The sequence below is a fragment of the Hibiscus syriacus genome, unplaced genomic scaffold (assembly GCF_006381635.1).
Source record: "Hibiscus syriacus cultivar Baekdansim isolate YM2019G1 unplaced genomic scaffold, ASM638163v2 tig00111621_pilon, whole genome shotgun sequence".
In the NCBI taxonomy this organism is placed as follows: domain Eukaryota; kingdom Viridiplantae; phylum Streptophyta; class Magnoliopsida; order Malvales; family Malvaceae; genus Hibiscus; species Hibiscus syriacus.
The window spans coordinates 3,977,367-4,049,455 of record NW_024063138.1 but is presented as its reverse complement, the minus strand read 5'-3'; the positions used below and the strand labels follow the sequence as shown (position 1 = coordinate 4,049,455).

The 72,089-nt window shown below is 35.5% G+C and overlaps 6 protein-coding genes across 6 annotated transcripts; 3 read left to right on the top strand and 3 right to left on the bottom strand.

Annotated features, from left to right (window-relative positions):
• Positions 1-10,723: 10,723 nt before the first annotated feature.
• LOC120166160 (zinc transporter 5-like) lies at positions 10,724-12,215 on the top strand. The gene is made up of 3 exons (XM_039175521.1): positions 10,724-11,345; positions 11,514-11,663; positions 11,759-12,215. Exons 1-3 carry the CDS (start codon positions 10,740-10,742, stop codon positions 12,062-12,064), a joined length of 1,062 nt encoding a protein of 353 aa, XP_039031452.1. The 5' UTR covers positions 10,724-10,739; the 3' UTR covers positions 12,065-12,215.
• Positions 12,216-32,479: 20,264 nt separating this feature from the next.
• Positions 32,480-49,852, bottom strand: LOC120166161 (cysteine proteinase inhibitor-like). The gene is made up of 3 exons (XM_039175522.1): positions 49,841-49,852; positions 32,993-33,106; positions 32,480-32,917 (listed from the first exon to the last, which is right to left on the bottom strand). The coding sequence occupies exons 2-3, from the start codon at positions 33,092-33,094 to the stop codon at positions 32,714-32,716; spliced, it is 306 nt and encodes a 101-aa protein (XP_039031453.1). The 5' UTR covers positions 33,095-33,106; positions 49,841-49,852; the 3' UTR covers positions 32,480-32,713.
• Positions 49,853-54,391: 4,539 nt separating this feature from the next.
• On the top strand, positions 54,392-55,908 carry LOC120165909 (probable inactive leucine-rich repeat receptor kinase XIAO). Its single transcript, XM_039175342.1, has one exon. It carries the CDS (start codon positions 54,496-54,498, stop codon positions 55,759-55,761), a length of 1,266 nt encoding a protein of 421 aa, XP_039031273.1. The 5' UTR covers positions 54,392-54,495; the 3' UTR covers positions 55,762-55,908.
• An 886-nt stretch (positions 55,909-56,794) lies between these two features.
• LOC120166143 (probable inactive linolenate hydroperoxide lyase) lies at positions 56,795-63,339 on the top strand. The gene is made up of 4 exons (XM_039175501.1): positions 56,795-56,869; positions 57,820-58,168; positions 58,299-58,376; positions 62,915-63,339. Exons 1-4 carry the CDS (start codon positions 56,795-56,797, stop codon positions 63,337-63,339), a joined length of 927 nt encoding a protein of 308 aa, XP_039031432.1.
• A 166-nt stretch (positions 63,340-63,505) lies between these two features.
• On the bottom strand, positions 63,506-64,405 carry LOC120166142. The gene is made up of 3 exons (XM_039175500.1): positions 64,228-64,405; positions 64,088-64,111; positions 63,506-63,852 (listed from the first exon to the last, which is right to left on the bottom strand). The coding sequence occupies exons 1-3, from the start codon at positions 64,403-64,405 to the stop codon at positions 63,506-63,508; spliced, it is 549 nt and encodes a 182-aa protein (XP_039031431.1).
• Positions 64,406-65,456: 1,051 nt separating this feature from the next.
• Positions 65,457-67,038, bottom strand: LOC120166141 (ribonuclease 3-like protein 3). Its single transcript, XM_039175499.1, has 3 exons — positions 66,652-67,038; positions 65,819-65,965; positions 65,457-65,750 (listed from the first exon to the last, which is right to left on the bottom strand). Exons 1-3 carry the CDS (start codon positions 67,036-67,038, stop codon positions 65,457-65,459), a joined length of 828 nt encoding a protein of 275 aa, XP_039031430.1.
• Positions 67,039-72,089: the final 5,051 nt, after the last annotated feature.

The following is a 72,089-nucleotide window of genomic DNA, read 5'->3' as shown; positions in this document are numbered from 1 at the left end:
CGAGTTGCGAATTTGAAATTCAGTATTGCGATAGTTAGAATCGCGTTGCGATAGTCAGAATCTCGTTGCGATAGTCAGATTCGCGTTGCGATTTACGTATTCGCATTGCGATTTACGTATTCGCATTGCGATTTACGTATTCGCATTGCGAATTAGGAAAATCGCAACGCGAATTTGGAAAATCGCAATGCGATAGTCAGAATCGCGTTGCGAATCTGGAAACTGATTTGCGATACCGGAGATCGCGTTGCGAATTATCGATCGCATTGCGATTTAGTTGGTCATTTTGGCAAATCAAAAAAAAGTTGGTTAAAATCGTATATTATAAGGCATTTTTGGCCACTGAGGTTATTTTCTATTAAATGTATTTTAATTTATTAAAATTAAGATCAAATTAAAAGAATATAATCAATAGGGACTAATTATGTAATTATACCAAAATATTTTAATTGTCAAGTGATCTACTCCATTAAATGTTAACGACAGATAACTTAATTAGAATATTTAAATAGTTAGATGGTTTGATTGATTAAATCAAAACGTCGGCGATCAAAACGAAATCTGACAATAGTTAAGTGATTACTAGTGTCGTTTACTCTTATTTTTTTGGTATTTATATAAGAGAAAATAACCTCAGTGACCAAAAATGCCTTATAATATACAATTTTAACTAACTCTTTTTGGATTTGCCAAAATGACCAACAAAATCGCAATGCGAAATAAAAATCGCAACGCGATCTCCAGAATCGCAAATCAGTTCCCAGAATCGCAACGCGATTATGAAGAATCGCAATGCGATAGTACAAATTCGCATTGCGATTTTCCAGAATCGCAACGCGAATATGAAAATCGCAACGCGAACATATAAATCGCAACGTGATTCTGACTATCGCAACGAGTATCCGTAAAATCGTAACGCGTATCCGTAAATCGCAACGACAATACGTAAAATCGCAACGCGTATCCGTAAATCGCAACGAGAATACGTAAATCGCAACGCGTAACTATAAATCGCAACGAGAATACGTAAATCGAAATACGTATCCGTAAATCACAACGACAATACGTAAAATCACAATGACAATACGTAAAATCGCAACGCGTATCCGTAAATCACAACGCGATTTTTAAAGCGCCATTACAATCGCTACGCGTATTTTATTTTCAAATTCCAAACACGAATATTAATTATGGAACACTGAACCGTCTACAGTATATCCCGTAATCGTAACTCATAACCTAAAACCTAAAATCACAACTCAGTCCCATCTCCATCTCTCACTCTCTATGGCGAAATCCATCCCCATCTCCGAAGATTTCCGTCCCCATCACCGGCGAAATCCCTCACAACCATTCACGCTCAGAAATCCCTCACAATCATTCAGAAATGGAAAATCAACCTCCGAGGGTTAGTTTTTTAATTATTTTTATTTTGAAATTTTTGCATTATTTTAGGTTTTTCATATTGAAATTGATGATAAGTTTACTGGTAATTTCAATAATAGATTAACCATTTCACTTATATTTCTTATTAAATTCATTCGATTGCTGCCAATACTGCTAAACTGTTTAGTCTTTAACCCTGAGAAGTTAGTATTTGTCTTTGTTTTGTCTTTTGGTTGAAGTAATGTAATCCATTAAAGTTTCAATTTGCAGAAGAAGAATAGTTTCTAAACTTAAAATCGCAACATGAAAATGAAAATCGCAACATGAAAATGACTATCGCAACGAGAGAAATGAAAATCGCAACGAGAGAATCTCAACGCGAAATTAAAATCGCAACGATATTATCACAACGCGAAACCAAAATCGCGATTCTCTCGTTGCGATAGTCATTCTCTCGTTGCGATTTTCATTTCAACCAAAAGACAAAACAGTGTTGCAAATTTTAGTTTCAAGAATAAATTACTACTCTTTATGTTTATTGTTTTTGGTATATCTTCACAGTATAGTTTTTGGTATATCTAACTTGGTATGTTTATTATTTTTGTAGAAATTTTTTTCGGCTTCATTGACATTAAGGAATAAAGTTAGCCTAGCCACTACAATTGCTTCGAAGCTTTCACCTGCACAAAGAAAATTGTTTGAGGAAACCTACTTCGGGCCATGGCTGAGAGTACAGCATCCGGGTGGAGATGCTAATTTGACCCATTTGTGGCTTCAGACCATGACTAGAGATCTACCCGACATTATACAACGTGGTGAGGAAGAGATATGGTTTCATTTTCCACCGGCGTATACTTGTTTTGGGCGGAAGGAGTTCTGCTTAATCACTGGTCTACGATTCGAACACGATGATGTAGGCCGGTACACTCGTCATATCACCCGCCCATCATGGTTATCCCGGGTTTTTCCTGATGAGTCAATAGAGAAGCCGAACTTACACATCGAAGACCTGAAGAAATTGTTTAATAAGAAAGATGGTTTTACTCGGATGAATGACGTCGATGTTGTCCGAGTATGCCTTCTAGTACTTTTGTATGTCGGCTTTTTAGGCAGATAGGCCAGACAACCTATTCCTCAGGAGCTAATATTATTGGTAGAGGACCTAAATGCATGGAATCTGTTTCCGTGGGGTTCGTATAAATGGAAAGCTACCTGGACTAAGTTGTCGTCTGCCTTTGATGACCGCAAAAGTTTGCGTGGCGATGGGTCGAAATACACTTTGTCAGGCTTTGTTTGGGCCTTTAAGGTAAGAATTTCTATATAATGTTTTCAAAATTATAATTAATTATTTAACAATTACTAATGTTTGTTATTATATTGTTTGTAGATTTGGATATTCGAGGCTTTCCCCAGCATGCGGACATATGCATTAAAAACTTCAAATGATATTCCTAGGGCTATTTCCTGGAAGAGGAAACGTCTGTTGGATTGGGAAGACTTAATACCATATGTGACAATAAATAATGTAAGTTAAAACAAATACTATCATATATAAACAAGTTATTAATAGTAGACGTTTAACTTTGTTTGAGTTTTTATATTTTTAGGAGGCCAACACTCCATTACAGAGACTGACACCCACGGAGGCTGAGTTTGCCACTGATTGGCGGCAAGCTAGTCAACGTTTTTTTGATGGCACGAATGATGAACAGCCTCCACTTCCTCCACTTCGAGAGCCATCACCTCACCTAGAGTCATCACCTGATCGACCCGACTATACACCTCTACAACGAGAGCCATCACCTATCCCGTCACATCATCGAGCCTCTTCTCCACCATCACCTCATGATAGGCGACGGTCAAAGATGCCACGACTTCTATCTCCCTGTTCTCCACCTCCACCTCCACTGGATGAGTCAAGGGAGTTACGTGATGAGGTCAATGCCTTGCGTGAGGAGATCGGTACTCTACGCGATAACGATCGTGCATGGCGTGTGGAGGTGTCTACTTTACGTGGTGAGGTTGCCGCTCTACGTGAGATGGTAGTATCGTTGCAGAATGAGGTTCATACTCTAAGCAAAGAGGTAAGTTTAAGATTTTCCATATTTAACTTGATGATAAATATCATGTCTGTTTATTTACTGATTTTTGTATTTAATTATTTAGCGGCCCGATAAGGTGGATGCTTTACGTCGGGTTTTTCTTGCACGACGGATTTCACGCATCAGATGGCGTGCACGTGCTATTAAGTCTCCGTACACCCCAATAGTGCAAAGACACCGCAAGAAGAAGCCCGACTCGCCTTTCATCCCTCAAGAGTCCACTCCTATCGTTGAAGAGGCCCCTATCATTCCTCGAGAGTTCCCTCCCACCGTTCAAGAGGCCACTGTCATTGTTGAAGAGGTCCCTCCCACCATTCAAGAGCCCGATTCACATGGCGTCATATGTAAGATTCTTGAGAAACCCTCTGACGTTTCGGACATGATGGATAAGAGTTGGCTCTCGTATGAGTTACCGGCCAGTACCATTCTGGTATCTGAAGTGCAGAGGAGACAACTACCGGACACAATTCTGGATAACACCCTTTGGGCTAAGACCGCAGTTGATTTTTATCTACATGAGCGGAGCCAGGGGTGTTTCACTGACATATGCAAGCTCAACGATGATATCTATTTGTTGCTTGATCGGTCTTGGTGGGGCGTATTATTAGGGGTCGAAGACAATGGCTATTTCGATGGAGGGGTAAGTCTTATATTTTTCTTATATTTCAATTTGATTATTTTTTTTTAAATTTATGTAAGTCACTAATATATGTATTTTTTTTGTAAAACAACATATCGATGTGTGGGTGTCACGTCTTCTAATAATTAGGAAACTTAAGAAAAATAAAACAAATACACGATATACAATTATGCCAACGTCTTTTAACGTCGTTCACTTGAAGAATCAACGAGATGAATCATTTGCGTTGGGCAATGGACAAGCTAAACTTTATCCTGCATGGTGGGAGGTCGATAAGGTTAGTATTTATTTTAGATTGAGTTTAAAGGTATTCATAAATAAGTGCGCAAATGAATGAATTATTACTTATGATTACAGGTGTTTATCCCTGTTTTGGAACGTAAACATTGGCTTCTCGTCGAGCTTCAGCTCCCATCCCTTAAGGCAATAGTATATGACAGCATGATAAATTACATATCATTGGCTGATTTAAGAGATATTATTAAGGGATGGAGCTCTCATTTGGCTAAATTCTTGGATGCGATATATTATTGGACTCGTTCTGGAAACAAGAAGCCAAAGAAGCTCAATATTACAGTTAGCAGAGATGAGACCGCACCACAATAAACGGAAGGTGTTAGAGGGGATTGTGGTCCTCTCGTATGCTTGGCGTTGGAGCGTTTGATCACAGGAAGTATAAAGTATCTACCTCCCACCGATAGAGATAGAGCTGCAGTAGGCTTGTGGTTTCGGCATTATATGGCTAGATCGATATAAACGAGACGCTGCTTACCTGCATCCGCGTTATAAAAATGTCCATAAATAATTGGTAAGTTTATAGGCTTTTGGTTTGAAAATGTTTGGTTAAGTACCTAGAATTCAATAATTTGTTGTTTGTAGGTTTTAGATGTGTAGAAAGTGTAGTTTGAGCAAATGTTTGGTTTCTGCAGGTTAATCTCAGAAGTGAGCTGCGTGAAAATGATGTATGGCTGCAAAAGTTGATTCAATAGTATATGAGGAAATAAGAATTATTGCTTATTTTTTGATTGTTTAATTGATTTGTAAAAGATGATTTGTAAAAGTTGATTTGTTTAATTGATGTGAACATAATTCTTATTTGTGCTTGTTTAATTGATTGAAATGTAATGGTTGATTTTGTTGATTTCAATCTGCATTATGTTGAAGGCAAAAATGACTATCGCAATGCAAAATGAAAATCGCAACGAGAGAATCGCAATGCGAAATGAAAATCGCAATGCGAAACTAAAATCGCAACGCGAAACTAAATTCGCGTTGCGATTTTCATTTCGCTTTGCGATTCCCTCGTTGCGATTTTCATTTCGCATTGCGATTTTCTCGTTGCAATTTTCATTTCGCATTGCGATAGTCATTTTCGCGTTGCGATATTCATATTTGCGTTGCGATTTTCATTTCACATTGCGATTCTCTCGTTGCGATAGTAATTTCTGCGTTGCGATAGACATTAAGATGATTGCAAACGTCATTTCCGTGTTGCGATAGTCAAATGAATGCCTAATAAGTGATAACAACTGAACAGATCATAGCAATTTTCAAACTCAAGTTACTAATACATGCCTAACTGAAAATGTTAAAAGTTCACACATAAAATCCACATAATACAACGTTTGCATTTAAAAATCACCTAAGTTAACAGTCCCAAAAGGTGAAGCCGGTTGTGATTGAGATTTTAAAGATGATTGCGATTTTGATTGCCTTTTGCTTGACACCATATGAGCTTTGGATTTTGATGAGGATCCATATTTTGGTAGAGGAAAAGATGATTGTGATGGCACTGGTGATCCACATGTCAACCTTGTATGACCACTTTCCTTGCACCGACTACATGTCGATCTCTTCTCCTCTTCATCCTTAAACGGTATACGATCGTGACTTTTTGGTCGGCCAGGTAGCCTTCTATCCATGGCTGGTGGCAAAACTGTTTGTAAGTCATCTGGTATGTCCCACTCAGAAGGATGTGGAATAGGGTAGACAATCTCGCCATAAGTCTGTCGATATACTTCTGTAGTGTAGCAATCCATAGCGTATGCGCTTGAATCATCTTGGTTTAGATGAAGAGAAACTTTTATAACATGGCCACACGGATAACCAGATGTTTGCCATTTCATACAACTACACGTCTTTGCATTTAGATAAACAAGGCCATTTAAGTTATTATCTAGTACTTCAAACAAAGTGTTTGAACATGGTTCAACTCTCCAAGACGTTGACTTTACAACACGTTTCGTTATCTTTTTTTCTGTCCATGGTGTAACACGATGTTCCAATGTTCCTGTAAATTTAAATAAATAATACTTAGTAAAATATATGATAAGTTACGAATTTAAAGAAATAATACATGCATGGTTTCTTTTCTTGTAGTACCACTGTTGAATAGAGGCTCGAAAAAACTCCATTAACATAGTAATGGGTAATTTTCGGGAATGACGACTTAGAGCGTTGATTGATTCTGCACTATTAGACGTCATGAAACCATATCTTGCTCCAAGTTGATGTACTCTTGACCATTTTTCAAACCCGACATATTCTAGTGTTTGAGCACACTGAGACAAAATACGTCTTAAACAGTTTATATGCTTATTAAAATCCACTTCCCGATAAGCTTTTACAGCCTTCCAGTATGTCCATTTGTGATTTTTTATACCAGCAGACCTTGATTTTAGATTTCTATACAAATAAACACCACAAAGTCCATGAAAAGCATCTGGGAAACACCTTCTAACAGCGTTGTCAATTGAGTTTCCCCTATCGGATATGATTGTCAGATTGCTAATAGGACCTATGCAATCCCTAAGATGCCCCATAAACCATGTCCATGAATCATAGGTTTCGGTTTTGCCAACCCCGTAAGCTATTGGCAGTATCCCATTGTTAGCATCCATGGTTACTGCTAATAAGTTTACTCCAAGGTATCGACCTTTTAAATGTGCTCCGTCAACTATAATAACTGGGCGCATGAAATTAATAAACGAACGAATCTACAAAATCATATACACAAGAAATATAATCATTTAAATGTGAAATGCATGTAACTAACAAAAATGAGTCAACAAAATTATATTGATTTACTAACCGCAGCACCAATGGCGATAAACAGCAACTCAAAGCGTCCATCTCTATCTGTTTTGATATGAGTTACCGACCCAGGATTTTTCAGCTTTAAATTGTGACAATAAGCCGGCAGTTGGGCAAACGATGCTTCTGGCGACCCCCTCAACAATTCCAAGGCATAACATTTGGCTCTCCAAGCTTGAGAATATGAGATACTAATCTTGAACCGAGCATTCATGTCAGTCATAATTTCATGTCCCCGATATACCCTACCATTCAAAAACATTAACTCAGCCAGAAAACCACCCAACATCTTTTTGTTTGCCTGTCTATGGTGAGGAAAAACTTGGGTTCTTGAACATGTATGTTTATCAATAAAAGTCCTATCTTGAAACGTTGCACAATCTTTTATCCTCTTTGCAATCATACGCCACATACAGTTTTTGTCAATCATACACCATGTTTCGAAACGATCTTTGCTTGATTTGTTAACTTTTAGTTGATAGCCATCTTCCACGTATTTCGTATACAAAGCTATCTTCAAGCCTTCCTTTGTATCAAAAAAATCATTTTTCTTGATACGAATAATTTTTGTGTAACAATCAACTACTATCTTTACCAACTCTTCTTCCGGTATCTGAAGTAATTCTGGCATATTCCAGTTATACTCCCGTGGCATTTTCTTCGGGGACTTTTCTTTGTGGATTTCTTCTTCTTCTTTTTCTTCTTCAGTGTTATATGAATTACAGAATGGATGTTCAACATGTTCATTTACAGTCGTAACTTCCTCCTCATTATCATCAACAACATCTTCCTCGGCAACGGCTGTTTTATCATCAAAATTCGGGTATTGACCAATATCAAAATCATTACACGCAGGGTCTGTTTCTTCTTCTGAAAAATCATCAAAATCCGAGTATTGACCAAGATCAATGTCCGGGTATTGACCAAGATCAAATTTCGAATACTGACTAGTACTCACAATTTTTTCTATTGGCTCATCATCGTCTAACTGGTCAATATGAAAACCAGAATTTTGTGCTGAAAGTTGATTGGGATTTGGATTAGGGAAAGGTTGTGGGTTTTGAGATTGTGTTTGGTATTGGAAATGTGGTGAAACAATATTTGCTTGGTGATGAAATTGTGGTGGAACCATTAAATTTTGAGCACCATAAACTGGGGTTGAAAAACTTAGTTGATTACTACCCGCTACTGACCCAACTTCACTACTTCTAGGTTTAACAACATACAATGTAACATCATCACTTGAAACACTAATGTAAGCAATGAATCGTTCAACATCTTCATTGTCGGTTAACAAATAAACTTTACCATTTCTCTGATAATATAGCCTAAATCCATTTAGGGGCTCTAAATTCAATTAATTTGCAACACGTAACATTAGAGTTTCATAAGTTAACCTTTTTAATGACAGTTTTAGTTGAAGATTCATGGGTAAAGGCATATATTGTAAAACACCATGAACATTCTCCCATGACCCTCCAAAACACAAATCTATCCAAACATGATCAACATTAGATGATTTCATTATTGTAAATTAATTTACTAAACAAATGAGCTGCAAAACTAAAACCTGTTGCCGGATGGGGAATGATGTCGTTGGATATAGGAATGGATGTCGCCAGAGAGAGTGATAGATGGAGATGGAATGAGTTGCGATTTAGGGATTTAGGTTATGAGTTGTTGCTGCTGCGTAATTATATACCCAAAACATTTGTGTTGCGAAATTAAAACCTGTTGCGAATTCAGAAATCGAGTTGCGAATTTGAAATTCAATATTGCGATAGTCAGAATCTCGTTGCGATTTACGTATTCGCATTGCGAATTAGGAAAATCGCAACGCGAATTTGGGAAATCGCAATGCGATAGTCAGAATCGCGTTGCGAATCTGGAAACTGATTTGCGATACCGGAGATCGCGTTGCGAATTATCGATCGCATTGCGATTTAGTTGGTCATTTTGGCAAATCCAAAAAAAGTTGGTTAAAATCGTATATTATAAGGCATTTTTGGTCACTGAAGTTATTTTTTCTTTATATAAAGTTAAGGTTTTCTATATTTCAATTAAGGAAACGAAACTATAGATGCCAATATAGCATGGTTATATTTTGCAATTATAATGTCGATATATCTACCTTGTCAACAAGAAAATTCCCAAAAAGAAAGAAAAATATCGATACTCTAATTTAATTTTAGCAATTTGAAGCATGTGACAATGAGAATGCTTTGAAATTTCTTCCTATGTCGACATTATTTCGACATATTTATATTCGTCTTCTGTCTTCTCACATGGAAATCTCTCATTTTAAGTCAACGAGGAAATCCGGTACAGATTTTTTTAACAAATAATAATAATATTGAAATATTTTTTTTATCAAAAAGAGAATAATTCATAAATTTTAATATTTTTAATAATTTATCAAATGCCAAAATCCATGGATTATATGTTGGAATAATACGTCATTAATTATTTTTCATGATTACAAATTGGGATAACTACAATAATGATCATTTATGTTTATATTTTGTCCACTTTTGGTTATTGATTTTAAAAAACATAAGAAATTGCCACTTTCGTTTTTATTTAATTAAGATATGGTTACTTTCGTTTTTATTTAATTAAGATGTGGTTATCATGAGTTAACTGTTGCCAATAATTGACAGAATATGTGATGTGATAGTTGGTATAATCACATATTTAGTCCCTGTTATTTACATATTCTCTCAATTTAATCACACTTTTAAATAAATTTTAACATAAAATATATATTTTTAAATGAAAATAAAATAAAATTGTTTTTAAATTAAATCAATAAAAAATATTTAATAAGTTAATATATAAAAATATTATGAATTTAAGTATTTATACATTAAGATACAAAATTTATACACCATGTTGTATAGTTTAGACCAAGCAATAGTCTTAGTTTAATGGTTGGATATATGTTTAGTTTCATAAGTGACCAAGGTTTGAATTTTTTTTGTCCCAATTTGTTTTCCTTTGTTTTCTTTTAACTAGAGGGTAACACATTTTATTCTTTGATTGGTGGAAAAAATATATTAAATTAAAATAAAGTTACTCCTCCAACCGAATGGAGACGTGTGACATAACATGTTATATCATTTGATTGGAATATCAAATTGATTTTGATTTATTAAAAGTATGATTAACTTGAGAGAATATATAAATAGAAGGGATCAAGTGTGATTATATTAAAATATTTAATTATTGTTAACGACATTTAACTCGGGGTGACCACATCTTAATTAAATAAAAATGAAAGTGATTATATCTTACATTTTTTAAAATCAGTGATCAAAAGTGGACAAAATACAAATATAAATGATCATCCGTGTAATTAACCCTTACGGATTTTAGTACCGAACCGGATCCGGCCGCATGAAAGCCCAGATCATAGGCCTCGATGATTTCAGATCTGCTAAGACTTTACGCTTTATGTATATATATTTGATTCTACATTGTCTCTTCAAACATCAAACTCGTCTTCCTCGTTTGCAGCCATGATCCACTTAAAATCCTTCACATTTCTTTGCTGCTTTCTAACCCTAATTCCCTCCCTTGTACGAGGGGACTGCACATGCGAACCCGAAGATGAAGATCGGGACAAGTCTCAAGCCCTCAAATTGAAGATGGCTGCTATAGCCTCCATCCTCGTCGCCGGAGCCATCGGTGTTTGCTTCCCTATGCTTGGGAAAACCGTCAAGGCTTTACGTCCGGAGAAAAACATCTTCTTTATCATCAAATCCTTCGCCGCCGGAGTCATTTTGTCCACCGGCTTCATCCATGTTCTTCCTGACGCTACAGAGAACTTAACGTCTCCTTGCCTCAATGAGAATCCTTGGGGGAAGTTTCCGTTCGCCGGACTCGTGGCGATGGCTGCTTCCATCGGTACATTGATGATCGATGTGTTTGCTACGTCTCATTACACCAAGTCTCACCTCCATAAAACCCAACAGAGCGACGGTGGTGATGAAGAGAAAACAGGGGAAAACGAAAATCATTTGCCGGTTCATACTCATGCCACTCATGGCCATGCTCATGGTTCCGTTTCTATGCTTCAGCCTTCGGATTCAGCTCAGCTCCTTCGGCACCGAGTAGTATCTCAGGTATTTGTTTTCTTTTTTTTTCATGAACAGGGATTTAAATAACGATTAGCTATTAGAATAGTGGCCTTTATATAGCGATAATGATTCTGTCTGAAATCATTGTTACATGAAATCGCTATAAAATCACTCAACGAAACCAAAATCTGATAGATGTACCTGATGTTACAGGTTTTGGAATTGGGAATAGTGGTGCACTCGGTGATCATAGGGATATCTTTGGGTGCTTCTGAAAGTCCAAAGACGATAAGGCCATTGGTGGCTGCACTCACCTTTCATCAGTTCTTTGAAGGCATGGGACTTGGTGGATGCATTTCCCAGGTAACAATAATACGTATGTTTATGTTTAGCCCCTTGGTTTTCTGCTTGTTTACATTGGAGTCATACTTTTCATTGTATGATGAAATATTATGTAGGCGGAATTCAAGTGTCGAGCAGTGACGATCATGGCACTGTTTTTCTCGCTGACAACGCCGGTGGGAATAGCAATAGGAATAGGAATAACAAACGTATATGACGAGAGCAGCTCGACCGCGCTTATCGTGGAAGGGTTGTTGAACGCAGCATCAGCCGGGATCCTAATATACATGGCGCTGGTGGATCTTCTGGCTGCTGATTTCATGAACCCAAAGTTGCAGAACAATGGATTACTACAAGTTGGAGCAAGTGTTTCTCTTCTTCTAGGGGCTACTCTGATGTCTCTCTTGGCTATTTGGGCTTAAAATACTGTCCCCTCCTATATTTACTTTACACACTCAAATGGATTTTATTAAATTTTTTTCTTCTGCTCTACTTGTGTATTCTCACAAGAGGGATTGGTGTCGGTTTCTCCTTGCAAAAACACAGTATGTTAATTAGAAAGCTTTGAGCTATGCCTTTTACAATCACAAGCCTTTTTTTTTTGTGTACCTGCAATTTTAAAAGTTTTGCAATTAAAACCATATTATTTGTTTTTGTTCCAATATGCCCTTTGATAATACGAAGAATTAGAATCCATTTATTGACTTTAATTGTGAAATAAATAATTTTTACATATATTACTTTATAATATTTTAAGCTATTAAAGAAGTTAATAATTGAAGAATTAAGTGTTTGAAATTTTAAACTTTTAATTATATATATATATGTCGATACAAATTAAGCTTTAAATGTAACTATTTTGGATAAGTCTGTACTTCTAAAAAGAATATCTCTATTTTTTATATAAAAAAGGAGATAATTTGTTTTAAATTAATTTTTTTAAAATAAATATTCTAAATATTATTTAAAAACAACTGTTAATTAGATTATTTTAAAACGGTATAGATGTAATTGACTTTCTCTGGTCAGCAAAAACAGGTCACTGTCAAACAATAGTTTAATCATCAAAAACCTTTTGTCTTACATGAATCTTTCTTTGGATATTTTATTGATTTGAAACAGGAATAGGTGAAGCTGTCCCTAGTCCTCAATAGCATTGATGAGCTTTCTGACTTCGCCTTCATTTCCAAGGGACTATGAACAGTCTGTCTATGCAGCAGATTTTTATTGAAAGGGTAAATTACAAATTTGACAAATGAACATTTACATGATTCCTATTTTATTCAGTTTACTTTCAAAATTTTCAATTTGCTCATTAAATTTTATAGATTGAGTTTTTTGTTACTCTGCCGTTAAACTTCTCACGATATTATGAAGTGGCTTAGAAAAATGGTCTTTTAATTGGTGTAAGACGAGGTGAGTTGGGGTTAGATGTATGGAAGGCCAAGGAGGCTGGAAAACAGCGTCGAGTTTAAGTTCGAACAGAGATAGTGACGGTGAAAGGGAAAATCTACTAGGTTTTGATCGGAAAGAGGAGAGGACTTAAACAGTGGTGGTGGTAAGACAAACGGACGGTCGAGGTGGCCGAAAATCGACTAAAATTGATGGGAAGTTTTGGTTTCTCGACAACCCTTCAAAAGTTTCTCTACAACCCTTCAACAGTTTCTCTACAACATACGACGGGGAGCCTTAAAGATCGGCCACTAGGGTTTTGGTCACATTGGCCTGACGCTCACATAGGTATTGGTAGTGACGATCACCCTCAAACGACGAATGAGATCAATGACGGGTCATCGAACAATTTCTTATGATTTTACAATAAACGATAGGCTTTCATAAATGGTGAAGGGTAGGGCTTTGATCGGAAGGCGATGTCGGTGCTGTTAAAGGTGGCAATGCGAGCCATCGTTGTTCGAAGATAGGTTTGACAATGAGGGCAGCTGTGGATAATCGTTGACGATGAGAAGTTTAACGACAGAGTGAGCAAATTGAAAATTTTGAAAGTACGACGAGTAAAATAAAAATCATATAAGAATTTAGTTATCAAATTAGTAATTTACCCTTTATTATTTTGTGACCTGTCACGACATCTATGGTATTTAACGATTAAAAAACTATTTTTCCAAGCAACGTCATAATGGTATGAGAAGTTTAACGGAAAAGTGACCAAAAAACTCAATCTATAAAATTTAGTAAAAAATTAAATTTTTTAAAAGTACCTAGAGTAAAATAAAATTTATATGAAAGTTATTAAATTTGTAATTTTCCCTTATTGAAAATGACTTCTCAAGTTTTAGTGAAACGTATGCAAACCGTTTCTAAATAAACGTGCCGGTCACAAAGAAAAAAATAAGGGTCTAATTGTTCGGCGAAAATTAACTACGGAATTAATTTTTCTTGAATCGTATTTATTTCATGTAATTTATTTTTTTTAAATATTTTTTTGTGTTTATTTCATGTAATTCATTTTAAATATTTTTTAGTGTTTGATTAGAGGAAAATTGGTTGATTAACGTAAAATATTTTTCTGGTTAACGTAAAATATTTTTCTGGTCAACAAAATTTCTTTTGTGTTTTCTGGTTTCCGAACTTTTCACTTAAATAAAAACTCAAAATAATTTTATTTTATAAACTTAATATTAATAAATATTTTAATATCATTTTAATCAAAATATTAACAACAACAACAAAACCATATTCCCATATGCAATGAGGTAAGGAGGAGGTGGGGTAGTAGGCTGCCTCCAACGCCAGATTGAGAGCAGCTTCCGTGGAAGACCTCTGACAGTAAGAAAATTAAAAATAAAGATAAGATACAATGCATGCATAAATAAATCAATAAATACATAGTTGAATAGTCTCCATATGCTGTCTTCATATCTGCGTCTGTAATGGTTAGTAAATCCCTGCAAATAAATCCCTGCGTAAAAATCTCTGCTTATAGACAGAAACGTAAGTCCCGGTTAAATATAAAAAGAGGAAAAATGAAGATAAGGATACATAGGAGTCAGCGATAGCAAGCTACGAGAAGGAATAAAGTCAAATGGTTTAAAATCTAAACTAAGGCAACAATACTCCGTTATCCTAGTTCTAAGCCTTCATAAAATCTAATAACAGAAACGTATAAAAAGTAGAAGTCATGGAGATTACTACGAAGGCGTTAAAAGGAGACAGAGATGCTACACCCTATGGTTGTGACCCACACTACTCAACTACCCTGGTCTTAAGTCTCCATACTTTTCTATCAGAGGTCATGTCCTCGGTAAGGGCTAATTCCTTCAGATCAGATCTCAAGCAGTCTACCCACTTCCTCCTTGGTCGTCCTCTCTTTATGGCACCGTCGAGTGTAATCGACTCTACCCTCCTGACCGTATCTGACGTTTGTCGCCTAAGGACATGCCCAAACCACCGTAGTCTTCCCCTCTCTCAATTTTTCGGATACAGGAACCACCCCCAAGGACATCCTAATTGCAGAGTTTGGTGTCATGTCCCACAGAGTTTTACCACATGTCCATCGAAGCATTCTCATTTCTGCGGCCTCCATCATCCTTACATGATCCTTCTTGATTGCCCAACATTCTGATCCATACAGCAGCGCTGGTCTTATTGCCATTCTATAAAAATTTCCCTTAAGTTTTAGAGGCACCTTCTTGTCACACAAAACTCCAGTTGCAGCCCTCCACTTTAGCCATCCCGCCTTTATACGGTGTGTAACGTCATCATCTATACCCCCATCTTTATGTATCATAGACCCCAGGTACTTGAAACAATCCCTTGTGGGGAGAACGTGTCCTTCTATGCATACTTCTAGATCTTCATCGTTTTGGTTCCCACTGAAGTTTGAACATAAATACTCTATTTTTTCAATATTGATCCTTAGACCTTTTTCTTCCAAAGCAATCTTCCAGGAAGTCAGTCTACTATTCAGTTCAGTTTTTGTTTCAGCAACTAGGACAATGTCGTCAGCGAAAAGCATACACCATGGAACACCGTCTGGTGTCACACAAAAGATGTCGTCCATAATCAAGGCGAAGATGTAAGGGCTAAGAGCAGACCCCTGGTGGAGTCCGATTTCCACCGAAAAAAGCCTCGGTGTCGCCAACTGTAGTCTTGACGTATGTAGTAGATCTACAGTACATATCACGAATCGCCCGGATATAAGCTGTTGGGATCTGTCTCGTTTCCAAGGTCTTCCATATCGTATTGCGGGGAACGCTATCATACGCCTTCTCAAGGTCAATGAACGCCATGTGAAGATCTCTATTTTTTTCCCCTATATTTCTCCATAAGCCGTCGAAGTAGATGAATCGCCTCCGTAGTAGACCTGTCTGGCATAAAGCCAAATTGGTTTTCCGAAATCCTAGTAATCTGTCTCATCCTAGCCTCTATCACCCTTTCCCATAGCTTCATGGTATAACTGAGTAGTTTAATACCTCTATAGTTACCACAACGTTGGGGATCTCCTTTATTCTTATAGATTGGTATCACCGTAGACTCTCTCCACTCCTCTGGCATCTTGGCAGTCTCTAAAATAATATTAAAGATATTGGTCAACCACTTAACTCCATCTTCTCCTAGGGCCAGCCACACAGTGATAGGAATTTGATCTGGACCGACAGCTTTGTCCCTCCCCATCTTTCTAAGAGCCATTTTGACTTCCTCAATCTCAATCCTACTTGTAGGGAAGTCATTGGCCGTAGTATGATGGTCGGCTGATCCATCAATGGTATTTTCTCTACAGGGAGAGGCACCGTCATTAAATAATCCGAGGAAGTAATTACCCCAACCCCTCTTAATATCATGATCTTTCACTAAAAGAACACCATTGTTATCCTTGATAAACCTAATGCTACCTAGATCCTTTTTCCTATTCTCCCTGGATTTTGCAAGCCTAAAAATATCGTTTTGTCCTTCCTTGGTGTCTAATCTCTTGTACATTTCCTCGTATGCCTTATCCTTTGCTTTAGCCACTGTATTCTTGGCTTCCCGCTTTGCCTCCTTGTATCTTTGTTTAGCTCTCAATCTTTCTTCGTCGTCATTGTATTGTAGAAACTCCTTGAAGCAAATTTGCTTTGTCTTCACCTTAGTTTGTACTTCGTCGTTCCACCACCACGATTCTTTATGTTCCTTGACCCTCCCTGTCGACAACCCAAGGGTGTTTTTACCCACCTCTCTGATGGAATTTGCCATATTTTTCCATAACATATCTGCATTATTTGAGTTTGTAGTTCCAAAACCTGTATGAGACAAAACCTTACTCTTAAAGTCATCAGCTGTCGCTCCATGTAAGTTCTTCCAAAGTATCTTTGGATTACCTAGTTTAGTCCTTTTATGAGTGTTCCTCCCGTGGCGTACGCGGAACACCAAAACCAACAATCTGTGTTGTGATGCACATGCCTCTTCAGGTAGCACCTTACAGTCAATACAAGTCCATCGGTCCCGATTTCGAACCAGGATATAGTCGATTTGGGTACAATGTCCCCCACTATGAAACTTAATCAAGTTCACATCTCTTTTGTTAAAGACGGAGTTAGTGACCACCATATCGTGTGCAGTAGCAAATTCAAGCAACGTGCGACCCTCCTCGTTCCTATTACCAAAACCGAAACCCCCATGAACACCGTCATACCCGTCGATTGCACTACCTATATGGCCATTGAAATCTCCCCCTATGAAAACTCCTTGGTCATCCGGAATGCTCCTAAGTACATCATCTAACGAATCCCAGAAGCAACGTTTCTCCCCTCCCCTAGGCCAACGTGTGGAGCGTACACTGAAAGGACATTCACCACTTCCGCTTCTATAATAACCTTAATCATCATGATCCTATCACCGTATCTACAAACTTCAACTACATTTTCCTTGAGCCTAGAGGATACCAAGATACCCACCCCATTTCTAGCATTATCTACGCCTGAATACCACAACTTGTACTCGATACACTCTCTTGCGCAAGCCCCTTTCCACCTAGTCTCTTGGATACATGCCAAATCTATTTTCCTATTACTTAGTACGTCGGTCAGCTCCAATAGCCTAGCATTTAATGTACCTACATTTAACGTACAAACTCTAAGTCTAGTCTCATTGACACTCCTCTGTCGAGCCCGCCCCCTATACGCCCTATGGGATCTAAAAGAAAGACATGACCTCAAGTAATAATCTATACCCGAAGCTATGAGGAACTATGAAAAAGGAAACCAAAGAAGACTGAAGATGCACCAATAAAACGCTAGAGAATTAAGGGGTACAAAGAAGCCTAGATTGATTACTTAATAGGATTTTAATTTATATAATACTATTTTTATTATTATTGCTAAAAGCCTAGTGTAAAAGGGAAGATAATGGAATAATATTGGTTTTAATATGTTCAGATCTAGAATGACACTTCAATCTGATATGGATCTATAACGGATGAAAGAGCATGCAGTCGGCAACAAAGATAAGGCACATGCAACAGAAAAAGGTTGTTGAAATTACAGACCAGTAAAGATCGAAATATAGATGAATAAACAATGATTGTTGAAATTTAACCAACGAACAAGGTTCTCTCTTGACGAAACCAAGACAAATATACGAGCAACAAAAACCAGCAATGATGAATTAGATCTAGACGAGGCAGATCAAAAAGTGGAGTGGTAGACTAAACAAGAAGTCTCATGCAGCGGTACACTGTAAAGCTATATTCAATTCACAACAACTCCATAAAATGAAATCAGAGAGAGCATAAACGATGCCTCAGAAAGAAAGCCGAACGTTAAGAATTATAAAATGTAACGAGAACGATTTAGACTAAATTAATATTTCTGAGAAGATGTAAAAAAAATGATAGAAAAATTTGCAATAAAAATTAGAAAGAACAGAAAGTAGATTTGAACGGAAAGACCAAACCAATTTTGAGAATTTCTGGTGAACGATACCTCCCTTCGTGGATCCGTATGGTGAGAAACTCCACTAAGATGAGTGAAAAAAGCTACCCCGATACCAAATCTATCAGAAGACGGATCTCCGAGCTTGAGACTGATTACACATGCGAGATTTTAATTTAGATCTGTTTTTGCAGATCTCGGAGGAAAACGGATCCTGTGGATCTGTTTTTAAAACAGAAACAGATCGAAGAGGTTCACTAGAGAATAGAGTAAGAGATCTAAGAAACCAAAACCAATCTAAGATATTATATTTTTATTTTAATAATATATAATAAGTTATTAATAAAATTTATATTATTTATTAATTTCATAGAAATAATATTATTAAATTATTAATAATGAATAATATTATTTATATATTTAATATTAATATAATAATCTAATAATAATTTAATAAATATATTTAAAATATACTAATTAATATTTTTAAAATATAATATAATACTGTTACTTTAATAAACAATTAATATAATTTATAATATTTTTATTTCAATAAAATATACCAATATTAATATTTTTATTAATAAAATTATAAAAATAATATTTAATAATAAATAAATTATTTTAGTATTTTAAAAATAATAATATTAAGTTTTATGATAAATAATATTAATTATTATATTTAATATTTGTAATAAATAATTTTTAAAAAACTCATCAACTAGTGAAAAAAAAGTTTAAACATCTTGCAAAAATCGTAAAAAGTTTTCCAAAAAAATATAATTCATTTTCCGGAAAATATTTTACAAAAATTTAATTTATTTTTCAGAATTCAAATTCCAATAATTTATTTTTCAGAATTTAATTTTCAAAAAACCAATTACAACCAAATTCTTCCGCTTCGACATTCAAGTCATTCACCTTATAATTCTCGGTTGTATTGCCTGAAGTACACCAACATCATAATCATAATGAACTTATAACTAGTTGGACATATTTTGTAGAAAAAATATAAACCAGGGACATGAGGATTGAACTTGTATCAACTTTACTTCTGTAACGGATATCAACAGGTAATAGGATTTCAAGTTATTTCTATTGTTACTAGACACTCTTCGAGCAGCAAAATAAAAACTCGCAAAACACGAACATAGAGATGGGTTAACTGTTTGAACAGGGTGATGGGCAACCCTACCAGTAGGCAGCGACCGATTATAAAAATACTATCTTAAAGTAAAACCATCTTAAAGTTCAAAAAATAATGATGTTATGCATGTATACGATCCGGTCATTATATACTTGCCATGTCAGAGATATTCCAACAATAGAAATCCTTCATGTTTTATACTAGCAAGCAGCAATTCTAGTTCAATTCAAATCTGATGCCGTAAAACTGAGAACTTTCACCCCAAAAAAGTACACCATTCCCTCGTTCTTAAATCTCAGATGTCCACTTTTATGTATTTTGTTCCTCGTTTTGCAAATTTTACCCAAAATTGTATTTCAATTAAATGCAACATTCAAGAAAAGGCTTTCACTTTGGGAAAGATCGAAGGTGACATTAGGCTGAGATACTTCAAGCAGAAAGGTGGATGGTTACAGGCTATTTGAGACGAAGTACCTCATCATTTATTATTAGATTAGGATACGAAATTTTAGTATGTTGTTTATATTGGAGATCTAATTTAATTAAAAATATCAGACAACAACAAATTCCGAAGTTCCAATAAATTCTGAAAGAGATTTTAAGAAAAAACAGACATCCGAGATTTAAAAATGAGGTAATGTACTTTTTTGGGGTGAAAGTTCTCAGTTATATCAATGGCATCAGATTTAAATTTTACTCAAGTTATATTACGAATAGAAAAGAAAGGCGGTACTTACCTGCAATAGGAGCTTCTTCCCAATCTATATCATCACCACCCTCATTGTCATCACGTTTAACTTTCATACCAACTTGACGATTGGAGTAGTCAGAAAGACTAGTGGCTGGAGTGTTTGACAATTCTTGTTTCTTGGCGGCTTCTTCTTCTTGTTGCTTCTTATACAAAGCAGCATAATAAGCTTTAAGATACTCCTCCTTCAATAGAGCAGGAAAGACATTCTTGTAAGTTACACACTAAGCAGGGCAAAGCGAAGGAAAAACAAAAAGAGGGAAAGAATAATAATCCATCTCACTGTACATACCTGAATATTCTTCTTATCACCATTTTCAACAGTGGACTTCTTGTCATCTGAAAGAGCAGGTTGCGCTGAGCTGCCATCTGCCTTTGACTCCTGCTTGACCTCTCCACGTTGTTCCTTCGTCAGGTTCATTCCTTGCTTTATCATCCAAGGTGGCAAAACTTTCAGGGAAGTCCTTGTACTTTCAGACTTGACATCGTCACTGCCATCAACACCAGAAAAGGCAACTTCAACCTGACAGGGAGGCCCAAGAAGCTTTAAAAACAATACACGTTGACAATAAAGAAGCCACTATTCGAAATTAAGAAATGCCATGACAAACACAGCAGAGGAGAATCTATAGTAAAAAGGTAAAAAGAAATAAAATCCTAAGCATTGAAAAAAAAAACTGAATGGTTGAAGGAAACTGACTTATGACAGTGATAACTCTGACTGACTCTTCATAATAGTGTTGGAGTTAGAGGAAATCAGTTTCAGCATAAATGGTTATATAAGAAGCAAGGGCTTACGATCTTTCACAAAGGCACTGGATGCAGTAGTTAAGTTAGCCTGTTGTATGAATATTTAAGGAAGTGTGGATGCATGACAGTAAATATCCATTCAAAGAAAAAATTCTAGGAAACTAAACTACAATAATTCACGCAGAATTAATATGCCAAAGTCTAGCATCAATATTACATTAGAATTACAGTTCAATTAAATCTTATATCTATCTCCCCATTCAAAGAAAAATAAATTCCAGGAATTTAAAGCAGTTGCACCTCATGGTAGACAATAATGAGAAATACAGTACAAATAATCTTACCTTTGTCTCTCCAAGAAATGGCATAGGTGTCCCACCATAACCCTGAGAATTTTTGGAAGGATCATTTGAACCAGAATCACCATTTACAGCACGTCCAGCAGCACTTGCTCGAGCTTCCCATGCTTGGAGACTTCCAAATTCTGGAATAGGCATATCTTTTACTCTATTGAGTTGTTCAGTTAATGGTTTCAGCTGCACCTGCAGTCATTTCTTTGTGTCAAGTCTCAACTTTAAAATTTCATTACAAAATATAGACAATGAAAAAAATGAAGTAAAAAAGGCTGGCATCTTTGTATAAACATATACTGCAAAATATATATATAAAGAAATAAGTTTGTCAGAATCTGTTGTGTAGAAATCTTTTGTGTTTAGGAGTCTTTTATGTTAAGTACGAGTCTTTGTAATCTATCTCTAGATAAAATTTTATCTTTAGCAGAAAAGTCTATTAGAAGTCAGAGTTAACTATTGTAATCTCCTATTCATAAGATTTTGTTCGCATTACCCCTCCTTCGGTTTATTGCCTTAGATTATAACAAGCTATCAACTTAGGTTGCGAGTACAGCTGGACCGAAATGCTAACCTAGGATGTCAACGTGTGAAAAAAATGACGATGCAGCAAAAAAATATTTTTAAAAAAAATAATTATAAATAAATTTTATATTAAATTAATCACAATCAATCAGAAGTTGACAAGTGTTGTTGACAGAACTCAAACCCAGGGTGCTGGGAAGGAAATGTCGTCATCCACTTGATTCATTCATAAAAGAGCTTGTTTTTAATTTTAACCTATAACGTAATTGAAATTAATGAAAAAAAAATTAAACAAAATAAAGAAAGCACGTGTTAAAATTACATAATCTAAAAACCTTGGTTTGAGAGGTCTTGAACCCAAGCCTTGATAGTTTAACCATCCAACCAAACAAGGGGCTTGTTTTTTTATTTGAGAATATTTTTAATGTAACTTACATCTAGGTATCATTAATTTAAAAAACAAAACATAGTCTAGGAGAATTAAACTATTTTTGTCTAAAATGAAAATTGAATTTAATTGAATTACGTAGGATAAATTAAATTGCTTAAGAAAAAGAATCAAGTTGAATTGAAAATTTAATTAATTACATTGAAAGAGGACCTAATCGAATTGTTTAGAATAATTATTGAGTTGAATTAAAACTTGGATTAAAACCAATTTACCTAGGGATCGAATTGAATTAAAACTTAATTAAGAAGTTTAAACAATTGATTTGATCAAATTAAAGTAACCTAATTTCAATTAAATAAAAAACATTAGAATTGAATATAATTAAGGACCTAATTGAAAGGAGTGAAAGAGTAATGACCGAATTATGGTGATCAAGTAGGAATTAGATACAAATGTTATAATTGCATGCTAAATTTCTAGATTCATACTGTAGACACTCATTTTCGTCCATGCTTATTTTTTTATTTGTGGCCATTTTTACTTTTTTTATTTATAATATATATGTATATATTATATAATTTTAAAAACATTTTGAAAATATATATGATATATAATTTTGAAAATATATATGATATATAGTTTTTAAAACATTTTGAAAATATGTATAATATATGGTTTTTTAAAACATTTCGAAAATATATAATATGTAATTTTTAAAGTATTTTTGAAAACGTATATATATTATATAGTTTTTAAAACATTTTGAAAACATATATATTATATAGTTTTTAAAACATTTTAAAAAACAAAAATATTTATATATTATAATTTTTAAAACGTTTTTGAAAAATATATATAATATATAAGTTTTTAAAACAATTTTTGAAAATATAAATTATATAGTTTTGAAAATTATTTTTTAAACATATATATTATATAGTTTTAAAAAATATTTTTATTATATTATATTATATTTATTATTTACCAACATTTCATTTTATTTTTACTTATTTTTTCCCTTTCTCGTTTTGTCCCAGGGTCCAGTCCAGGAGTCCAGAGTGGGCCTGACCCAGCCCGTACGAGCATCAGACTAGGGTTTCTGGAAACAATCAGCGCCTCATATTGGAGAGTCAAGGGGCGCACGTGACCGGTCAAACGGTTGAAGAACGGGCGAAACGATCGGTCGATAATCCCGGAACTGACCCATCCCGGGACGACCGGCATCACAACGGCCACAATCCCGCTCATCTCGGAACAAGAACGGCTAACACCGGGGCTATAAAAAGCCCTCGGTGAGGCCATGCAAAGGGGGAGGGTCACCACCATCAACAGTAAACACGGAGAACGAACCATCGAACCCAAGAAACGGTCACAACAAGACCAACAATACCAACACAGTGAACGAGAAAACCAAATACCATCAACACATAAAGTCAAACCATCATTCAAACCACAAAACCACCATCATCAAGCCACGATGAGTACACCGAGAGCAATCGAAGCAACATGAAGCACAAAAACAAATAGCCCAAACACAGTCAAGCCAATAGTAACAACAGCACACCACACACACAAAAAAAACAACCCAATCTGGACTCGGGAAGAAGCCGTCGCAAGGAACGGAAAACGTTGGATACGAAAGGTTTCAAGGGTAAAAATCAGATCTTTATGCTAGATCTACTTCGATAGGAGTGTTTTTAGGACGATCGGGTCTAGGATTCGGCTTTTCGGGATTGAGGAGAGTCTGTGGGTTGAGTTTGGTCAAGCGGCGGCCGAGGCGGCGGTTGTTGGGACGGCAGGTGGCCGACTGGTTTTGGGTTGAGAGCATCCGACGAGAGGGGGGAGAGTCCGAGTGGATTGATAATTTGGGTGAATGAGAGAATGAAGGGGATTTTGGGCTATGGATATATATATTGCAGGGACCATTGTGCAAATAAGAGATTCTTAAACTCTTTCCGCCGGCCCCCATGTTCTGAAGTGTAATTCGTTTCAGTCACCATATGCAAGTTGGCCACTCAATTTTCAATTGGTTCAATTTGGTCCCCGTTCATATTTTACATTTTTTGCAATTTGATCCCTAAATTCTTATTTTATTTTATTTTGTTTATTACCATGTTTTTTTTAATTATTATTAGCATTATTTATTTTTACTTCTATTTTATTACTTTCAAAATAATATTTTTTATTTATTTAAGTTTTTCATTTGTTTTCTTATTTCTTTGATTTATTTTTATTTATTTACTATTTTTTTGTCTTTATTTCTTTTTTTCCCTTGATTCATTTTTTTACTATTACATATTTTTTTTATTTTATCTTTTTACCTTTTAGTTTTATTTATTTATTTTTCTATCTAATACTTTTTTTGCCTTTGTCTGTAATAATCTCAACCAATCAGAGGTAAGTAATTCGAATCGAGTTTTTTCGACACGTTTCTGGTACAGCGCAGATCAAGTAAGATGGTATCCGACCCACCTAAATTCGTTTTAAAGTGGTCGGTGGCGACTCTAACCCAATTATTCAAGTCGAAGCCCAATTCTGGGCACAACCGAAAGGCGGTTCCTTCACCTACAATTGCCCTTGAATAGTTGATATCTTAAGCATTAAGGGAGGTTAATTAGGACATTTCGATCTTAATTAAAGATGAAGTAATACCACCTTCATCAAATTCATTTGGTAACCGACCAAAGAAGAAAACAAATTGAGAAAATTTCGAGAAAGAAAAATTAATAGAAAGCAAAGAGGAGTTTCGACCATACATGCATCAACACATTCATTAATAATTCAAATCGGTTTCGTCAATCTTGTATATATTTTATTAGTCATTTCTTCCCTTTGATCTCAAATTTTCAGTATAGTTAAGTTTCATTTAATAACATGCTAATTAAATAAAAATTTATATGCAATAAGAAAAGAGTGGTTGGGACCTAATTCCAACCCTAAATAGAGTTACACTCACTATACTCCGACTAGTCCCGGATCGCTATTCCCGTTAGCTAAACTTGGTAGGTTCTCCCTTCGATCCTTCGGCCACTTCTTCAGTTCATTTCTCTACTAGTTTATATACAATGTAGAAAGATCATTAAAGTTTATTCTTTAATAATTTAAACTTAATTAAACGATATTGCACCAAACAATTTTTGGTTCTAAAAGATTATACACCCTTTAGTATTTTGTTCATATCTTTTAATCTACTTATTAGATTTTAAATTGGTTTATACCACTGGAAAGCTAATTCGATTATTTTTCCAACCATATATGGCTCATAATTTAGTTCTTTCTACATTAATATATATTTGCAATTAAAGTCGGGTCAAATTTCAGTAACTAATATGTCTCTATTTGTAGTTAAATGCACTTTAATGAGTTAATTCACCTAAAATCATTTCTAATTCCTTTTGGTACTTTTTACCATTGTTTAATAGGTATTTCTTATGTATTTTTAAGTCTAATTTAGTCCTTAATAATTCAATTAAGTCATCCAATTAATATACTTTTCGAAACTGTCCAGTTTCACAATTCTTTTTTGTTTTTGATAGAAATAGGTTAGGCCTCATTAAAAAAACCCTTCTTAACCTCCATGTTACAACAATAACATGAAGGACATTGGAAGGAGGAAAAGAGTGTCTAATAATTCATTACTACCAGAATAATACAAAGCCATCCTAAGAAGTTTCTGTTACAACATAAGACTTAAAAACCAAAAAAAGAACATAAATAACCAACTCAATAGCAGTAAAACCTAGGCAATACCCTAATAATCATCATATTCATTCTTTAGATAATTTATCCGCTTCCCAATTAGCAGCTCTCAAAATATGCCTAACAATTACACCTTTACTCTCCACTAAGGCAGCAATGTCTTTCACCAATGACTGGAACATAGGAGTACATACAGCCGGATTTTTAATCCATTTCAGAGCATAAGGGAATCTGATTCAAGGATGGCCGCTGGAAATGAAACCAAAGCTTTCTCCTCAATATACATCAACTCTCTTTTGATAGCCAATAACTCTGCAATAATAGGATGACCCCCCCCAATCCTTTCAGAAAATGAACCATGTTACATCCCTTCAGAATTCCTGATGCAAGGGGATCCGAGATAGATGATGTTGAGCTGTCAGATTGCACCTTGATGGCGTTGAGATACCATGAGTTGGCAGATCAGCGCAAAGGCGGGAGTTGATTGTGATATGTTCCTCATTGGGGCTGTTTTGAGTGTGTTTCAGTCTTTTGACCATAACTTTGGCTACGGGTGTCGGAATTGCGCATAAAACCCCAATTCAAAAAGCCCCTTTCGACGCACACGCTGTCAACATTGAGCATGGCTCTATGTGGCCTTTTTTGACCTCAAATTCTTCCGTTTTCCCCTCCGAATCACTATTTTTATTTATTTTTTACTATTTATGGTAATATTTCGCTTGTCAGTTAGGAAGTCAATTTAAATCCGATTTTGGTCGGATGTTTTGCGATTGTTATTATCTCAAATTTCAATTTCGGATTTGATTTTTCGGGTTTCGGATTCGATAAACATGATTTTTGGCTATAACAGTCCGGCTTGTGGACTGATTTTGGCATTGTTTGATTTTATAATATTTCGTTAAACCCTAGAGACTTGTTTTCTCTGGTTTTGGGTGAATTTTCTCTTGTGAATCATATGTTGGAACCAACCTACAGGATAATCGCTATCATGTCCGGCGTCAATTCCTTATCAAGATTGTTTATTTTATCTCAAATTTCAATTTAGAGTGATTTCGGGATTTGCTATTTTTGGTAAAATTCGGATAAACATGATTTTGGCTATAACAGTCGGCTTGTGGACTGATTTTGGCATTGTTTGATTTTATAATATTTCGTTAAACCCTAGAGACTTGTTTTCTCTGGTTTTGGGTGAATTTTCTCTTGTGAATCATATGTTGGAACCAACCTACAGGATAATCGCTATCATGTCCGGCGTCAATTCCTTATCAAGCCACCTATGCCTCTTTTATCCCACTCCTTAGACATCATGCCATCAACATTTAATTTAACGAAACCTAATAGAGGAGCAATCCAGCAGGAGGAAGAAATATAACTCTTCTTCCTACTTACCCCCAAATCAACTATTTTAACATCACCCACAAGAGAATCGAAATGAATCTGCACATCTCTGAATCTCGCGACAAACCATGATGCAATTCTAAAACGAACAATGAAGAACAATAACTGGTCATCTACCTTTTCTTTCCCAAAAATAATATTATTTCTACACTTCCAAACTGACCAAAGCACCGCCCTAGGGATGAACTTCCAAATGGTGGAGTTTGGGACTAAATTATTCCAAACAATTATGAAATCCAACAATGTCTGATGAGCCACAAAAGATACATTCCAAGATGACAAGAATCTCATCCACAAGCCCCTAACAACCTCACAATGTACAAATAGATGAGAAATCGACTCCACACACTTACCACACAATGAACAAGAAGTGTCAATCCCTATTACTCCTTGCTTTATCAATTCCTCTCTAACTGCCACTCTTTGATGAGTAGCCTGCCAAACAAAAGTTTCGACCCGTGGAGGAGCAACCCCTACCCATACAATGTTATCCCAATAACCTTCATCTTCATCATTACCAGCCTAATCAAAATAGCACTTAACATAAGATTTAGCTGAAAAACAACCCTCCCCATTCCATGTCCATACCCAGTAGTCTTCTTGCAATGATGATAGAGAGGTAGTATTCAACAAGGACATAAGCTGCAACCACTGTTCCACCTCCCAGTCCACCAAATTCCTTCTTAATTTTATATCCAGTAGCACATTGAAGAAGAAATTTCCCTAAACTCTGCAAATTTACTCCTTTTATTCATTGATAGAGCAAATATCCTAGGGAACCTAACTTTTAAAGGAATCGAACCCAACCAAGAATCATGCAAAAATTGCACTGTCTCTCCATTCCCCATCTTCAAACACAATATTTCCTCAGACAGTCCCCAAAATCATCAGAAGAAAAGAAATTATTTATTATTCCTTTCCAAATCCAAGATGCCCGAGTAGACAAAGAATTCACAGTTAAACACAAATTAAAGTCAATATTATACACACAACAAACCATATTTTTCCACCATGAATCCTTCTCTGTAGCAAATTTCCATACCCATTTACACAAAAGAGCTCTATTTAGAAGAACCAAATTAGGAATTCCCAATCCCCCCAACCTCTTCGGCTTGCATACTAACTTCCAATTCAGCCAATGAATATTCCTTTTCTCTAATGAACCCCCCAAAGGAAGGCAGCCATAATGGAATTCAATCTCTTAACCACACCAACTGAAATTCTAATCGACCCTTAACATGTTGTTATTTATTAAGTTCAGTTCCAGTCCTATTTCAAACTAGTATTACCAGTATTGCTTCTTGTCTAATTAAGCCCCAAATGTTTCAATTTGTTCAAAACAGTCCCTAATTTATTTTCCAACAACAATGGTGACTAATTTAAATTTTAAGGTCAATTTTCATAATTTTACAGCATTTCTTATTATTTGAAGCTTCAAATCTTTAACAAATATCAATTTCCATCAAAACCATCCTACACAAAATTTTCCAGTTTAGTCAACGACATTCAGATCTTTGTGACTTAGTCACATGCAAACCTTAAGCTTTTCGGTTATCACCCTTTAAACCAAATCATTCTAAAAAAATTAAATCCTATAAATTTTTGGTCATGCATGTTCATTCCATCATGATCTATGTTAAAATTTAATACCATACACTATTAATAATAAATAAATCTATCCTAAACAAAATTTGAGAATCATTCAAATTGATCTTAAGCAAATTTAGAAGAGAAGAAGCTTACATGGATACTAGATTAGTTTTTTCCTAGCTAATCCAAGCTTGAAATTAAGCTTTCAATTGAACATGTATGACCGAAACTCCTCTTTGCTTTCTCTCAATTTTTCTTTCTCCAAATTTTCTCTATTTTTTTTCTTCTTTGGCCGGTTACCAAATGAATTTGATGAAGGTGGTATTACTTCATCTTTAATTAAGACAGAAATGTCCTAATTAGCCTCCCTTAATGCTTAAGATATCAACTATTCAAGGGCAATTGTAGGAATCTAGAAATTTAGCATGCAATTATAACATTTGTATCTAACTCCTACTTGATCACCATAATTCAGTCATTACTCTTTCACTCCTTTCAATTAGGTCCTTAATTATATTCAGTTCTAATGTTTTTTATTTAATTGAAATTAGGTTACTTTAATTTGATCAAATCAATTGTTTAAACTTCTTAATTAAGTTTTAATTCAATTCGATCCCTAGGTAAATTCGTTTAATTCAATTAATCCAAGTTTTAATTCAATTCAATAATTATCCTAAACAATTTGATTTGGTCCTCTTTCAATGTAATTAATTAAATTTTCAATTCAACTTGATTCCTTTTCTTAAGCAATTTAAAACTCAATTCAATTAAATTCGGTTTTCATTTTAGAAAAAATAGTTTAATTCTAGGTGATTAACAACATCTATTCAAATTCACGATTTCCCACTAGTTTTCAAAGAACCCTAAAACTTCCAATTCTTTGAATCAAGAAACAACTCAAACAAGAAGCCTAAATAAAAAAGAGAAGACCATTACAAAACCATAAATCGATTTTATGCAAAAGATCATTTTGAACTGATATAGGAAAAACATAAAATCTATTTAATTATCGAAGGAAGATAAGTTTCTGGAAGGTTAGTGTTTATTTCAAACAATGTTGGGTTTCTTAATAAGTTTGGGCTTGTGGGTATCTATTTGGTTAGTGTTTCTTTTATGGATTTTATGAATGGCTTGTTCAGAAGAATCAGAACCATATAACTGTGATCAAATTTTTGAAATCCTAAATTATGTAGTATTGGGTTTTTCTTTGGGCTTCTGCTAGGGTATATGTTGGGGTCTTGTAGATTAAAGTACTCCAAGAAAAGAATAGGGACCAAAGTGTGTTTTCAATAAAAGCAATCAGAAGATGACAATTATTGGTTGTCATCAATTTAATATAAAACATATTTATAGTTAATTTTTTTTAATTTGTTCCAGCTGTACTCGTCTTGTCATCTCCAAGCATTGATCGTTTATTGACTAACGGTTTTCACTCACGGAGAGGTCATTTTACCCTAAAATAAAATGTCAGGAATTAAAGTGCTCCAAAAAAAAAAAAGAATAGGACCAAAAGTGATTATTGGGTAAATGTTAGGAGAGGTTTTTGGCAATATTCGGTAAATTTAATAAGAAAGATTAGCAGAGACTAGAATCATTTGCTCTGCATGCAAAGAAAAGCTTCAAACCTGAATCTTGTGGCCTTTGTTCCACCACTTTGAACAACTAACTTTCAAGGAAATACAAAAGTTGTGTCTAGATTTTTGTTTGCACACAAGGTCAAAGCTGTACGTAATTTTAAAAATGCATTCAAAAGTGGGAACCTAAATGGACTACTACCATCTAATGTGGCAGAATCAAACAATTTAAAGAACAGAACATCACATGACGGGCAAAGCAAACTTCATGCGACAGAAACTGTTCCTATATCCCCTGCTCATTGATCAAATAATATGTGCCCTATACTACATAGGCACAATAGGCAAACTAACAACTATTTGGGTTTCTTCTAGTATCATTTCTATTTTAATAACTAAGTTCTTTTTTTCCTCTCAAAAAGAATTCAAATGAATTCCATTACAATCAGAAGGCAAGGGAAAATATTTCGGGTTGCCTTTGTAGGCAATGTTATTTTTAGAAAGAAAAATATTATTAGCTTACTTTTGCATGTATTGTCATGGTATTAGGAGAACTTTATTTAAAAGTATATTTATGTCATTTGGAATCTTTTTTTAGAATCCTTAATTCTAATTTCCTTAGTTTAAGCCTTTTATTCAAACAAAAAAAAAACCTGTTTAACCTCTATTTAAATATGCTGATTGGCAGCAATAAAATTGGTTTAGAAGTTTATTTTAAGTACATAGATTTAAGACTCTTTTCTAACAAATCCAAGGTTAGAAACTCCTTTTCTCATTTAGAAAACATTTGGAATTATCTTTAGGATTATTTTCTTTTAATTTATATGTTTATCTCTAGGATTTTAGAGGCTATAAATACCCTCTTGGGGTAAAATCCTAAACACAACTCAGAATTTACTCTTCTTCTTCCTTCTAGTTTTATAAAGTTATTTCTTTTCTTTTCTTTTCAAGTTTTTCTTTTCATTTTCATTTTAAGTTTTATTTTTAAGCACGCTAAGCATGACTCATGCTTAGCTAATTTTTTCATAAGCCGAGAGCTGAAACGATGACTCAATTCCAACGTGATAATTGAAAAACACCTTAATAACTTCAGAATATCTTTCTCAATCTCTGCGCTTATTTTTAAAATCAAAGATTGACTTTGGTCAAGATGTTGTTGCGATTAATGTGTGGGAGGAATGATTGGCTTGAAAGCACATTCGACTTCATGGGAACACACTTGGCGAGATTGTCGTGCCAAGAGAGAATTGAGATCGGAATTGGTAGTTATTGAAACAACAATCCGAGTCGATCTTCAAGAACTTAAACGGTTATTGATCTACGACAATTAATGTTGATCAAATCAATTTTCGAAGCCGGAATCAAAGATTGCCTTGGGTATTCTGTATACAAATAGAGTCACGAGGATTGCCCTTGTAGACAAAGTAACTGACGTGAATCCCGAAGGAAAAATCTAATTCGATGATCCGAAGGAAATTGAGTCAAAGCAAGGTTTGAGGCTATTTTTTACTATATTCATTTTCAACGTTACATTTTTTATTTTCTTTATTTTTACTTTAAATTGCTTTTTATTATTTAATTATTTTTACCAAAACCCCTTTTATTTTCTGCATAACGCCTGGTTTAAGCATTTGAACCTATATTTCTTTGTATTTATCCTAAATGTATAAAAAATGTTATGTATGTATTACATCGTTTTGAAATATTGAATTTTTAAGAGAATAAGTGCTAAAAGGTAATATTTTTATATAAATATTTAATTTAAACAAAATGTTTTTAAAATAAGTAACAATGGTTCATAATAACTAAATTTAATTTATGTTTAGACATTACATAAGAAATATGATAAAAGGAAGATAGGTAAAATTATGTACTTTGCAGATTGCATCAATTTACACTAATCACTATTCTAGGTAAGCTTATAAGTTTAATACTTTAAATCCATATGAACTTAAGGCATTGTTACATTTATTTAACGGCGAAACCTGCCTTCGCCCTTCGGTATCTTCATCCAATCTCCGGGAACAGCTACCTCAAGCGGAGTCGGAGGCGGTGGCATCACCGATAAGCTTGAAATCCAGCAACTCCTTGAAATTCAACCATAGTTTCTCCCACACCTTGGCTTCATAAACTTTCATTTTGTCACCATCCATCGCCTCCAATGTTATGTAATACATTGTCCCGGAAACCACCTGCTGCTTCACCTCGGTCACTTTCTTAAACTGCAGCATCGCGTTCTGAAATTTCAAAGCCCCTCATTAGTTGACAAATATTTGTACAGAATTCACATGTAAATTGAGAAAACAAAATACCTCTTTCTTGTTGTGTTCATCGACGGCAAAACGAGCTAGGTTCTGAATCTCCAGGCTGTTGGCGCTTGCTTCAGCCTGGCTAATTCCACCCAAAGTAGCCATTTCTCTTCTATTCTCGTCTGATATTTTACCTTCTTTTTTGTTTGTAATTGGATGTCTGAACGTTTGTGTTCTTATAGAGAGAGATGAGAAAACAAGATTTTCTCTGCGTCTTGTAATTGGTGGAAACAGACGTGAAACCACTAACCATTAATCACGTTTTTCCACGTTCTTAAAACGTCTAAACTTTCTTTCCTTGGGCAACTGGATAACACACAGCTGGTTTTTAACAAGTTTTATTACTAAATTGGACCTTAAACTACACCCAATTGTAGATTGGTCCTTATGATTTTCTTATAAATAATATAGAGTGATTAAGAGGTAATATATGATCATAATTTTACAGTTATTGCCAATAAACGCACACCTTAAAGACACATCTACTCGAACCCATAACTTCAAGAAAGAAAAATACTATCTTTAATCACCGACTCTGAGGCTAATCAAATGAAAATAAATAAATAAATAATGTAAACTACTCAACCTTAAAAAAGATTTATGAACGCCCAAATACTCTATGCAGTTGTTTGTGCTCAAACCCAGAACCTCGAGAGATAATAGTCTCGACTGTGAGCAGTTCACCCTTTTGATTTGAATGAAGAATCATAGCCGGTAAGAGAATAACTGTCAATCGATGATTTTCTATCAAGGAGCTAGGAGGAAAACTTTTTGTGGAAGATTATAGACTTGGGACTTGGGAAAGAAGATCTTTAGTTTGTCTTGTTCGGTATACAAATGTCCCAATTATAGGGTGACCGATGACAGACCTAAGATTATTATAATTGTCAGTATACTGTTAGTTTATACAAATACGATTATCAACCATCAGATTTAATTATCAAAATCATATCAGATGTTGGCGTCTGGAAACTCTGAGTGATCATTTAATTAAAATAATTTTTGGGATAGTCTAACATTTTTAATGTTTTTAAAGATTTTATTTGATTTATATTTTGAATGACTATACTGACAGAGTGTCATCTTCCTCCAACAAATTTACTCCAAAGCTATAACAAATAATTATTAAACACGAATTTTCGTTGTAGAAATAGTCAGTTAAGCCAAATATTTATATGTCAAAATCTTAAGCAGCCCATATATATAAAACTCTTAAAAAAAACAAATTATTAATGGATCAAACCTCTTAATATTTCGAAAAATAGAGTATTATAATTGATCGAGATACAGGAAAGGGGGTTAGATTGAATAAAAACGCATTGCATAAGCACTCTCTACAAAATTTAGCCTCTGTTTAAAATTTTCCTTTTGGAAACCGTAAGCTTTGTAAAAGTCAGAATTCTAGAAACCAAATAAGATTTTGTTGAAAAAGAGTCGATTCAGACCTCAGAAACCAAGTTGTTTAAGAAAAGTAAACGTAGAGAAAATAATTTATTACGAATTTGATTAACTTCGAATATAATAAAATTCGTGATTAGACAGGAAAATGTTGACTGTCCTGATAAATTAGGTGGTATGTGTTCATCTGTTTGGACCGGTTGGGTTCTTTATTTCGACAACTATCTCTTATTTCCCCAAAACTAAAATTGTTATTGCTTTTCTTCAATTACATTTTAAAATCCACTCGCCTTTCTTTGGTAAAGTAGATAGATGATCCTTATACTATGGTACATTATTTTATTGAGTATCTCGATTATTAATAGATAAGATGGTCCATTGATCATAAGATATTATTTTGTTGAGTTCCTAGATTATTAAAAGTTACAAAATAATCACGTGACTATTCATATGTTCCAAATTTTTTACTTTTCTGTTAAAAATTGACGTCTTCTGAACTTAACATTAATCTACTGATTGTGATATGATAAAATCATATTTTAATGATGTCTACTACATCATCATTGTTTTCAAGCACTGGTTCGAAGACATAACGTTTCAAGTCGATTCACAAACTACAACTCAAACGATTCTGGGATCATATTTTACCATATTCAATTCGACAGGTTAACGTCCAACTTAGACGACCTCTGTTTTTTAATGGAAAATGATGAGTTTAAAACATATGAAAAGTTAGGTCTATTTCGTAACTTTTAATAGTCGGAAGACTCAACAAAATAACATCCTACAATCGAGGGGCCATTTTATAATTTTTAATAGTTGGAAACTCAATAAAATAATATCTATAATCGGGGACCATTTGTATACTTTAACCTTTTTTTTATTTTCTCCATTGGATTTCTATGGTTAAATTCTTATATTAACTCTTATATTGTACGTAAATGTAAATTTAATTTTTGTATTTAATTTGATTGTTTTTAATCTCTTTAATTCTTAAAATTTTAAAACAATACGAATTAGTTGTAGATTTAATTTTCGTTCTTTATTTGATTATTTTAAGTCTCTCCATTTTAGTCATATTGGTCATATATTATTTGGTTTAGAATTGAGAGTTTAAAATTTAAAAAGCATAAAAATTGAAAATAATTAGAGTATGAGATTAAATCAATAACTTATGCATAGTACATAGACTCGTGACATAATTTGATTTTTTTAACAAGTTGGTTAAAGTTTTTTATTTTAATTTTAAAATGATATGCTATTGCTATATCGTCGTTGTACTGTGTTACAATATCAAAATGTCACGTGTCATTTTTGTTGGTGACATTATGAAAAAAAAATTATAGAAGCAACTTGTTTTTATTAAAAATAGAGAATATTCAAATTTATAATATACAATTACAACTCTAAACCCTAAATACATAATAAGAATATTTTCTATAATAATTAACACGGGAAACTAGTCACTTTAAATCACATAAGTACCATATAAGAAAAATATTAAAAAATTTAATAAAATTTTTTGAACAAAATATTGATGCAAATTAACATATCTGAATGTTTCAATAAATAAATCATAAAAGGGAATCAAACTATTGAAAAGATCAACGATAAACATAAATCAAAGTCGAGCGATGTTAGAAAACTTTCCGCGTATACGGATTGCATATCCAATACTAATCTAAGGGTCAAAAGCATGAAATATTAACATGATAACTAATAAATGTCATATTGACTAATCGCGACAATATGAAATTCAAGCATGAGAAAAAAGAAATGAAAACAATGATTAAACGAACTAAAACATGTCATATATAGAGGCAAAGGAAAACATGTCATAAATATAAAATTATCAAAAAAAATAAAATATGTGATATAAAAAAATAAAAGAAAAAAATAAATATAGAGGCAATATCGATATTGTTCTTAAGGAAAGCTTAAAATCGAGAGTTCGGTATATTGGGTCCCAAATGAATATCGATATTTTCCCTTTTCTTTCAAGGCATTTCAACACTGGGGTATCGATACCTTGAGTAGGGTATCGATACTGAAGAGAGGATATCAGTATCGATACCAAGGTTAAGTTTTGGGCTTTAAATCAAGAGTAATTATAGAGTCAAGTGAGGTTTCCCAAAAACTTATAATTTCTCCCAAAAAAGACTACAAGTGAGAATAGTAATAATGCTTAATTCAAACATAGCAACGAGAAAAAGTAAGGTGAAATAAGACTAGCCTTGTTTGAATGCTCGAGGAATGATCAGGACACCCAAGTTCCTTTAGAAAAGCAACTAGTGTCGAAAGTATATAATTAGTCTAGATATATCCTTAGGGAGTGCACGAGACATTTTCAGCTGACTAACTAAGGTCAAGGCTTGACACTCGCAAGGGATGAGTTAGTCGAGGGTGTGGTGTCCGATGCAGAGATTATGGGGGCCCTATTTCGATAGACTAGAGGGGTGTATGAGCCCTGAGATGTAGAACCCTCAACTACACCATGATGTCTACCATAGAGTAGAGAGTTAGTATACAAGTACAATCACTAAAGCAAAGTAGTAGACTTGACAGCTTGAGCCTTCTGGTGATACACTTTTAGTATGATCTAGTTGTTAGTGTGGCACTGAGTTAGTTAGCTCAGCGTTTGAAATTTTGTTTCCTTACGCATATTAGGTGGAGCAGTTGATGAGCTTAGAGCGTCCGAGGTCCAGACCTAGAGCAAATCAGAGTACGTCTCAGCGTTTTGAAGGGTATGTATATTATTAAACTATGTTGTAAAGTTGAGTCAATTTGTTATTATTTTTTGATACATGTACTAGAGTCTATAACAATGGAAACACATTCTTCTTTGGACTAATGTTTATACTCGAACCTATTAGAAGAACAAAGTCTCAAAGATTCAAAGCATATCTACTCGGTAAATATAATGTGAATGAATCTTTTAAAGATCCTATTGTTTCTCCCTTTGATGTTTTAGATTCGAGGTTGAATCCTTTTGAAGAGAAGGAGAATGATACATGCATCACAAGGCTCACGTCAAAGGAAGATGAACTAAAGCTTCCAATGGACTTACACGACCAAGCCTTGGAAAAGAAGAACAACATATCAACAAACTTGCGATTGCTTTTTGAATGGGATCCTGATGTTATTTGGTCGATGTCTTTTGGAGATCCAACTGGATGTCTCTTATCTTTCCAATGGTTCTTTAGTCGTATCAATATGATAATGGGGACTCAAGATATGAACATTTTAGTGAAGACAGCGCGTGCAAAAATCCCTATACGGGATTTTGTAAGTAATTACGAATTTTCCTTATTTTCATCTTAGGAATAATTTAAGTTAAGGTTATAAGGGTAATTTGCTTGTAATAACAAAACGTAAGAGCCCCATCTTATTCTCCAAGCCTCCACCTTCCAGAAGCTCAATCTAAATCGTTCATCACATCCAACGACTGAGGATCAAGTCATGCATTTAAATGACTAGTTTTGATCTCCACCATTGGATCAAAAACTAGATCAAGGGCCCATATTGATGCTGCCCACATCACATAGATTAGAATAGTATTTTATTATTGTTTTATTCTTATTTAATAAGTTAGTCTTGTTACTACAAGGACTCCTCTAAGCCTATATAAAGAGACCCTTCCCCCCTCATTGTAATCAGCAATTATCTTTTTTTCTTTTATATACAATACAACGAGAGATCATTTTTGCAAGAGTTGATTGCTTTGTGCCTTTGAAGCATCTTCTTCTTTAGTTATTCCGAGTTCTTGAGAGAGAGATCATCATACTCTAGTTTGCCTAGTCAATTGCGATTAGGAGGGTTGGTTAGAGTCGTATTGCTGAGTTTGTCTTTTCTTTACGACTAGGAGGGTTCAGTAGGACATATCCATCGATCTTATCATCTCCACACGCAATCTTCATCATCAAAGATCATCCACACGCCAACTTCCACCAAAACCCTAAGTTAGTTCATCATCATACTACCGGGGGTAAAATTTCACTTTCTCTTTCCAACGACTACCCACATCATCATAACAACTTCTCCAACAACTCCATAGCCACCCACCTCCATTAATAGGCTAAGTCCTTTTTAATTTATTACATACTTTAATCTTGTCTTTCAGTCTTTGTTTATTTATTACCCTTATTCTTATTGTCTTAATATATATATTCTTTGCCTATTTTTCAGCAACTAAAAGTCTCCATAAAACCCTAATCTTGCCACCACCTTTCAAAGCATCCATTCAAAGCCTTCGTTTCTTCATCGAGTCTAAAACTTTCCTAGGTTTGTTCCCTCGACGAGAGCAACATCACATCATCCGTTGCCACTTCTCTATCATTTTTTAATGTAAATATTTATTTTGGGAGCTCCCTAATATACAGTTTTAATTATATTTTTATAGTTGATTTTATAAAGAAAATGGCCTTTTAAGTTAAGAAAAAGGAGAAAAAAAATTGGTCAACTACTCTTATGGTTCCGTGTAACATCTTAATCAGTCGACTATGTGTCGTATTAGTCTAGGGTGTTACATAATGTCTACTTGCCAAAAATTAGATCCCTTCATAATATATTCATAACTTCAAGCAACTCAGAGATAGCCTTCCCTTTTTCAGAATATTCTCAATGATCTACGGTAAGCGTGTATTCTCTAGGTCACCAAATCTTTGAGTCCAAGGCCTCTTTCAGAGTTAAGGTAGAAGATAGCACATCTCATTATTGAACCATTATTCTTTCAAAACAGCCGTACACAAAGTTGATTAATTCATTGCAAAACAGCTTTAGAAAAAGTCATTTGCCTGCTTCAAAACAAAAAAATGACAACCTATAAAAACTGAAGCCCAAGTTCAAAAATGTGCCTCTTATCTTATCCAACAAAGGTTTACTGTTACCCATTGTAAGGTTTGAGTAAGAGAACACCCAAATATCTTCATATTTCATTTTTTTATGTTGAGCTTAAAATTTACAATTTATATAACATTTTATGTTAAATATTTATAAAAAAAATAATCAACGCAACTGTATTATAAATATATTGTAAATTATATATATGCTATTAGTGAATAATGTAAATATTTCCTATTTCTTACTATCTAGTGTTTGTTTGTACATTATCCGGCCGACATGGAAGTTTGCAACAGTGTGGTCTAAATCAGGGAGGGACTCTCTGTTGTGGAATTCGGGTTAATTTCCACCAATAACAGATTCACCTTCGAAACTATTATCTAGGTGACTAGTGTGAAAACGATTGTACTAAGAATCACCCCAAGGTATATTCCCAGGAAAGAGGAGGGGTCACAATGGTCCCTCTTAAAACCCACTTTCCTTAGACAGAACTACCAAGACAAGTAATTTTAATAGGACAATAATTAACAACAACTATACCCGACAATAGCTATTAAATATAGATAAAAGAGAACACCAAAATATTTCACTAATAGAGGAAATATTACAAAGAGAGAAAGAATACAAATAGCCTTTAATATAGAAGAAGACTTATATTTGTGGGATGATTAACTAAGGAGGATGATGGCTTTATTTATAACAAAAGAATTTCCCCTCCTCCTTATACACAACCAATGTGGGACTTTGCCAAAAACCAACAAATCTCCACCTTGGCAAATTCCACACACATCTCTAAAAAAACAATCTTTTAATTTGTAACAATATTGACCAAGTCTAAACAATGTTTAAACTTGACCGCAGTTACCACTTTTGTCAACATATCAGCAGGATTCTTAGTGGTCCGAATCTTCTGGATTATGACTCCACCTTCTTCTAGAATTTCTCGTACAAAGTGATATCGAACATCGATGTGCTTCGTCCTTGCATGGTAAATCTGGTTCTTTGCTAAATGAATAGCACTCTGACTGTCACAGTGCACTTTGATGTGCTTTTGTTCCATTCCCAATTCACCAAGCAACCCTTGAAGCCAAATTGCCTCCTTCACAACCTCTGTAACTGCCATATACTCTGCCTCTATAGTAGACAAAGCCACTGTTGACTGTAAGGTGGACTTCCAACTGACTGGTGCCTTTGCAAATGTAAACACATAACCAGTAGTTGATCGATGCTTGTCCAAATCACCTGCATAGTCTGAATCACAATACCCAACTACACACTGACCGTCTTGTTTGTCCTGCTGAAAGACCAAACCAACATCTACGGTGTTCAAAATATACCACAGAATCCATTTCACAGCTTGCCAATGCTCATTTCCAGGATCATGCATATACCTGCTCACAACCCCAACTGCCTGTGAAATATCGGGTCTCGTACACACCATTGCATACATCAAGCTACCAATAACACTTGCATACGGAACCTTTGACATGTATTCCCGTTCTGCATCATCCTTAGGTGACATTGATGCACCGAGCTTGAAATGAGGAGCAAGAGGTGTACTAACTGGTTTTGACATCTTATTTATGCCAAAACGTTTTAGTACCTTCCTCAGATATTCTTTCTGAGATAAACAAAGCCTCCCCAATTTCTTATCCCTTGATATCTCCATGCCTAGAATCTTCTTCGCTTCACCAAGATCCTTCATCTCAAACTCCCTGTTCAATTGAGTCTTTAGTTTCGCAATTTCTATCTGACTCCTGGAAGCTATCAATATAAAGAAGAAGATATATATAGGATCCGTCTTCTAGCTCGCGTAAATACACACAATGATCATATTTGCTTCTTGTGTACTTCTGCCCTATCATAAACTTGTCAAATCGCTTGTACTACTGCCTTGGAGATTGCTTCAATCCGTACAACGATTTTTCTAATTTGCACACCATCTCTTCTTTTTCAGCAACTTTGAATCCATCTGGCTGAGTCATGTAGATTTCCTCATCCAAGTCTCCATGTAAAAATACAGTTTTTACATCCATCTGAACTAGTTCCAAATCCAACTGTGCTACCAAAGCCAACAAAATTCTGATGGAGGAATGTTTTACAACTGGAGAAAATACTTCATTATAATCAACTCCCTCCGTTTGAGCGTAGCCTTTAGCCACCAATCTTGCTTTGTAGCAGATGTTATTCTTGTCAGGAAATCTATCTTTCTTTGCATATACCCACTTGCACCCAATTGCCTTATTTCCCTTCGGAAGACTAGCTAGTTTCCACGTCTGATTCTTTTGAGGGGATTACATTTCTTCATTCATGGCGATCCTCCACTTTTTATGTTCTGAACTTTGAACTGCTTCATTAAAAGTGGCAGGAACGTCATCAATTGCAATTGGTGATACTAAAGAGACCATATCAGCATAACAAGCAGGTTGTCTAATGGTTCTCTTTCCCTTTCTGAGTGCAATTGATTCATGTTGCTGTGGAGGTTCTTGGGTCTGAACCTCTTCTTCATCTGACTCTTCTTCTACCATAGGAGAGTCAATATCAGTTTCTTTACTGGTTGGGACAATCTTGCTTTCTTCAAACTCCACCTGTTTGGGAGTTCCATCTGTCTGGTCTAATTTTTCTGAAGTCACCTTTCTCAACATGGTAGATTCATCAAAGGTAACATCCCTGCTGAAGATTATTTTCTTTGTTTCTGGACACCAAAGACGATAACCTTTCACACCAGAGGTGATCCCCATAAAGATCGCATTCTTTACTCTTGGATCCAGCTTTGACTCCTTAACATGGTAGTATGCAGTGGAACCAAACACATGTAAGGAATCATAATCTGTAGCAGGTACTCCAAACCATTTCTCTAATGGAGTTTTACCACCAATAGCAGTCGATGGTAAGCGGTTGACAAGGTGACAAGCATAGACTAAAGCCTCAGCCCAAAATTCTTTGCCTTACCCAGCATTAGACAACATACACCGAACCTTCTCCACTAATGTCCGGTTCATACGCTCTGCCACCCCATTCTGTTGTGGTGTACCTCTGATAGTGAAGTGCCTGACAATACCTTCCTCTTCACAGACTTTCAGAAATGGATCATTTTTGTACTCTCCACCATTGTCTGTACGGAGACGTTTGATTTTTCTGTCTGTTTGAGTCTCCATCATCTTTTTCCATTTAAGGAAAAATCCTAGCACCTCATCCTTTGTCTTCATTGGATACACCCAAACTCTCCGGGAAAAATCATCAACAAAGGTGACATAATAGTGTGTTCCTCCCAATGAAGTTGTCTTGGAAGGCCCCCATACATCTGAATGAACATAATCCAAAATACCTTTAGTATCATGGATTGTTGTTCCAAATTTCACCCTCGTCTTCTTCCCTTTGATGCAATGCTCACAAAAAGCTAATTTGCAAGTCTGAGCACCCTTCAATAATCCTTGATCTATGAGTAATTTCAAGGATTTTTCACCAACATGCCCCAAGCGCATATGCCATAACCTGGTTGCTTCTGACTCATGTTCATCAGTAGAAGCTGCCACTGCTGCTGTCCCAACAATTGTACTACCCAGAAAGTAATACACATTGTTTCTTTTTCGGATTCCCTTCATTATCACCAGTGCACCAGAGATAATCCTCATAATCCCATCTTTTGCCCTCACTTCTAAACCTTTTGACTCTAAGGTTCCCACAGAGATGAGATTTCTCATTAAATCTGGTACATAATGGACACCTGTTAAGGTTCTGATTGATCCATCCTAATTTCTCAAGAGAATTGAACCAATCCCAAGTGTGTCAAGAGGGGAATTATTTGTTGTGTAGACAATTCCACCTTTTAGTTCTTTAAAATCAAAGAATCATTCTCTATTGGGGGTCATATGGTGGCTACAAGCTGAATCTAACAGCCATGAACTGGAACAGCTGGTTGATGGCGTAGCAGCGAATGCGAAATCTGAATCTACATCATCATACTCGACCACATTTGATTCTGAGACAGCCTTCCCCCTTTCAGGTTTGTCTTTATTCTTTAGCCTGGGACATTCTTTCTTCCAGTCCCCTTTTTCTCGACAAAAGGCACATTCATCTTTGCTCAATCTGGACTTTGACTTCGATCTCCCTCTGCTTCCTTTATTCTGACTCTTCGAACAGCCTCTAACAACAAGAGCTTCTGCTTCGACACTTGTGTTTTCTTGTTTGTCTTTCTTTCTCAATTCATAACTATACAAGGCAACAGTTACTTCACTGAGAGACACATCAACCTTCCCATGAAGTAGAGTAGTTTCAAGATACTCAAACTCATCAGGAAGTGATCACATCAACATCAGAGCCAGATCTTCGTCTTCAAAAGTCACGTCCATATTCATCATATCAGTCACCAGCTGATTAAAGCTAGTAATGTGATCATTCATAGTGGTACCTGGTACATAGTTGAAGCGGAACAATCTCTTTTTCATGTAGAGTTTGTTCTGACCGCTTTTCTTCAAAAATTTCTCCTCCAGTGCCTTCCACAATTTACTTGCAGAAGTTTACTTAGAAAATGCATACTTCTGCTCTCTAGAAAGATACGATCGAATAGTACCACATGCCATTCTATTGATCCTCTTCCATTCTTTCTCCTCAACATCATCTGGTTTCTCTCCTTCAATAGCAATGTCTAGACCCTGCTGAAATAGGGCATCTAGAACCTCACTTTGCCACATGCCGAAATGACTGGTGCCATCAAAAATCTCCACTGCAAATCTAACATTTGTCACAGCATTTCTTGCCAAAATTGAAGATGAAGAAGCGTCTGCCATTTCTGCTACAAATTCTATTTAATAGCTGCCAATGCGAAATGTCAATTATCCCAAGGAAATTTTTTCTGATGTGGAAGATCAGCCTAAGCCGCAACCACAGAGCATACTAAAATAAACCAAGAGCGCTGATACCAATTGTTGTAGAATTCGGGTTAATTTCCACCAATAACAGATTCACCTTCGAAACTATTATCTAGGTGACTAGTGTGAAAACGATTGTACTAAAAATCACCCCAAGATATATTCCCAGGAAAGAGGAGGGGTCACAATGGTCCCTCTTAAAACCCACTTTCCTTAGACAGAACTACCAAGACAAATAATTTTAATAGGACAATAATTAACAACAACTATACCCGACAATAGCTATTAAATAGAGATAAAAGAGAACACCAAAATATTTCACTAATAGAGGAAATATTACAAAGAGAGAAAGAATACAAATAGTCTTTAATATAGAAGAAGGCTTATATTTGTGGGATGATTAACTAAGGAGGAGGATGGCTTTATTTATAACAAAAGAATTTCCCCTCCTCCTTATACACAACCAATGTGGGACTTTGCCAAAAACCAACACTCTCATCACTGCCGAACGTGTTAATTGCGTGAAAAGAAAAGCAGGGTTTTAAAAAACGGTCCGTGACCGCGATTTCGTCCGCGATATAGCAGTTTCGCCGCCGTTTGAGTTACCCACGACGGCCGCAATCACTGTAAACCCGAAATAACCGAAAACGCGACCGCGACCGCGATTTGAAATCCTGAAGAAAAGAAAAGAAAAGAAAAAATATCCGGCGGGTGAGGATGGAGGACATGTTGCGAATGGCAAGAGCATCGTAATCTTTGCAAACATTTGTCGGAACATGCAAATTGCAATGCAAGCAGCAAATCATGGGTCCAACTGGGCACTGCCAGTTAAAATCAACCACGCGGTTCCTCCCATCCTCTTGTCCTTAAAAAGTAGAAAATCTTGTTATAGAGTAATGTAATGGTAGATCCCTTCCTGATAATGAAGTTTTGCATGAAATTTGGGTTCAAAGTTTGCAACTTGGAGATGGAGTTTACCAAAGTCAATAAAATATCCAAAAACGATTATTACTTTGCATGATTAATCTATCTATGAATACTTCATTTGAACGAGTCATTGAGCATAAACTTGGGAGCTTAATGATGGGGAAGTATACTTCACTCATTGTGCTGCTGCCTAACTTGGGAGCTTTCCTCACTTGTCTTGCCTGTCCCGAATGTCCCCTTCCGACTCCGCCGCCAAATTTCCCACCGAAACACCTTCCCATTGTAAAGCCTCCATTTCACCCTAAACCACCAAAGTTTCCCCCCACCAAAGCCACCGGTTGTGAAGCCCCCAACGCTGCCTCCAAAGCCTCCTGTATACCCGAGTCCTCCCATTGTGAAGCCGCCTCCGGTGGAGACCCCGTGTCCGTCATAAGCAGCAGCGCAAAGGATACTTGTTGCCCGGTGCTTCAAGGGCTGTTGGACTTGGATGCCGCTATTTGTCTTTGCACCGCGATCAAGGCCAAGCTTTTGAACATCAATGTTATATTACCAATTGGGCTTCAGGTCCTCATCGATTGTGGCAAGACCACACCTCCAGGATTTCAGTGTCCAGCATGAGGATCAAGTACAAGTGTTAAAGGTTTCAAGGCTTAGAAAAAGTAAGATTGTGTAAACTTTAGTTATAAATAAAAAATTACTTGTAAAATATTATCAAAAAGATATTTAAATTATTATCAAATATCTAAATTGTTATACAATTGTAAACACTTTGAATATATCTAAATATATCATTTGATGAAATTTTGAGTATTTATCTTCTTCTTTTTCTCTTTATAGTTTTTTCTCCGTAAATTTTTCCTTAGGTACTATTATATCTTCAGAGTCGATCTATGAAAATTTCTTAATCTTCGTCAAACAAAATTCGTATGAATTGTCAGCTTTCCACCAACCAAAGTCTCCAGATCTCTCTTGAGCCTCTGACTAACCTGCATTCTTTGGAGGTTATTTTTTTTAGTCAACTATAATGTATGGACAATACCTCTTATAGGCACATGTGACTTACTAAAATATAATTAAAGGTCAACAAATAGATTTATCTAGCTCGTTAGTCAACAAAAAGCCATAATAACACTACGATTAAGACACACACTAAAGGTTATTATAAATATTCTCAATCAAGATTGGAAAAAAAGGATTGGAACCCTTACGATCTCTATATTATCTTGTTCATACTTCATGACCAACTCTCTTCTATGTAAAAACACAGCTAACAATCGTTCTTTCATCGACTGATGCTTTTACCTAAATTAGAAGGAATGAACCACTAACAATTGACGGTACAAACCTATTGATCGTTTAAGATATAATTACCTTTAATATTTGGTCATTTTAAGTTATGAATATCAATATTTCTAAAAAGAAGAAATTTATTCTCAACCAGTAATATGATTTTTCGTTAAAATATGCTTTGATCAAATTTGACTTGCGTGATTGAAAGAAGAATAAATATGAACTCAATTAATTTATCAAGTGATAATTAAAGGATTTAAGGTCTAAATTCTTAAGTTTAGAACTTGTTATCTTTTTTTTTCAAGGATTATGGGATTTGAGAGAAATAGTATGCAACTCTAGAGTTAATCTAATTTAGTGGGTAAAAAGTTGCCACTCTTTAGTTCTTGGACGAATCTAAATTCTTTTTAACTTGAAAGCAAAGAAGAGCAACATCACTGATAGGAGTTGGTTCAAGTGGTAAATAGCTTAATATCAGTTAAGTAAATATTTGAGTTCGAGTCTTTTTGTATGCAGAAAATTTCTATTGGGAGATTCGTCCACCAAAATCAAGTGTGCGTTACGAGTCGATTCAGATTAATCAAGACAAAACCTTAAAATCGGGAGTGCAACAAAAAAAATAAAAGAAGAAGAGCAACCTTCTTTAAACTTAATCAAGTCATTAAACGAAAGAAAATAGTCGAGGCAGTAAACTTAAATGCGGTTTTTTAGATTTTGTTTCTACTTGGATCCTATACAAAGTGGGTTTTCACCCGAGGCTTTATACGGGCCGAGACAAACCTATTTCCTCCGACCTTCAAAACGGATAAATAGCCTTTATTGTGCGTCCAGGATTAGGACCGAAGGACAGGTTGAGATAATTGTTTACTGAAAATTTAAAAATATTATATATTTTAGTTTTTTAATATAATTTCTATTAAAAAATTATTTTTACCTCTTAAAATTTTATAAGTACATTTGCTTCTAAAATTTTAGAAATTCATCCCAACATAAAGTTTTATATCTGTCTCTTGTTGTGTCATTATTTTTTTTAACATATGATATATAGTCACATAGTAGTAACTACATGTCACATGATTACATAAATTTATGTATATTTTATCGATAATGTTTTTCAAATTCAAATTAACGGAAGATAACACACCATCTTACCTCTAAATTCAGTTTTTGAATTTCATTTATTGTTATTTTTAGTATAAAATATTTTGGTTAAAAATATTATTTCAAACATATACTATCATTTGTAAGCATCTTAGATTAATTAAAAATATTTTTTAAAAATAGAGTAAGAAACCAATACACATATGTAGTAGTTTATTTATACAAAATCATTGATATACAACAAGAAGAACCAAGTGATGCCACCAAGAAACCAAATCACCTACTTCTCTATATTTATTTGAAAACTTTGAATGAAGTGGCTAGGACTTTTTACCGTGACTCAAGTATTTTCACATGATACAGTTGAAATTTAAGATGAATCGAAAACATGCTTCAAGGTGAATGGTCAACAATTGAAGCATTTGTATGAAAACCCCAAGCTTGTGTGGTTGAATAAATCATTCTCGAAAAGCATGTTGTCTGAACTAAGTCGTTAAGTTAACGACGTTAAACAAAAACATTCTAAAGAGAGGTAACTCATTCTTGTAGTTTTTTTATTTTTAATTAATTTTTTTTTCATTATTTTTCACGAAAACCCAAAATGAAACCGACATAATCGATCATACGTTGTTTAAATTGAATAGGATTTGCGAGGCTTCTTGCAATTTGAAAATAAAGAAAAAAGTGCAGATTGACTCTATTCGACATCGAGATTTTCAAGTTTGTAAGTATATTCCTACACCTACTTTGAATCGATTATATTTGTGGGATGTTGTACATGCTTATTTTGATGCTATTTGTTGGATTGTTTATTCTAAAATCAAAGGTGGTGCCTTTTATGAATTGATTTACAAGTTTTATTTTATATTTTATTTTTCAAAAACAAAACTCATAATTAGAACTCTTCAGATGTAGTATCTTTTGTTTCATATTACACCCTAAACACTTTAAGAGTATTGAGTGAATTCATGTAAGGGTGTTGAGTCTTGTTGCATTTGAAATTAATGAATAATATAATATTATGATTTTTCCATAAATTTATCCTATTCATGTTCTTCTACTTGATTGTTATTATGGTTCAAATATTTGGTGTGACCTTGACTTTGTTGGTTTTCTAAGATATTAAGCGAGAAGATAGAAGGTAAATAGAGAAGTTAATATGTTGAACTAAGGTATGCTTGAGGACAAGCATTAAATAAGTGCGGGGAATTTGATGATTGTTGTTGCATTCATTTATTGTCATTTACTCCTCGTTTTCGATTGGATATTACCGATTTATTTATGTTTTGAATTATTTTCAAGTAAGAACTTTATTTGGATTAATCTGCCAAAATCAACATTGAAAAGACAAAATGTATAATTTTTCTGGGAGTCATGGATATAATCTGGGGCATGACACTTTTCGATGTGGTAGACTTTGATGGTCGTGTCAGCAATTTCTAGAAGATGTGCTACTATTATCGTCTTGAAGATTAAAATTTGGAATTATTTTAAAGATAAATACTTGAGATAATTTGAGGTTATCAAGAAGATAAAACAAAATTCGAATGAGCCACAAGTTTTAAATATTTTATCTTATTCTTTTATGATAAAGCTTTAAATTTAAATTTAGGATTTTATTTTGAATATTTTTATATTTATCTTTATCTTCTAGTTATTATATCTTTTAGGGATTTTTGGGTATAAATATACCCTTAGATTCATGCTTTGAAAACATATTGGATTTTGTATTTCATTGGTTATTTTATATAAGTTCTCTTTTATTTTATATCATTTTACCTTCTTTAATTTTTATTTTTCCATAAAAATGCTAAGCATGATCCAATCCATACTTAGCTAAATTTACACTAAGTCAAAAGTTTTGTGAAGCTCAATTCTAATCGTCAGAATTGAGTCTTGTTCTTCACAACTTAAAGATAACATTCTTCGGTTCTTTGGAAACTAAGAGTGATAATCGATTATTACCTTAAAAGTTACTACATCTTCAACTCAAAAAGTGCACATTGATTTGAAGACATTATTTGCTTGAACTTTGGAAGTCAAACCGATTGGTCATACTTCGACTTCATGTGAATAAACTTGGCGGCGGTCTGCTGCTAAGGAGAATCAAGATCGAGTTTGATTCTTCGATGAAACATTACAACTTGAGTTGCGATTTTCCATAATTTAAAATTATTTTGGATCTAATGGTGATAGACTTGGTTAGACCAACAAGGATCGAATTTTGGAGATAGACTTAGACATTTCTCTTAACTCGAGAGAAGAGTTAACTGTATGGGTTGGGCTTGTTAGGTATAATTAGCGTGCATCATGAAGGAAAAATTATATTTTTATGATCGATCAAAATTGAAGCTAAACAAGCCTAAAGCCATACCATCATTATCGATTTTTTAGTATTATTTACTTTTTCGTAATTTTATATTTATGGTTTATTTTTTCCCGTATCACTTTAATTATTATTAATACTTCCTTTTTATTATTTTTGCGTATTACGCAAGACAAGAAATGACTTTGCTAGTTTTCCTAGTCCCTATGCATCAATTCTATTTCTCTATTTTACTTTTCATATTTATTTGATAATTCGACGCTTATCACCTAACGATCATTTTCTAGTGGACAGTAGGCCGATTGATTAGCAGCTCTTAAAACAATACATTCTCAAATTTTTAAAAAACAATCGTCATCAACTTAAAATTTTACATATGTTTTACTCGTATATCATAACATTTCTGGGGCTTGACCTATAGGGCCACTGCCGACATCCAAGGTATAGTCTCACGTGCATTCTAATCCACCACATAAGCTTCCATGCAGCAGCCCCTTACACTTGGCTTGGCTGCTTCGAAGATTCCAAAGCTCTCCCTAAACACTGCCCCAAAAGCCATCGCCTCACCCGTCCGCTCTCACTTCCCCTTCAATTATATAAAAAAATTAGCATCTAACATAATGATCTTTTAACTTTAATAAAATAATTAGTTTACAGTTTACTGATTATAAATTTTAAAGGTGGCTGAATAAACTAAAATTAAGTTAAAGCTTTTGAGTTACTATAATTAATTGTGTGATTGTTTCGGAGAATGGATATCATGGTATTGAAAAGAAAAAGGAGAATCTTCCGACTGTAGCGTCACGAAATGTGCATCATAAATTTTGGTGAACCCCAAAACGAATCTGACGACTCACTCATCACCCCATGGCAGTGGATCTTCGATTGCGCTTGCTTCCTGTCTTTTTGGACCATTTCCTTCCTGCCCCTTTTTAACTTATACCACAGTAAACTTAAAGCTAATCTGATCCACATTACAACAAATGTGATGGTCCTTGGATCATGCCAACCACAATATTATAATTGGGTAAACTACATATTAGTACCTATTATTATTTTTATTCCGTTTTAGTATCTAAAGTTTATTTTTTTTAAATCACATCTAATATTTAGTTTATGTTTCATTTTGGTATTTGTCGTTAAAAACATAACGATGATACTGATATGTCACCATAAGATAATGTCACATTATCATTGAAAAAAATAAAAAAAAGTTGTCACGTCGGTAGTTCTATTATTTTTTTTAACAATGAGTATCAAACTAAAACCTAAATTAAATATTATGTATGATTTTGAAAAACAATAAAGTTTGGAACTAAAATGAAGTAGAAGTAATAGTTCAGATACTAAACATTTACCGATTATAACTTTGAAAAAAAGATGGGTTTTTAAAAGAGCGGGTCAGGCATCGATGAATAAACAAATGTGGAGGGGTTACATTGGTATATAACGTCAGAGTCGGGACATTTGGCCAACCCAGTAGTAGGCAGTGATGAAATACCTTTTCCACTTCCCCCTTCCCCCTTCCCCCTTCCCCTTCCCCTTCCCCGCTAAGTTAAAGCATTGCCCCCATCTGCAACCACACTCTTTGAATTTCTTTTCCAAAGCGATTAATGTGCAAGTCTGAGGCGTGACAAAAGAAAATCAGTTTTTCTGAAGTAAATACCATCTGGAAAGAACTTGGTAGAACCACTTATTATAAGGCTTATATAATGCACGAACTAAAATATCATAAAGCAACATAATATTTTAGGTTGCACGTAATCTAAAATATTAATTTTTTCTTATTTTTTCAATTGTAAATATATTTTAGGTTACAATCGAAAATGTTATCATTTTTATAATGTTTTAGATTGTAATTTAAAATATTAAAAATATATATGATATTTTAAGTTGTACACTACCTAAAATATTATATTATTTATAATATTTTATATCGTATTTTATAATATTTTTTATTACGTATTTCTTTAGTTTTATATTAAGCCGTCGCACACCATAACTCCTCAAGAACTTAAGAGGTTTTGAAGCTATACTTTCTAATGGTGGCTGAGAAAGGAGAATCTGACCCGAGACGTGAGACAATTAAATGGAATGTACATTACATACATACATCAAAATCAACCATATGAAAAAAGAGGGATGGGGTCAAAAGCTGCTGAAAAGGTAACATATATGTAGGACAGGTTATTCTTTTATCATCTTCGCTGTCGCAATATGTACGATAATAATCCCCCATTCCTATTATTATTATTATTACTATTATTATTATTATTATTATTATTATTATTATTATTATTATTATGCATATGAGTTTATGTGTAGTTGCATCCCCATCCGTCGTAACCTGCTTCCTAGCCCCAATCATGATTTTGAATGGATGAAGCATTTCAATAGATGGCTGTTAGTCTAGGATTTGTATTGGATTGGCATAAATGATAGCAACTATAAACATGTATATCAAATTTTATTTAATATTTAATGAGATAAAAATTATAATTAGGGTAAAATATTTCAAATGGCCCCTTGACTATAGGGTGCTACTTTACTTAGTCATCCAACTATTAAAAGTTATGGAATAGTCCTTGACTATATGACATTATTTCGTTGAGTCCATCGACTATTAAAAGTTACAAAATGGTCTTCCGGGTATTCATATGTTCTGAACTCATCCTTTTTCGTTATAAAAAATCACATCAATTTGAGTTGGACGTTAATATACTAACTGTGATATGATAAAACACGACCTGAAAATCTCAAACGACTATCATATCTCATTTAATATATTAACGTCTAGCTTAGACTGTAGTAAGTTTTTAACAAAAAAGGATAAGTTTGAAAAATATAAATAATCGGATGATCATTTTGTAACTTTTAATAGTTAGAGGACTCAAACAAATAATATCATATAATTAGGGGACCATTTTGTAATTTTTTAATAGTCGATCGACTCAATAAAAAATACCATATAATCAGAGGACCATTTATATATTTTATCCTCGTATTAAATATGTTTGTTTATTTTTTTAAAAGAAAAAATATGTTTGTTTAATTTTAGTTTAAAAAAATATAACATAATTCTATTGTCATCAATACTGTAAAAATTGATATGATAGTTAGGATTGTAAACGAACCGAACGTTTGGTGGGAAGTTCGTTTACGTTCGTTTATTTATTAAACTAACGAACATGAATAAGATTTTTTTATTCATTTAATTAAATTAACGAACATGAACAGATGACTCATTTTTTCATTTACGTTCGTGAACATTTAATAATATGTCCGTTTATGTTCGTTCATTTATATTCATTTACGTTTGTTCGTTTATTTTCGTTCAATTATGTTTAGTCTAATCTCTCTAAACACATTTAAAATATTAACGCCCAATAAATTTTAATATGATACCCATTAATATTTTAAAATTCAATTATTTTTATATGTTTTTTTGTCATTTATGTTCGTTTATGTTCATTTATTATGTTTGTTTACGTTCGTTTGTATTTGTTTAAGTTCGTTTATTGTGTTCGTTATGTTCGTTTACATCCGTTCGTTTATGTTCGTTCATTTGTGTTCGTTTATCATTTAAATTAACGAACATGAACGAACACAAACAAGCTACATTATTTAACGAACGAACATGAACAAGAAATTTTTTGTAAGTTTATGTTTGTGGTCGTTCATTTGTTCAGTTAAAGTTAAACGAACGAACATGAACATACAATGTTTGTGTTCGTCGGTTCGTTTATAGGCTTATTAATAGTTAAATGGGACATTTTGTTGATCAAATAATCTATTATTTTTAAGAAATATAAGTGAAAAAATTAATTAGAGATCTAGATTATTTATTATAATATATTTAAAATTTGTCATGGAAAAATGATAAATTTTTTAAAACAATAAATAATTGAAATTTATCTCATGAATAAAAAACTATTTTTTATCTTAATTATTTTCGCATCATATAAATTTAATCTATTTTCTTATTATACTTATCGAATGAGTCTTACTTTTAAATTTACCTAACCAATTTAATATGATTTTGAAAACAGTAATAATTAATTTAATAGTTTATTAATTTATTTAAATTCTATTTAGTTCGATTTTCAAAAAATTTCTATTTAGTTCGTTATGTCACAAACAGAATAGTAAATTATTTGCTTGATTTAGCTCACCACATAATTGATAGTCCTAGAGAATGAGAATTACAAATTTTAAAATAATTTTTAAATAATTATTTATATTTATTTATATTTAAGAAAAAAATAAAGATTTACCTTAAAAAATTATAAATAAATATTATTAAATAAACTATTGATAACGTAATAAACGAGAACATTTAATAATTTTTCCAAACAAAATAGTATCTTAACAGCAAGTTAGATTTAAATCTTGTCCGTACATCCCCTCCGAAATCCCGACCACTAATTTTGGGAATAAAAAAACACCAACAAGTTGACCCCTCTCTGTCTCCTTCTTCCTTCTTCTCCTCTGTCATTTTCCTTCCCTATTTCAAATAATTTTACCTTGCCCTGCCCTGGTTTAGTTCAAGTCTTTTTCTCGCCATTTGTTAAGCTAAATTATTATATATTTGGCGTCTCTTCTCTTACATCTCATCTCATTCATTCAACTTACATAGTAATAAAAACTTGTAATGCGTCATTAATAAAATCACGTACGTCCACCGCCTCTCCCTCCATCTTTCTTCACTACTTAAGAGCTTGTTTCCACGGTATTTTTTTCTTCAGCATTCAACAATGGCTCTCCTTTATCAACCACGTCTTCCTCTTCCTCTTCCTCTTCCTCTTCTTCTTCTTTTGCTGTTTTGCGTCAGTTCGGCTGTTTCATCACCTAAGATCAGCGCCGTTGATCTGGCGGCGTTGTCGGCCATTAAAGACAGCCTGACAGACATTCCAGGCTCAAGATTCTTCTCCACTTGGGACTTCACCGCACCGGATCCTTGCTCCTCGTTCACCGGCGTCACCTGCGATTTCAACGGTCGAGTCACCATTCTCTCGCTCGGCACTGGCCTTTCCGACTCGCCAGGCCTCGCTGGCTCACTCTCCCCTGCTCTTTCCAACCTTACCATGTTAGCCCAACTCATCCTCTTCCCTGGTCTCGTCACCGGTCCTATCCCTTCTCAACTGGGGCAACTCACTGGTCTCCGAGTCATTTCCTTGACCAACAACCGCTTAACAGGACTCATACCATCATCCTTCTCCACTCTCCCCTTCTTACACACGCTGGATCTGAGTTCAAACCACCTCTCCGGCTCCATCCCACCGGGTCTCACGAAGCTTCCATCTTTAAAAATCCTGGTACTGAGTTCAAACGAGCTGACGGGCGAGTTACAATCAAAAGTGTCGGCCCGGTTATTACACCTGGATTTGAAGAAGAACAAGATCAATGGACCGTTGCCACGGTTGCCGTCAACCGTCCGTTACCTGTCAGTGTCGGAGAACTCGATGTGGGGTCCACTAAGCTCACTGGATTCACTATCCGAGTTAGTGTACCTCGACGTTAGCATGAACCGATTCAGTGGGCCCATCCCCGCTTCTCTCTTCTTTAATAATCCCTCCCTCACCTCGCTGTTCCTGCAACGGAACAATCTATCGGGTGGGCTCCCATCGATCAAGGTAGACCCCACCACGGTTCAATCCTACGGCGAGGGATCCATCGTCGACTTGAGCCATAACTTCATCACGGGGGAGATAACACCATTGTTGGCCGGGGTCGAGACTCTGTTCTTGAACAACAACCATCTGATCGGATCTGTCCCGGAGGAGTACGTTAAGTGCGTGTACGACGGCACCACCACAACATTGTATCTGCAACATAACTATTTATCTGGATTCCCATTACCTCGAGGTTCGACTCTGCCTGATACGGTGTCGGTGTGCTTGTCCTACAATTGTATGGAGCCGCCGGTTGGGATATCAGCCTGCCCGGCCAGTGCCGAAAGGGATCCGTCGAGACCGAAATCGCAGTGTTCAGTATTCAGCCATCATGGCTCAGTGGACTGAAATCGGATAAGGTGGATATGGTTATACGTTAGACAAATAGACATCACTTGTAAGCAATGTTAGTGTGCGACTTCAATACTACTATACTGTCTTAGTTTCTTTTGGTTTTCATTTACATTATAGGCTTTTTTCACCTTTATATATTCAAGTTTTTTTTCTTCAAATTTTGATTTATTAATAATTATTAATAATTAATCTATTTATATTCGGGTAGATGCAAATCACTATCATAAAGCTAATAAGTGATAGTAGAATAATAAAGAAGCATCCAGTTTACATGACCCCAAATTATAACATAAAGATTTTCGAATTTTGAAGTGAGGTACAAAGCTAATGTAGGGTTGGCAATATTCGATTCTTCCACTTAATACAAGAAAGAAAAGGGAAGTAAGCACTAATTGCAACAAGCCTAAACCTTAACGAGTTATATAACATATGTATTATCTTGATAACAAGTTTGAGAATTGATTTAACGATTAATTTTAAAATCTAGGGGATTTAAGCTAAAAAATATTATCTTTTAATAAAAAAAAGATAATTTATTTATAAAAGAACCTAAAATTTAATGAAATTATAAAAAATCTAAAAAAATTTGGGATCCCTTGTTTCAACCAGTTACCAACCGTCACTGGCCGTCTCCGATCACCATCGTCATGATCGAAAGGTTACCCACCCGTCGTCGGTCACCCATCGATCAATCTTCACCCTTACCATCACCCAAATCCCTTAAATCTCTAAAATCCCCAACATACAAATCCCTAAAACTTTAAAGTCTCAATCTCCACGATGGAACGTTGGAGGAGCACCGACGGAGCGATAGCGAGGATGGGTTTTGAGCGGAATTACATGGTGGTTTGAATCGTGATGACGACGTGACATATGAACGTTGAGATCAGCCGTAATCGACGAAAAAATAGCGATGGTAACTTAAAAACTGACGAACATTTGAACGCATTTTCACGGCAAACGGTGACAACTTACGATGAAAGGCCAACGAGGATTTGATCAAAGGTCGACGTCGTTTCTAACGACGATGGCGGTGATGGTCATGACCGACCGATCGATCGGTGACCATGAAAGGGGGAAAGCGAGAACGAAGAAGGGGGAGGCATGTTGCTGCACGGGGGAGAAAGGTATTTTTAATAAAAAATATTTTTATTTTTTAAAATTTTAAAATAAATTCTCAAAATTACCCGACTTGGCACGTGTCATTTAATGGTCAAATTTAACGGCCGTTACGATCCAAACACTTAAAAGTGCTTCGATAAAAAAGTTAGACATATAATTTTAGTAAAAATTTCATTAGGTACTAAAACATTTTTTGAAATAAAATTCAAACATTTTTTTTTGTATTAAGCCGTATTTTTTATACGGACCAATTTCCAATGTCAAAAGATCTGTTATTAGTTTTAGAAGGTTAAATCATCTATTTTGTTAAAACAAGAATGAGTTTTTTTTTTTATGTCGCTCTAGTACGGTAACCGAACTGAGTTGAGTTTGAATATTTTTTAATACGATTAAATTTAAAAGGTTTAAAATTGGATCCAATTACACTCGAAAATTTGTGAGTTTAAAGTTGTTAAACTTGATTTTAACTCAAAAAGACTTAAATTCAAAACATTCTAAGACTGAATTAAATTAAAGCTCAAACTTGAACCTTAAATATATGAAAACTTATATTATAATTTTTTTTAAAAAAATAACAGCATATAAATATTAATATTATTAATAATTTAATTTTTAAAAAAATAAAAAATTAATATTTTTTTTCAAATTATTCATGAGATTTTAGAGTCGAGTATTAAATAGATTATTTCAACTCGTTAAAAATTCAATTCGAAAATCAAATAATTTATTTTGACTCGTTAAAATTTTGATTCGAATTTGAGCTTAAACGCATCTAATCAATTAAATTTTAACCAAATTTAATTCAAATGAATTACTATCAATATTGTCTCGTCTCATGTCCTACTGTTTAGATAACTTTGTAGGATAGTTTTGTTAAATACTTGTGTGTATATTTCAATAACCGCCGTTTGAGATGTTTGAAATGAACAGCTCAAGAACTTCGCTTTAGACATCCTGAAGCGTGGCTCCAAGGTGTGGGTGGAGGTATTCTTCGACACCATTGAATGCGACATCTCCAAAAACGGCTCCTCCTCCTTCCTCTCACTCCTCCAAACCTTCCTCAGCAAGTCCCTCATCGGAGCCGACCCTACCCTCGATCCTGGCGTCGCCGATTCCGGTCCCTTGTCGATCAACCTATGGCTCGGCCTCCAACTCCTCCCCACCATCCCTATCCTAGCTTTTCAGCCCCTGCTTGAGATACTTCTTCACTCCTACGCCTACCCTTTTGCACTCGTAAGTGGAGGCTACCGAAAACTCTACAGCTTCATCGAGCAGCACGGTAAATAAGTCGTTCTGCTCGGCGAAAAATAGTTCGGCCTTTCGAAATCCGACGCTATCCACAACTTGATCTTCACTCTCGGCTTCAATGCGTATGGTGGTTTCTCCATTTTTTTTACCTACATTGTTAGGCGCCATAGCTGGTGATAAAACCGGGCTACAAGCTAGGTTAAGAGACGAAGTGAGGAAAGTATGTGGATCACCGGCAGGTCTGAGGTTCGACTCGGTTAATGTTATGTATGGCTCATAAAAAGTCTCGTTGTGGGTTACGAATTATGTGGGTTGGGGGTGTGGGGGCGCAGCCCCCGCGGTACGGTACAGGGTTGATTTTGTAATTATGTACCAGGGTTTTCTATTATAAATAGAGATGTAACCTAGACCTAAAAAGATCATTGAATAAAACTTCTAGCGCCGCCTAGGCACCGAGGACGTAAGCACATTGCCGAACCTCGTAAAATTCTCGTGTTCTTTCGTTTTCTTTACCCGTTTTCGTCAACAATTGGTATCAGATGTCAGGAGCAAAATTCGAAGTCGCGAAATTCGATGGTCAGGGTAACTTCGGATTATGGCAAACGAGGGTGAAGGATCTATTGGCACAGCAAGGGATCTTGAAGGCTTTGCGACCTACAAAGCCGGCGTCGATGGATGAGGAAGATTGGGAAGAATTGCAGCAGCGAGCGGCAGGAACCATACGATTATGCTTGGCGGACGAGGTTATGTATCACGTCATGCATCTATCGTCTCCAGACGAAATTTGGAGGAAGTTGGAAAGTCAGTTTATGTCCAAATCCTTAACGACAAAACTGTATCTGAAGCAGCGGCTGTATGGGCTGAAGATGCAGGACGATCACGATTTGGCGCAACACGTGAATGTCTTCAATCAAATCGTTTCTGATCTGGCTCGGCTTGATGTGAAAATTGAGGATGAAGACAGAGCGATGATTCTGTTGTGTTCGTTGCCTTCCTCTTACGAACACATGGTGACTACTCTTACATATGGGAAAGAGACTATCAACGTTGAGGAGATTACTGCAGCCTTGTTGGCTCACAACCAGCGGAAGCAGAATGCAGGGGAAAGCTCTCAAGCCGATAGCTTATATGTCAAGGGTAATCGAGATCGTGGACGGAAGCCAGAGAAGGCAGGGTCCGGGAAGCGGAATTCCAGATCCAAATCCAGGGATAAGAAGACGATTCACTGTTACAAGTGCAAGGAGGCGGGACATATGAAGCGAGACTGTCCGAAGTTGAAAAAGCAGACCGATGAGAAGCGTGATGGCTCATCCAAGTCTGTGAACGTGGTCGAGGATGATACTTCTGATTGCAGTGAGGGTGATATGCTTTCTATTTCAACGACACAATTGACGGATGCTTGGATTCTTGATTCTGGATGTTCTTATCACATCACGCCAAATAGGGAATGGTTTTCGACATACAGGCCGGTTAATTCTGGTTCGGTTTATTTGGGTGATGATCGATGTTGCAATATTGTTGGTATTGGTGATGTCAGAATTAAGATGCACGATGGTTCCGTTCGGACGTTGAGTGGTGTTCGACATATCCCAGACTTGAAGAAGAATTTGATTTCCTTGGGCACTTTGCACAAGAATGGTTTTATCCCTAAGGCTGACGAGGATAGGGAAACCATTCGGATTGTTAAAGGAGCATTGACTGTGATGAAAGGCAAGATGACTGCAGGGAATATCTACAGATTGTTAGGGAGTACCGTTGCAGGTGGAGTTCACTCTGTTGAGTCATGTGATGATACGACAAAATTGTGGCATATGCGCCTTGCTCATCTTAGTGAACGTGGTATGGCAGAATTACACAAGAGAAACTTGTTGCATGGTGTCAAAAGCTGTAAGATCGACTTTTGCAAGTATTGTGTTCTTGGTAAACAGACTAAAGTCCGTTTCAAGACTGCGAAGCACACAACTCAAGGGATTCTTGATTATGTGCATTCTGATGTATGGGGGCCTTCCACGACATCGTCTTTGGGTGGATCTAGGTACTATGTTACTTTTATTGATGATTTTTCACGGAAAGTTTGGGTGTATTTTTTGAAACAGAAATCTGAAGTTTTTGAGAAGTTCAAGCTGTGGAAAGCTGAGGTAGAAAACCAAACAGGACGAAAAATCAAGTGTTTGCGGTCTGATAATGGTACGGAGTACACAGATTCACAGTTCCTACAATTATGTAAGGAGCATGGGATTCAGAGGCATTTTACAGTGCGCAAGACACCACAACAGAATGGTGTTGCGGAACGAATGAACAGGTCGTTGAATGAAAGAGCCAGATGTTTGCGGTTGAATGCGGGGCTTCCCAAACACTTCTGGGCTGAGGCTGTTAACATGGCGTGTTACCTTATCAACAGATCGCCAAGGGCATCGCTGGCTGGGAAAGTTGCAGAAGAGGTATGGACTGGTCATGATGTTAGTTTTGATAACTTACGGATTTTTGGTTGTCCTGCTTATGTGCATGTACCTGCTGATGAGAGATCCAAACTTGATGCAAAATCGAAGGAGTGCATTTTTCTGGGTTACAAGAAAGGTGTCAAAGGATTCAAGTTCTGGGATCCAGTTGCGAAGAAAGTTGTGATTAGTAGAGATGTCGTTTTTGATGAACAATCTATGTTGCAGCAGAAGCAAGACACGACAGTGGTAGATTTCGAGCAGTTTCCAGTTGAGAAACCAGAAACTTCTCAACCGACTTCCGGTGGTTCCACTACGGATGATTTGCAGGATTATAGTCTCGCCAGAGACAGGGTGAGACGGACGAATATAAAGCCTCCGAACAGATTGGGTTTTGAAGACTTGGTATCTTTTGCACTTACTGTTAGCAGTGATGATCCAGTTACTTTTCATGATGCCGTTACTAGTCAGGAAAACGACAAGTGGATGGCAGCCATGGTTGAGGAGATGGAGTCTTTGAATCACAATCGCACATGGGAGTTAGTTCCCCTTCCTGAGGGTAAGAAGCCGATTGGTTGCAAATGGGTGTATAAGAAGAAACCAGCAGTAACAGAAAAAGAGGGGGAGAAGTTCAAGGCTCCTTTGGTAGCGAAGGGTTTTTCACAGCAGAAAGGAGTTGATTATGATGAAATCTTTTCTCCTGTGGTCAGGCACACTTCAATCCGAGCAGTACTTGCATTGGTGGCTAGTTGGGATTTGCATTTAGAGCAGATGGATGTTAAAACTGCTTTTTTGCATGGTGATTTAGAGGAGCAGATCTACATGCGGCAACCTGAAGGTTTCACTCAACCTGGAAACGAACATTTAGTTTGCAGATTGAAGAAATCTTTGTACGGGTTAAAACAGTCTCCGAGACAGTGGTATAAACGGTTTGACTCCTATATGATCAAGATTGGCTACAACCGATGTGAGTATGATTGTTGTGTCTATGTTAAGAGCCTTGATGATGGTTCTTTTATTTTTCTATTACTGTATGTTGATGATATGTTGATTGCTGCGAAGAACATGGATGATGTTATCGGTTTGAAAACTTTATTGAGTCAGGAATTTGATATGAAAGATTTAGGTGCTGCAAAGAAAATTCTTGGAATGGAAATTTGCAGGGACAGAGACTCAAGGAAACTGCGGCTATCTCAACGGGGTTATGTTGAGAAAATGCTAGAAAGGTTTGCGATGAGCAGCGCAAAACCAGTTAGCACTCCATTGGCGAATCACTTTAAGCTCTCATCAGAACAGTGCCCCAAGACATATAAGGAAGCTGAAGATATGGCAAAGGTTCCGTATTCTAATGCTGTTGGCTGCTTGATGTATGCGATGGTATGTACTCGTCCTGATTTAGCTCATGCTGTTAGTCAAGTTTGTAAGTACATGTCTAAACCTGGTAAGCAACATTGGGAAGCAGTCAAGTGGATCTTTCGGTACTTAAAGGGTACTGTGGGACATGGAATTGTTTTTGGGAGTCAGCGGGATAACCCTTTGGTTGTAGGATATGTGGATTCAGATTATGCAGGTGACTTGGATAATAGAAGATCTACGACAGGGTATGTGTTTACTCTTGGTGGAGGGCCTATTTGCTGGAAGTCTACTGTTCAATCTGTCGTGGCACTATCTACAACTGAAGCTGAATACATGGCAGCGGCTGAAGCTGCAAAAGAAGCTTTATGGCTTACTGGTTTAGTGAAGGAGTTGGGTGTTCAACAAGGTGGAGTTCAGTTGCTTTGTGATAATCAAAATGCTATTCACTTGGCTAAGAATCAGGTGTATCGTGCTAGAACTAAACATATTGATGTAAGGTTCCACAAGATCAGAGAGTTGGTTGCATCTGGAGAGGTTTTGTTTCAGAAGGTACATACTGATGAGAATGCCGCTGATATGTTCACCAAGCCAGTTACGACAGACAAGTTCAAGCATTGCTTGGACTTGTTGAATGTTTCGAGTTGTTAAAGAAGCAAGGTAACCCAACCCACATTGAAGTTTCCAAGGGGCAGGATATTCGCCAAGGTGGAGATTTGTTATGTATGGCTCATAAAAAGTCTCGTTGTGGGGTTACGAATTATGTGGGTTGGGGGTGTGGGGGCGCAGCCCCCGCGGTACGGTACAGGGTTGATTTTGTAATTATGTACCAGGGTTTTCTATTATAAATAGAGATGTAACCTAGACCTAAAAAGATCATTGAATAAAACTTCTAGCGCCGCCTAGGCAGCGAGGACGTAAGCACATTGCCGAACCTCGTAAAATTCTCGTGTTCTTTCGTTTTCTTTACCTGTTTTCGTCAACAGTTAAAGACACGGAGCTCGTGAATTCCGTCGTTTACGAGGCGTTGCGTCTGAACCCGCCGGTACAACTTCAATACGCTCGAGCCAGGAAGGATTTTCAACTCACTTCTCATGACTCGGTTTTCGACATTAAGAAAGGTGAGTTGCTTTGTGGATATCAGCCTTTGGCCATGAGGGATGGTAAAGTTCTCGAAGAACCGGAGAGTTTTAAACCAGACAGGTTTGTGGGGACAGGGAAAGAATTGCTGAATTACTTGTTCTGGTCGAACGGACCGCAGACCGGGTCACCGAGTGAGACGAATAAGCAATGTGCAGCAAAGGACTATGTGACACTGTCGGCTTCGTTGATTGTAGCTCACATGTATAAAAGGTATGGTTCAATCAGTGGGGATGCCGGTTCAATCACAGCCGTCAAGAAGGCAAATTAGAATGAGTATTTAGAAGCACAGAGTATCTCTGGACCAATATGTTCCTTTCTTCAAATAAACTTGATATTAATTCCCATTATTAACACTACTGAAATATATATATATATATATCCAAGAAAGTTCTCTAATGATGTTCTTCCTATATATATGGCCATGGTCGATGGTTTTAGACGAAGAGGAGATTATCTTGTAACTGTGTGTGAGATTTGGTAACCTTTTCTCTCCAACCCTTTTGTCGAGCTCTAATTTCCCACATTGCAGTCAGCTTCATCTGAGCAGACAATGCTTCTTCGGCTTTCTCCCTTGCTTCCTCGCATGTCTCCATTCCTGAATTGCATTTGTCCGCTTCCTTTTGATACTGTGATGCTAATTTCTTAGCCTCCAGTAATGCCATGTCCGCACGTTGCTGGCTTTCCAAAGCTTCGGCTTCTCTTAGCTTCAGCTCTTCTGTCAAAAGTTCTGCAAACTGCTTTTCAGTGTCCTCGTTCACCTCCGGATCATGTTTTGCGCAATCTGCAAATATCCACATTAAAGGAACCAGCCACATAAAACATTATACGTCTGCAACACCCGCAACTGCATCCGTAATAGACAGCGCAATCGTAATTTAGTACTTAGTGATTATTAGAGAGTAAAGAGAGAAGATAAGAAACCCAGAAAAGATAAGAGAACAAGTGTAGATTTATTTGAATGATATCAGTTCTATATTCCAATGAATACATCACTGGGAAAGAAACTGGAAACTAACCTGAAGCGGAAGCATTGTTCAGTCCTGCATAAATTAAAGACGGGCCACGAAATTAACTTAATTTTGCAAGGCAATGTACAAAAGATCATATAAGAAACATCAAAGAAAAATCTTAACAGCATAACAGAGATGGAACCAACCTTCGGGGATAGTGAGAAGAGGCTGAGAAGAGCAATCACAGAGGCAAGGTGGGCAAGTGTTGGAAGTGTGGCTGACGGCTGCTAATCTTTCCATGAAATGCCAGTACAGGGGCGGACCCACTATGTAGCCGAATAAACACAGCCCCAATATACACAGCCCCGCCTTCAACAACGCCATCTCCTTGATCGACACACACTTTTCTGAACGAATCAAGACCTAAACAATTCGAAGCAGTAGTTGACAAAATGTGAAATTCTGTTCACGCTTTCTTTGATTCAACAGATCTTCCAAAAGAGCTTGTGCGAATGTGAGTGGGAATGAAGTTGCCCGCTGTTAGTGCTACAACAACGCATTGGAACGAACCATGGCTGCGTGGGGCTTGGCTTCTTCTAGTAAAGTACTGCTTCTGAATTATTGCCTAAAAAATATCAAACTTTTGGCCAGACATCGTCTTAACTCTTAGGCCACCCGAAATTAATGATACTAATAATTTATTGGTTAAGAGGGAAGAAAGCTCATTCGGTTGTTACAAGATATTCAACTCTTTTATTTTGTTTTATAAAATTGGTATAATAGCTTTATAAATCCCCCTAAGCCTGCATGATTTACAGACCAGTCCTCCTATCTCGTCATTATTCTCGGAATCACTGAACAATTCGAGATTCACATAATCATCGGAATATCTACACATTTCGATAAATTATTCAACGAAAATTAGATTGAATTGGTTTAATCCTAGAATCGATTAAATTCAGACTCTAACATCATTAACTGTAGCACCTTCAACCTTATCTAGTCATGAGCTGGATTGCTGATGTTATGTTAACTTTATAAAACCATATCGTTACTCTTATTAACCCTAATTGTATAATCGGATAATCAATTAGTCATTATTATGATTTAGTGACTGATTTGTAAAGAATTTATTATCGATAGTCAAAAACATAAATCATACAATCAGTACAAGTTACAAGATCATATTATAGACCCAAATGAGATACTACGTGAATAATTTAATCAATTTAAGCCATTGTATTGGTATCATTCTATAAGTATCGATATTATATGGATACAATATCGATAGTCTTAGATAATATCGATACCGATTTGATATATTAAGTCCCTAAATAAAAAAAAACGGAGTACATGAATTATTATTGTTCTCAACCGGATTGTGATTTCATTAGACAAAACATGTTGAGTTTATTTCACCTTTTACGTTATCAATTCAATTTATTTCTTCAGCAATGTTGGTATCGGTATCTCTTTGATCTAGGATTCTCAATATATTGTCCAATGCATCTTTGGCAGCTCTGTTCTGTGCAATTTCCTTCTTGAGGCTACATTTCCCGCTTCCCACAAGTTGGTCGTCTACAAACACATCAAAACCTGTGTTTTCTTTCCACAGGTCCACAAATTTAACTTTCATATTTCTCTTTTGGCACACTTCACATAATTGGGTCACCGGATGCATCTTTAAAGTGTCTTGTCTGATTATAGGCTCCAACAAATCCTTGAACACCTATTGCAATATCCAAATTTTTATTTTGTGAGACAAAATAGTAATGGTCAAGTGAAAGAAATAGGTACCTTCCAAACAGCATCGATGGAGAAATTGGTGTCGATGAAAACCGCTCCGATGGCGGATTCCACGACATCAGCTAATGCCTTTGGCACGTCGACCAGTCCATTAGAATGAAGTGGATACCGTTGTATCTCTTCAGAAAATTGTCGAATATGTTCATGTTTGACGAGATAGTAATTCATTAGATAAAATTAAGAATTCGAATCTTAAATTAAAAAAGATTATCGTTATAAATGAATTTAGATTGATCTATGAACAGATTGAATATCAATAATTAAACAAAAAGTACAATAATAATATTCAAGGTGAAATCTCTCGATATTTCCCGCACCTTAGAAGAAGACCAAATATCTAAAAGGCACTTTCAATAAACTTAACCACCACGATTTTTAGACTGCGAAATTCAACGGCTTGACCTTACCTACTGTTTCATTATATTCCATTCCAACTCTTTTCTAAAATTAAACATAGAAAAATGTATAATCCAATATTACATTATAAAAATATATCTCCAATAAATTAATAAAATTTATTTTTAGAATTTTTTTATCAATATTTTTTATGAAGAATAATACAGCAAATTTTGTGAAATCAATAATTTTCAATAGCATTCCAAACAGATTTTCTTATTAAGAATTTAACTAGTGATATATTATCGAAATACTGAACTATATAAAGATTATAGTGTCATCTTATTGCTGGATATTAGTATCCATAATAATTTTGTTATATCCACAATAACGATAAACACAATACTACTATAAAAAATCCCAGATTATAACGACTCAATTCTTAAAATTCAACGCACGGATAAAACTAAAACGTTTGAATCGCTTACTTGTTCTTCGAGAAGAGGTTTCTTATGCCGCAGATACCGATACAATCCATGTTTAACGGCGACACGAGCCAGTTTTTCGGTATCGACATTGGCTGCTCGGAGTCTGGTCAAAGTACCCGGCGACAAATCAGGGTATTCAAAAAACTGCTGTTTAGTGAAGAGTAGGTTAAGCACGGAGTCTCCGACGTATTCGAGTTGCTCGTTGGAGATGGTCAATCCTAAAGAAGCATGAGTGAAAGCTCCTTCCAGCAGGCCTTTGTTCCTAAACTCATAGCTCAAGATCTGTTCCACTCCGTCCAGACTTGGCAAGGATTCAATATTCTGGATTGTTTCGACGGCTAATTCACTCTCCTTTCCGATAGTTTGCAGGTTTTGTTGCCGGTCCATTAAAGCTTGCTCTTCTGGGGTTTCTAGGGCGGTGGCGGTCGCTGCAAAATAGGAAGGGAAGTTGGTGATGATGATGATGGAACAGATTGTATATGTAAAGATTGGATTTTGGACCAAATCTAAATGTTTATTAATGTACCAATAAAATGAAAGTTAATGCTAGAAGAACACTTATCCGGGACAACTATAAGCCTTTTTTCTTATATATTAAAAGCAAAAGACAAAAAAACTATTATTGTTAAACTCGAATTGGCTGGGTACACTGGACCCAAGGTTGATGGGTTCTAGTTTTGTTAAAAATAGGATAAACTACTGCGGATGTCCCTTTTGTTTGACTTTTGCTCTTTTTTTTCTTCACCTAGCTTTTAGAAAATAGCATGCGTGAAAACATTAATAAAATTTTTGATTTTTTTTAATTTTTAAATTTTAAATAAAATATCAATTTGGCCAATCGTTGTTTATCCCGCCACAACCACCCATTGCTCCGGCTGGTGATGGTGACCAAATGATCCTTTCACAATCCTCTTTCTTTCTTATGTTCCAAAAACAATTTGAAAATCCTCGAAACTAAACTGAAATTTTGGACCCCTTTTTGTCGGATATATGTCATCAACGGTTGAACCGACATCGGAGTTGACTAATGTTATTGTCAAACGAAACATGAAACCCAAACCTTCAAAACTCTAGAGAAAAGAAGTAAAAAATACCACAAAAGAATACCACAAACTTTGGGCTCCTGACAAAAGTGAGATGATAGAAAATACCACAAAGAATAACATGAGTTTAGGGATGGAAACGAGTCGAGTTAAGGTCGGATTTTTGATCGACTCGATCTTAAAAATATTTATCTCTTCCATTCGATTTTGAACCAACCTGATCATGTATAAAATAAAGACTTAATTAAAAAATACATTATTGTCTTCGGGTCTAATCGGATAAGAGTTTTTTCACTTTGCACCTGAACCCAACATCACCCCTTAAAAAGATTGATCGATCCAAACAAAAATTTTATTTTAAAAATCCAACTCTATTAAATCGGATCGAAAAACTCGATTTAGAGTTGAATTTCAAGATTTAACGATTAATGGCGTCAATTCCAACATGCTGGCGTTAAAGCTTTGTAGGTTGTGAATCTTCTTTCTTTAAAGATTAAAATATGCTTTACAAATAGCTCGACAAAAGGAAAATTTTGTTGTCATCGACGATTGAACAAAATATTGAACGGCTGTGGGTTAAATGACGACAATGAGGAATGATAATTAGGATTTTTAAGAGATTTTAATCTAACAATTGATCTTTTAATTTTATTAATTAAGCTAAAACGATGTTAATTAAATAAATTACCATTAACATTCAATGTAAGAGCTATAATAATTGTTAAGAAAATAGTATAATTTTACATTTGATCATTGTTATTTACACATCCTGTTAATTTATTCTAAATTTTAAATTAATTCAATAAATTTAATCTTCAATAAATTTATTAAATTGAATTAAAATTAAAACCAAACTAATGACATAGGTAAGTATCGAAAATTAAATGTGTACATGGAAATGGGAATTCTCACATGAGAAATAAAAAAATTTCTTAAATCGCGTTGTGATACAGTGACAAGACCAGTTTCGACTGGGATGTTTAAGACCAGTCTCAAAATGTCATCAAGATTAAGTAATGTGATTCGGGACAAACAGGGAGTTAAGGGTCGAGCAAAAAAGAAGGATGTTAGTAGCAGAAGGTTAGAAGATGGAACCAAGGTCGGGGAGCTTGGTAAAGGCAAGCAGATTGCAGCCATTGAAGCGGAGGAGACTTTAGCTGTTGCAGAAGTTTTGGGGGTGGAATTCTCTGGTCTAAGAGAGTTTGTGTTAAAGAGATTGGAAGCGAATGAGGATTTAGGTTAGTTATTTTCTGTTCCGCGTTTTGAATTCTATTTCAGTGTGTTTTCTTTTTTATGGTTGATAGTATTTATGATTTATCCTGGAATGTTCATGGATTAAGGAAACCCGAAAAATAAGAGATGTCCATAGGGTTATTGGATCGAGTAAGGTTAATCTAATCTTGTTACAGGAGATAAAAGTTTCTGAGTTGAGCGGGTTTGTGTTAAGGAGATTACTAGGGAATTTTGCTAATGAAATAGTTTTTGCGCCTGCTGAAGGTGCTTCTGGGGGCTGATTTCTATGTGGGACAAGAATGTGTTTGACGTAACTTTTCTATTCATAGAAGAGTGTTAGACCTTAAAGGGAGATTGGTTTCTTTTAACAGGGAGATAGGGATCATAAATGTTTATGGGTCGAATGTGCAGGGGGATAATAGAGAGTTCTTTGAGCTTTTGTAGTATATTATCTCTAATTGGAGTATTCCGATGATTGTAGGAGGTGATTTTAATTGTGTTAGATGGCATTCTGAAAGAATAGGGATGCATGAATACGCGTCTGCGTCGAGGATGTTTGATAATTTCATCCATGCTTGTGATCTGATCGAGGTGCCAATTTAGGGCAGTTTGTATACTTGGTTTAGGGGTGGTGGGAATGCATGAGCTAATAGGCTCGACATGTTTCTGATCTCTACTGAAATTTTCAGTTTGTGGCCTCAGTTGGTTCAATTTTCTCTGCCTAAGGGGCCTTATGACCATAAGTCGATTGTCTTGAAAGAGAAGAGGCCAAGTAAGTTTTTTAGACTGTTTAAATGGTTTAACCATTGGGCGGATGACTCAATCTTGGTAAATAGAATTAGTGAGCTATGTGTGGCTAACTATGGTAAAGGCATTAACTATTTGTTGATGCTCGCAAAGAATGCGACCAAATTCAGAGAAAGAGAATTTAGAGATATGAACCCCAATTTGGCGGAAGAGCTAGGTAAAAAGATTGGTTCGTTAGAAGAGAGATGGTTGTCGGATCCTAGTAATTCTCTTTTTCAGGCGGAGATTTCTTCGTTGAAGGCTAAATTGTGGACTGTTGCTAGCAAGGAAGAACGTGAGTGGTTGCAAAAATCTAGACTGAGGTGGTTCAAAGAAGGTGACAGGAATACAAAAATTTTCCATCTCTTATCCGTTTCTAGAGGTTGGAGAAATCAGATTTCAAAGCTGAAGTTTCAGAATTTGATGTTCAAAAATCAGGCAGGAATTCAACAAGCATTTGCCAATTATTTTGTTGCTGGTTTTAATGAGGTGAAAACAATCCCGTTGAAGAAATTTGACATCCTCCTTAAGAGACTTAATGTTTCCACCAGAAGGTCTATTGAGTGTCATTTCTCGGAAGAGGAGGTGTGGTTTGTTATTAAATCTTCTGATGGTTCAAGAGCGCCTTGTCCAGACGGTTTTAGTCTGGATTTTTTTAAGAAATTTTGGCAGCATATTAAAAGTGACGTTATGAGCTTTATGGAAGATTTTTATTGGGGCAAAGTCGATGACTTTTCTTTCAATAAATCTTTCATAGCGCTTATTCCTAAGAAAGCTAAGGCTTTATCACCAGATGATTACAGATCGATTTCCTTGGTGAGCAACTTGTATAAGATCGTCTCTCGAGTCTTAGCGAAGAGGTTGGGTTGTTGTCTGTCGGATGTGATTGGAGAGAATTAGTTCGCTTTCACTACTGGTAAGCAGATTGCCGATTGTAGTTTGATTGCCAACGAAGTCATCGATGGGTTATTGAAGTGCATGAAAAAAACTGTGTTGATTCAGGCAGATTTTAGTAAAGCCTATGATTCGGTAGATTGGCAGTTCTTAAATATGATTCTTAAGAAAATGGGGTTCGACAGAAGATGGAGGATGTGGGTGCACATGTGTATTTCGACTCCTACCATTACTGTTCTTGTTAATGGTTGTCTGTCTTCTTTCCCTATTAAAAGGGTTCTTAGACAAGGTTGTCCGTTGTCGCCCCTATTGTTTAATATTGTTGGCGAGGCGCATAGCGGTATGTTTAAGAAGGCTTCGATTTTGGGCCTTTGTCGCGGAGTGGATGTTGGATCCGGTGACTTGTTTTTATCTCATATTCAATTTACTAACGATCTGCTTATTTTTTCTGATTCGAATCTGGTGTCATTTTTTATTTTCTATCGGATGCTTAAAACTTTTGAAGTGGTTGCTAGTTTGAAGCTGAATATGAATAAAACAAAGTTATTTGGTATTAATCTGGATGGTGGTACAGTTAGGAGGTATGCTGATTTGATTCACTGTGGTTGGGCAGAGCTTCCGACGTCATACTTGGGCTTGCCGTTAGGGCATCAAAAAAATTCTATTTCTCTTTGGCAACCAATTTTGGATAAAGTCAAAAGTTGGCTTAATAGCTGGAAAGGTAAAATGCTTGCAATGGGTGGAAGGTTAACTCTCATTAAATCAGTTCTTGTTAACTTGTCTGTGTATTTCATGTCCATTTTCACTATGCCTAATTTGGTTGCTGATAAGATTAATAGATACATAGCGACGGAGGATATTGGACTCGGAACAATGCTACTTACTTGGATTTCAACTTCACGACGAAAGATATCCAATTTTAGGCTCAACTTCACGACGAAGGGGCCACCCGCGGTTTCAACTTCACGACGAAGGGAATCGTGCACACAAGCATCATCCATCTTTAGATTGGATTTCAACTTCACGACGAAGGATATCCAACTCGAGAAGGCTATCTGCCAAAGACCCCCGAGTTCGATTACACTCAGCTTCGAGGGCACATCATTTACAGCATAACTCAAGGCTAGAAGGGTTATCTGTCACCAAAAGACCTTCGAGTTCGACTACGCTCAGCTCCAAGGCACATCATTTGCAGCATAGCTTAAGTCAAGAAGGGCTATCTGCCAAAGACCCCCGAGTTTGATTACACTCAGCTTCGAGGGCACATCATTTACAGCATAGCTCAAGGCTAGAAGGGTTATCTGTCACCAAAAGACCTTTGAGTTCGACTACGCTCAGCTCTAAGGCACATCATTTGCAGTATAGCTTAAGTCGAGAAGGGCTATCTGCCAAAGACCCTCGAGTTCGATTACACTCAGCTTCGAGGGCACATCATTTGCAGCATAACTTAAGTCGAGAAGGGTTATCTGCCAACCAAAGACC

Bases quoted from the DNA above. Each gene is read 5' to 3' on its own strand.
- LOC120166141 (XM_039175499.1), bottom strand. From the start codon at position 67,038: ATGGACCGGCAACAAAACCTGCAAACTATCGGAAAGGAGAGTGAATTA. The intron at 65,966-66,651 runs GTAAGCGATTCA...AAACATGAACAT, and splicing joins AACCTCTTCTCGAAGAACAA to ATTCGACAATTTTCTGAAGA. The intron at 65,751-65,818 runs GTACCTATTTCT...ATATTGCAATAG, and splicing joins CCATCGATGCTGTTTGGAAG to GTGTTCAAGGATTTGTTGGA.
- LOC120165909 (XM_039175342.1), top strand. From the start codon at position 54,496: ATGGCTCTCCTTTATCAACCACGTCTTCCTCTTCCTCTTCCTCTTCCT.
- LOC120166161 (XM_039175522.1), bottom strand. From the start codon at position 33,094: ATGGCTACTTTGGGTGGAATTAGCCAGGCTGAAGCAAGCGCCAACAGC. The intron at 32,918-32,992 runs GTATTTTGTTTT...TTGAAATTTCAG, and splicing joins ATGAACACAACAAGAAAGAG to AACGCGATGCTGCAGTTTAA.
- LOC120166160 (XM_039175521.1), top strand. From the start codon at position 10,740: ATGATCCACTTAAAATCCTTCACATTTCTTTGCTGCTTTCTAACCCTA. The intron at 11,346-11,513 runs GTATTTGTTTTC...CTGATGTTACAG, and splicing joins GGCACCGAGTAGTATCTCAG to GTTTTGGAATTGGGAATAGT. The intron at 11,664-11,758 runs GTAACAATAATA...AATATTATGTAG, and splicing joins TTGGTGGATGCATTTCCCAG to GCGGAATTCAAGTGTCGAGC.
- LOC120166142 (XM_039175500.1), bottom strand. From the start codon at position 64,405: ATGGCGTTGTTGAAGGCGGGGCTGTGTATATTGGGGCTGTGTTTATTC. The intron at 64,112-64,227 runs GTTGGTTCCATC...TAATTTATGCAG, and splicing joins TCTTCTCACTATCCCCGAAG to GACTGAACAATGCTTCCGCT. The intron at 63,853-64,087 runs GTTAGTTTCCAG...GGATATTTGCAG, and splicing joins GAACAATGCTTCCGCTTCAG to ATTGCGCAAAACATGATCCG.
- LOC120166143 (XM_039175501.1), top strand. From the start codon at position 56,795: ATGGCGGTGATGGTCATGACCGACCGATCGATCGGTGACCATGAAAGG. The intron at 58,169-58,298 runs GTAAATAAGTCG...CTACATTGTTAG, and splicing joins CAGCTTCATCGAGCAGCACG to GCGCCATAGCTGGTGATAAA. The intron at 58,377-62,914 runs GTCTGAGGTTCG...TTTCGTCAACAG, and splicing joins AGTATGTGGATCACCGGCAG to TTAAAGACACGGAGCTCGTG.